General features: G+C 45.9%; 3 protein-coding genes and 1 long non-coding RNA gene across 4 annotated transcripts in view; 1 reads left to right on the top strand and 3 right to left on the bottom strand.

The window, feature by feature from the left end:
• The window catches only part of LOC123104204 (3-hydroxy-3-methylglutaryl-coenzyme A reductase 3), a 4,369-nt gene extending 936 nt beyond the window's left edge, over positions 1 to 3,433 (bottom strand). Inside the window, exons 1-3 of the mRNA XM_044525964.1 lie at positions 2,520 to 3,433; positions 2,147 to 2,328; positions 543 to 889 (exon numbers count right to left, since the gene is read on the bottom strand). Coding sequence (XP_044381899.1) covers positions 543 to 889; positions 2,147 to 2,328; positions 2,520 to 3,433 — 1,443 coding nt within the window. The remainder of the gene's footprint in view (positions 1 to 542; positions 890 to 2,146; positions 2,329 to 2,519) is intronic.
• A 32,308-nt stretch (positions 3,434 to 35,741) lies between these two features.
• On the top strand, positions 35,742 to 36,671 carry LOC123107266 (MAP7 domain-containing protein 1-like). The gene is made up of 2 exons (XM_044529259.1): positions 35,742 to 35,991; positions 36,070 to 36,671. The coding sequence occupies exons 1-2, from the start codon at positions 35,776 to 35,778 to the stop codon at positions 36,442 to 36,444; spliced, it is 591 nt and encodes a 196-aa protein (XP_044385194.1). The 5' UTR covers positions 35,742 to 35,775; the 3' UTR covers positions 36,445 to 36,671.
• A 2,366-nt stretch (positions 36,672 to 39,037) lies between these two features.
• LOC123101426 (serine/threonine-protein phosphatase 7 long form homolog) lies at positions 39,038 to 40,067 on the bottom strand. Its single transcript, XM_044522883.1, has 2 exons — positions 39,174 to 40,067; positions 39,038 to 39,098 (listed from the first exon to the last, which is right to left on the bottom strand). The coding sequence occupies exons 1-2, from the start codon at positions 40,040 to 40,042 to the stop codon at positions 39,038 to 39,040; spliced, it is 930 nt and encodes a 309-aa protein (XP_044378818.1). The 5' UTR covers positions 40,043 to 40,067.
• Positions 40,068 to 44,126: 4,059 nt separating this feature from the next.
• LOC123107265 (uncharacterized) lies at positions 44,127 to 45,038 on the bottom strand. Its single transcript, XR_006451629.1, has 3 exons — positions 44,780 to 45,038; positions 44,600 to 44,685; positions 44,127 to 44,184 (listed from the first exon to the last, which is right to left on the bottom strand). It is a non-coding gene; the product is annotated as an uncharacterized lncRNA (long non-coding RNA).
• Between the last annotated feature and the right edge of the window lie 27,051 nt (positions 45,039 to 72,089).

Below are 72,089 nucleotides of genomic sequence, written 5' to 3'. Positions count from 1 at the left end.
AATAGCGAGAAGGCGAACAGCAAACGAAAGGAATAGTAGTTTAGAAAACCAGATGGTGTGGAGAACAATGTCCCACAAAGGAATAATAAAATTGGCATTTTGGCATATAAAGAACTTATTCTAAAGAACAAGCAAGCATAGTTGAACATGCCATCTATATCGTGCTTCATGACAACAGAATCAAGCCCTATGCATGACAGCGTTATTTTAAAATCTCCAGGTAACCTAACAAAGGGATAATTTAAACTCACTAACATACATGTATATGTTTGCAATTAAATGGGTGGGACCATTATAGGATCAACAGCATGATAGATGATACCAAGATATTGATATTTGTTAATAGTTTCCTATTCACATAACAGGATGCCATCTAATTGATTGAATAATCAATGGTTCTTCACAAAGGACCAGGGTCTGAAGTGCAAAATTCATCAATCCGTGGATAACAAAATAAGGGGATGACTGACAATCAACATATGTCACATAAAAAAGAATATGAAGAGCATGATTCCATCATGAAGAAAAATATTGCTTCGTACCTCAATGGATGGCATAGTAACGGAGATGTGAAGGTCTCTGCCACCATTTACAGCTTCCAACATCGTGATACACTGTGAGCTCTCAACATTTTGTGCAGGATCCTGACCAGTGGCAATGAAGATAGCTGATACAATGTTGCTTGCGTGGGCATTGAAACCCCCAAGAGCTCCAGCAACAGCTGAACCAGCAAGGTTCTTGATCACATTCAACTCGACGAGTGACTGAACGTTGGTCTTGAGAACCTTCTCCACAACGTCCTCTCTGATTATTGCCTCGCAAACCACAGACTTACCACGCCCCTCAATCCAATTTACAGCAGCTGATTTCTTGTCAGAACAAAAATTGCCTGTTGTTTATGGAAGTTTAGTTAGGAAATTATGTAGCGCCAAAGATATGTGAAAAAGCTAGATGCATACCACTATACTAAGTATAAATGTACTGCTATGAATACGGTGCATATCTGGTGTTAATCAGCAACAACTGTAAGTAGTTTTCAATATCTATAAACCACTTGAGATTTTTACAGATTGGAACATCGCTCTATGACTGTACTGTGCAAAATTCGGCGGCTGGTATTACTTGTGTCATGACAAAACATGAGTAAGACATAATAGGGAAGACAAGGATGAGGTGGCCTTGTCCAAATTTCCTTGTGTGAATTTTCGTCCTCTCTCGAAAGTACTAAGAGCTGGCAGCAAGCTGGAGAGATCGGACAAAAAGGTAGCCCAACTACTACAAATGAAAACAACTGGAGTCCACGTCAGTTTGGATCGAGAGCTGACACCAAAGGGATATCCAATTAAAATAACAACCGAGGCTCATCTGCCGCTTTCTATTGCATAACAAGTAAATCCAACTAAAACACCTTAAACATCTATCATGCCAGTTGCTTCATTCATCAACTCTCTGAGTTTGAATATTTGCAGAATGGGATTTAATTAAGAGAATCTGCTGTGCTCTTATTCTTTGATACCATCATCTAACCATTCATCAACTATAAAATTATCCAAAATGTTATAGAACTGAGGTCACGTTCTTAAGCAATCAGAGCTAACGCCCTGAGGCAAGTTGGATCCTGCACACAAATCCTAAAGTGTTCGCTCCCACGCACCCCTCTGGGCGAACTACGAAGCTGGTGGCAAAAATGAGCGAACACATTCCGGATGGCAATTTCAGTTTTTAGAGCATGGCAATTTTCAGCTTTTCCATTGAGGTAGCATGGCAATTTCCTTCGGTCAACATGACAATATTTCTGAGCATAGCAATTTTCACTTCAGAACATGGCAAGCCCTTTACAACAGCACGGCAATTTTATCTGTTTTCGCATGACAATTCTGAAGCATTCAATGGAAGTGTTTTTTCTTTTTGCGATCGAACTTTTTAGTTTGTTCCACCCTGCCTGGGGGAATGATCGTTTCGCTCGGGTTACCCCTGAGCTGACGTCAGACGTATGTTGGCGTCCAAAATTATTAGAAGGCTCTGATAAGTCATAACTAGCCACCATAATAATAATAATAATAATAATAATAATCTATCAATGGTACAACATCATTCACGATCGAAGAAAGCAAAAACAAACTTATTTATAAACGTGCGAAAATACCTGAGATGCTGACGACATCCATATCAGGGAAATCCTCCTCTAGATAGTCCAGCACATGTTGCACGCCCTTGGAGATCATGTTCATCCCCATGGCATCACCAGTGCTGCAGGTGAACCTCATGTACAGGTTCCTCCCTGCCAACGCGCATTTGACCCCCTGCAGCCTTCCAAACCTCGTTGATCTGCACAAACGAAGCATTTTGGGTTAAAAAGGAAACATCGCTGATTTGATTGATGGACAGTGATGTGGCACATAAACATATCGTCAAACACAAGAGACGTCGTAGCTTAATGACATTTGTCGTGCGAGCGGAGCATGGGCTGAATATGACAGATAAAAGTGGCACTAATCTTGAGCTTATTGGTCTAGTACCTGCTAAAGACCACAGACAGAGTGTCGAAATTGTCCGGGTTCTCCAAGAACCTCATGAGCTCGGCGGCTCGGCGGGCGGTTGGGAACCTGGCGACGGGGGCGCGGCTCATCCCGTCACGGAACACGACGCTGGAGGCACCGCCAGACTCGGCAATGGCCTTGCATCCACGGTTGGTGCTGGCGACGAGGCAGCCCTCGGTGGTGGCCATCGGGACGTAGAGCCGGCGGCCGTCGAGGAGGAGCGGCCCGACGACACCCACCGGCAGCTGCACGTACCCCACGGGCATCTCGCAGCACTGGCCGAGAATGGAGGCGTAGTCGAAGCCGTCGAGCGGGAGGCCGTTGATCTCCCTCCCCGTGATCCTGCGCAGCGACTCGCGGCGGATCCCGGCGGCCCGGCGGCAGTCGCCCAACTTCGTCTCCAGAACGTACGAGGGGATCTTCCCGGCAACGACCTGGGAAACGATCTCCTCGTCCTCCTCCGGCATTACCTCGGGCGCGGGGCCGGCGCTCTGCAGCAGCGCACACTGCGCGGGGACCGCGGGGGCGGGGGCGGGCTTGGGCTGGGCGGAGGCGATGAGGAAGTCCTCGTCCTCGTCGTCGCTGTTGGAGACGACGGACTGGACGAAGGCGATGCCGAAGAAGCTGAGGAGGTAGATGAGCGAGGCGACGAGGCCGCAGATGGCGAAGATCTCGGTGAGCCCCACGACGTGGAGCGGCGTGGAGGAGCGGATCTTCTCGCGCCAGCGGCGCATCAGGTAGGCGAGCGAGGCGGCGAAGAGCGCGGAGAAGATGAGGTTGGTGTGGCGGATCGGCAGCGGCAGCGCGTCGCCGGCCTGCACCCGCGCCCCCCTCCCTTCCCCGGGGCGCGCGCCCCCGCGCGGCGGCGTCGCGCGGCGAACCTCCACGGCCATGGCGGGCGGCGGGGCTGGGCTCGTCGGCGTCCGGAGCGGGCGAGTCGTGGGGAGGGGGGGTTTGGGCTGCGAGATTGGGGAAAGATCGAGCCGGCCGGGCGGTTTAATATACTGGCCTCGCCCCGCAACGAAAAAAAAAGCCTCGCCACGTACCGGCGCTGACAGGCTGGGCCCACTGCCAGCCGCGCGGCTTCGGGGCCCGCGGCCCAGGGTGTCTCTTGTAGTGGGTCGGGTCTCCGGTCTCGGGTGTTCCCTCGTCTCTTTTCTCTTGGGTTTCCTTTCTGCTTCCAGTGACTCCGCTGCCGTGTGTTTGGCCGCTGCAATGTCGCGTTGGCACGGTACGTGGTATGGCATCGTACACCGCGGGCTGTGTCGCGGGGCGCACGTCGGGCGGGGTGGTAGGTACCCATGCCGCTACGTGCTCCGATCCCTTGCGCGCACGCGACGCGACGCGACGTCCCTAGAGAGCTTCTTTCTCGTTCAAAACCCAGGCGTCCAGATATGTGGCATTTTAAACGCTGGATGCGGTGCTGCATTTTCTATCTTTGGATTAGTGTAGGCGTCCCTTCATTTCAAATTATAAGATGCTTTGGTTTTTTTTCCTGAGTTGGATGCATGTAGACGCGTTCTTATGTGTCTGTTCACTCGTATAAGTATGTATAGCCAGTATTAAATGTTTAGAATTTTGCTAGTAGGCCTCTGGCCCAAAGCCCAACTAAAATTCTGAAATTCTCTTGGCCAATTCATGCACACATATGAGTGGAGTTAGTGAGACTAAAACTTAGTCCCACCCCGAAAGTTGAGAGAGAGTTGCACCTCTTTATAAGGTGAGCTCTTCTACCACTTGTATGAGCATGAGAAGAGAAGACCTACACGCGCGCTCCTCCTCCTCGCTCGCCGCGCCGCGACGCGGGTTGCGGGATTGAGCCGAGGACAGAGCTATGCACGTTGTCTATATTTTTGCTGTTCGGGAAAAATTGAAGAGTCATTAATTAATAATTTGGGGATTGAGCCGAGGACAGAGCTATGCACGTTGTCTATATTTTTGCTGCTCGGGAAAAATTGAAGAGTCATTAATTAATAATTAACGGACGCGTTAATTGCTAAACCGTTTCCGATTCTTTTGAATCGTGACGACTCGAATGTGGGGTTTACTCCCACGACCTACCCGGCCCGCACTATATATTCAGGCAGACGTCTACCTTAGCCGCTTCCGCTTCGCATGGTTTCTCACCACCGTTCCAGATCATTGCGCCGCCAAGCAAGTCTTCTCCATCCCTCCTTTCGGTGTGCACCGGGAGAAGGGACAGCAGGCCTCCGGAACCCCGCCTCTCGTGATCGTGTACGGGAGAGGGGCGATCAGGTTTTTGGGGAGCGCACTCGCGCGACTGCTGGTAGCGACGACTTCGCGAACGACGACTTCTTCCCCGACCTCGGCAACCTCATCCTCGACGACATGGGCGACAACGTCAACGCCGGCGGTGCTGCTCCCGCTGCACCGTATGTGATTATATCCTTCCTGTTCGAGATCGTGGTAGAATTCATGTTTCTAGTATGTGCCCTAGATGTGATTTGTTCATCTACTATGCTAGTTCGCATGATTAGTTTAATCTCTGCTATTGCTGTCATGATCTATTTCCTATTTATTCGGATTATATCTCGTAGTAATTTGCTCATATTTCCAACAATCCAAAAACCTGATTATAGGCAATTTACTCCGAGTGGTTTTGCTGCGCATTTGAAGCCGCCTGCCTTTAAGGGGGAGCAATATAAGAGGTGGCGCACGAGAGCAGTCTACTGGTTTCAGACCATGGGCTGCTATGACGCCACCAAGGGCAAGCCTGAGGGCGATCTTAATCCAGCACAGCTGGAAGCTTTTGAGAAGATCGATACCCTCTTTAAAGGCGCTCTTCTGAGTGTTCTTGATGACTCCATTGTGGATTCGTATATGTCGTTTGACAACGGCAAGGACATGTGGGCTGCGCTCGAGGCCAAGTTTGATGCCTCGGACGCCGGCAGCGAGTTGTACGTCATGGAGCAATTCTATGACTACAAGATGACTGATGAGCGCCCTGTTGTACAGCAGGCTCATGAGATACAGCCGCTCGCAAAAGAACTTGAGTACTTCAAGTGTGTGTTGCCGAACAAATTTGTTGCCGGAGGCATCATTGCCAAGCTTCCACCTTCATGGAACAATTTTACTACTTCCCTGAAACACAAGAGACATGAGTTTTCCGTTGCGGATCTCATTGGTACTCTTGATGTTGAAGAGAAGGCGAGAGCAAAGGACACACGTGCTCGAGTTGCTGAGGGAGGTTCTAGTGCCCACTGTTGTGGAACGTTGCAGAAAACAAAAAAATTTCCTACCTTTCACCAAGATCAATCTATGGAGTCAACTAGCAACGAGATGAGAGTCCATCTACATACCCTTGTAGATCGCGAGCGGAAGCGTTCAAGAGAACGGGGATGATGAAGTCGTACTCATCGTGATCCAAATCACCGATGACCAAGTGCCGAACGGACGACACCTCCGCGTTCAACACACGTACGGAGCGGATGACGTCTCCTCCTTCTTGATCCAGCAAAGGGGAAGGAGAGGTTGATGAAGATCAAGCAGCACGACAGCGTGGTGGTGGATGCAGCAGTGATCGCAACAGGGCTTCGCCGAGCTTCTGCGAGAGGGAGAGGTGTAGCAGGGGAGAGGGAGGCGCCAAGACTTCAGGTTCGGCTGCCCTCCCTCCCCCCCTTTATATAGGCCCCCTGGGGGGTGCCGGCCCTGGAGATGGGATCTCCCAAGGGGGCGGCGGCCAAGGGGGGTGGAGTGCCCCCCAAGGCAAGTGGAGGCGCCCCCCACCCTAGGGTTTCCAACCCTAGGCGCAGAGGGGCCCAAGGGGGGGCACACCAGCCCACTATGGGCTAGTTCCCCTCCCCACTTCAGCCCATGGTGCCCTCCGGGATGGGTGGCCCCACCCGGTGGACCCCCGGGACCCATCCGGTGGTCCCGGTACAATACCGGTGACCCCGAAACTTTCCCGATGGCCGAAACTACACTTCCTATATGTAATTCTTCACCTCCGGACCATTCCGGAACTCCTCATGACGTCCAGGATCTCATCCGAGACTCCGAAGAACTTTCGGATTACTGCATACTCATATCTCTACAACCCTAGCGTCACCGAACCTTAAGTGTGTAGACCCTACGGGTTCGGGAGCACTACTAGGGAAAACGTTATACACAGAATCTTAGCAGCAACGCGGTTTAAAAACAGGCGCTACTGCTAACTAGCAGTAGCGAGCTTAAAGGAACCGCGCTACTAATAAGTTGATAGTAGTAGCGCAGTTTTATAACCCTCGCTACTACTAAGTGATTTTCACCGTGCCCCTCCGGACCAGCCATAGTAGTAGCGCGGGTTATAAACCCACGCTACAACTAAGTTGATAGTAGCAGCGCGGGTTATAAATCCCACGCTATTACTAAATGGTCTCAACCGTGCACCCAAGACATACCATAGTAGTAGCGTTGGATTAGCGTGGGGTATAAACCCAAAGCTACTGTTAAGTTATCTCCTTGCCGCCCCACCTCAGCCTCTCACCCCTGCTCTGCCTTTCTCTCCCACGATGCCTCTCCTCGTCCTCCACTCCCCACGTTTCCCCCAACCAACTCCGCCGCCACCACCGACGCCGACGACCTCCTCTCCCCCAACCCCACCACCGGCGCCCCCCACCTCACGTGCGGATCCTCCTCCTCGTCGTGCCCTTGTGCCGGCCCCAAACCCTAGCTAGGGGCCCCCTTCTCCGGGTGCAGCGCGGCGCGGGGAGGACTCCCTCTTGCCCGCCGCCGATGCAGACGGTCTGCCGGTGGTCCTACTACTTGCTCCTCCGACCCTCCTCTTGCTGCTACTAGTGCGAACCGACGCCATGGAGGTGAGGTTCCCCATTATCCTCTCTTTCTCTTCACCGCAGGCAGCCCCTGACCCCCTTGGATTCGATGTGGCAGGCCATGTGCAAGCGGGGAAGGACAGCATGGCGCGCCTGGTGCGCGAGCTCGAGGGTGCCAGCCTGCTCGTCGAGCGCGTCCGTGGCGTCCCCGCCGAGTTCATCAAGGTCAGTGCGGCCGCCTTTTTTCCTTTTTCAGTTCGTCTTGCCATGGCATCCTAATTCCAACTAATGAGGCGGTTTCCGCGAGATTTTGTTACGAAGAGGACTTCCCCCTGCGCCCTGTGTTGTTTATCTAGACTAGATTGTTGTAGTACCTTGATTTTAGCATTCAATCCCTGTAACCAGTAAGTAGTGGATAGTAGAAGAATGTGTTCATAAATTCAGTGTAAGAATGTCTACAGAAGATACAGAGCAAGAGATGGTATCTTTCATCAGAGTTTCCTCGTTAGATGAAGATTTTGTTCACCTGCTTATCCTAGTTGACCTGCGTAGATGCGTGATTTACTGCTGACCTGCATGTGAAATGAAGGAAATATGCCCTAGAGGCAATAATAATGTTATTATTTTATTTCCTTATATCATGATAAATGTTTATTATTCATGCTAGAATTGTATTATCCGGAAACATAATACTTGTGTGAATACATAGACAAACCAAATGTCACTAGTATGCCTCTACTTGACTAGCTCGTTAATCAAAGATGGTTATGTTTCCTAAACATAGACATGTGTTGTCATTTGATTAACGGGATCACATTATTAGGAGAATGATGTGATTGACATGACCCATTCCATTAGCTTAGCACCCGATCGTTTAGTATGTTGCTATTGCTTTCTTCATGACTTATACATGTTCCTATGACTATGAGATTATGCAACTCCCGTTTGCCGGAGGAACACTTTGTGTGCTACCAAACGTCACAACGTAACTGGGTGATTATAAAGGAGCTCTACAGGTGTCTCCAAAGGTACATGTTGGGTTGGCGTATTTCGAGATTAGGATTTGTCACTCCGATTGTCGGAGAGGTATCTCTGGGCCCTCTCGGTAATGCACATCACATAAGCCTTGCAAGCATTTCAACTAATGAGTTAGTTGCGAGATGATGTATTACGAAACGAGTAAAGAGACTTGCCGGTAACGAGATTGAACTAGGTATTGAGATACCGACGATCGAATCTCGGGCAAGTAAAATACCGATGACAAAGGGAACAACGTATGTTGTTATGCGGTCTGACCGATAAAGATCTTCGTAGAATATGTAGGAGCCAATATGAGCATCCAGGTTCCGCTATTGGTTATTGACCGGAGACGTGTCTCGGTCATGTCTACATTGTTCTCGAACCCGTAGGGTCCGCACGCTTAAGGTTTCGATGACAGTTATATTATGAGTTTATGAGTTTTGATGTACCGAAGTTAGTTCGGAGTCCCGGATGTGATCACGGACATAACGAGGAGTCTCGAAATGGTCGAGACATAAAGATTGATATATTAGACGGCTATATTCGGACACCGGAAGTGTTCCGGGTGATTTCGGAGAAAACCAGAGAGCCGGAGGGTTACCGGAACCCTACCGGGAGAAGTAATGGGCCATATGGGCCTTAGTGGAGAGAGAGAAGGGGCAGCCAGGGTGGGCCGCGCGCCTCCTCCCCCTGGTCCGAATTGGACTAGGAGAGGGGGCGGCGCCCCCCTTTCCTTCTCCCTCCCCACTTCCTTCCCCCTCCTAGTAGGAGTCCTACTCCTACTAGGAGGAGGACTCCTCCTGGCGCGCCAATAGGGGCCGGCCGGCCTCCTCCCCTTGCTCCTTTATATACGGGGGCAAGGGGCACCCCTAGACACAAGTTGATCCATGTGATCATATTCTTAGCCGTGTGCGGTGCCCCCTTCCACCATAATCCTCGATAATATTGTAGCGGTGCTTAGGCGAAGCCCTGCGACGGTAGTACATCAAGATCGTCACCACGCCGTCGTGCTGACGGAACTCTACCCCGACACTTTGCTAGATCGGAGTCTGGGGATCGTCATCGAGCTGAACGTGTGCTAAAACTCGGAGGTGCCGTAGTTTCGGTGCTTGATCGGTCGGGCCGTGAAGACGTACGACTACATCAACCGCGTTGTGCTAACGCTTCCGCTGTCGGTCTACAAGGGTACGTAGATCACACTCTCCCCTCTCGTTGCTATGCATCACCATGATCTTGCGTGTGCGTAGGAATTTTTTTGAAATTACTACGTTCCCCAACAGTGGCATCCGAGCCTAGGTTTTATGTGTTGATGTTATATGCACGAGTAGAACACAAGTGAGTTGTGGGCGATATAAGTCATACTGCTTACCAGCATGTCATACTTTGGTTCGGCGGTATTGTTGGACGAAGCGGCCCGGACCGACATTACGCGTACGCTTACGCGAGACCGGTTCTCCCGACGTGCTTTGCACAAAGGTGGCTAGCGGGTGACAGTTTCTCCAACTTTAGTTGAACCGAGTGTGGCTACGCCCGGTCCTTGCGAAGGTTAAAACAGCACCAACTTGACAAACTATCGTTGTGGTTTTGATGCGTAGGTAAGATTGGTTCTTGCTTAAGCCCGTAGCAGCCACGTAAAACTTGCAACAACAAAGTAGAGGACGTCTAACTTGTTTTTGCAGGGCATGTTGTGATGTGATATGGTCAAGACATGATGCTAAATTTTATTGTATGAGATGATCATGTTTTGTAACCAAGTTATCGGCAACTGGCAGGAGCCATATGGTTGTCGCTTTATTGTATGCAATGCAATTGCGCTGTAATGCTTTACTTTATCACTAAGCGGTAGCGATAGTCGTGGAAGCATAAGATTGGCGAGACGACAACGATGCTACGATGGTGATCAAGGTGTCGCGCCGGTGACGATGGTGATCACGACGGTGCTTCGAAGATGGAGATCACAAGCACAAGATGATGATGGCCATATCATATCACTTATATTGATTGCATGTGATGTTTATCTTTTATGCATCTTATCTTGCTTTGATTGACGGTAGCATTTTAAGATGATCTCTCACTAATTATCAAGAAGTGTTCTCCCTGAGTATGCACCGTTGCGAAAGTTCTTCGTGCTGAGACACCACGTGATGATCGGGTGTGATAGGCTCTACGTTCAAATACAACGGGTGCAAAACAGTTGCACACGCAGAATACTCAGGTTATACTTGACGAGCCAAGCATATACAGATATGGCCTCGGAACACGGAGACCGAAAGGTCGAGCGTGAATCATATAGTAGATATGATCAACATAGCGATGTTCACCAATGAAACTACTCCATCTCACGTGATGATCGGACATGGTTTAGTTGATTTGGATCACGTAATCACTTAGAGGATTAGAGGGATGTCTATCTAAGTGGGAGTTCTTTAGTAATATGATTAATTGAACCTAAATTTATCATGAACTTAGTACCTGATAGTATCTTGCTTGTTTATGTTTGATTGTAGATAGATGGCCCGTGCTGTTGTTCCGTTGAATTTTAATGCGTTCCTTGAGAAAGCAAAGTTGAAAGATGATGGTAGCAATTACACGGACTGGGTCCGTAACTTGAGGATTATCCTCATTGCTGCACAGAAGAATTACGTCCTGGAAGCACCGCTGGGTGCCAGGCCTGCTGCTGGAGCAACACCAGATGTTATGAACGTCTGGCAGAGCAAAGCTGATGACTACTCGATAGTTCAGTGTGCCATGCTTTACGGCTTAGAATCGGGACTTCAACGACGTTTTGAACGTCATGGAGCATATGAGATGTTCCAGGAGTTGAAGTTAATATTTCAAGCAAATGCCCGGATTGAGAGATATGAAGTCTCCAATAAGTTCTATAGCTGCAAGATGGAGGAGAACAGTTCTGTCAGTGAGCATATACTCAAAATGTCTGGGTATAATAATCACTTGATTCAATTGGGAGTTAATCTTCCAGATGATTGCGTCATTGACAGAATTCTCCAATCACTGCCACCAAGCTACAAGAGCTTCGTGATGAACTATAATATGCAAGGGATGAATAAGACTATTCCCGAGCTCTTCGCAATGCTGAAAGCTGCGGAGGTAGAAATCAAGAAGGAGCATCAAGTGTTGATGGTCAATAAGACCACTAGTTTCAAGAAAAAGGGCAAAGGGAAGAAGAAGGGGAACTTCAAAAAGAACAGCAAGCAAGTTGCTACTCAAGAGAAGAAACCCAAACCTGGACCTAAGCCTGAAACTGAGTGCTTCTACTGCAAGCAGACTGGTCACTGGAAGCGGAACTGCCCCAAGTATTTGGCGGATAAGAAGGATGGCAAGGTGAACAAAGGTATATGTGATATACATGTTATTGATGTGTACCTTACTAATGCTCGCAGTAGCACCTGGGTATTTGATACTGGTTCTGTTGCTAACATTTGCAACTCGAAACAGGGACTACAGATTAAGCGAAGATTGGCTAAGGACGAGGTGACGATGCGCGTGGGAAATGGTTCCAAAGTCGATGTGATCGCGGTCGGCACGCTACCTCTACATCTACCTTCGGGATTAGTATTAGACCTAAATAATTGTTATTTGGTGCCAGCGTTAAGCATGAACATTATATCTGGATCTTGTTTGATGCGAGACGGTTATTCATTTAAATCAGAGAATAATGGTTGTTCTATTTATATGAGTAATATCTTTTATGGTCATGCACCCTTAAAGAGTGGTCTATTCTTATTAAATCTCGATAGTAGTGACACACATATTCATAATGTTGAAACCAAAAGATGCAGAGTTGATAATGATAGTGCAACTTATTTGTGGCACTGCCGTTTGGGTCATATCGGTGTAAAGCGCATGAAGAAACTCCATACTGATGGGCTTTTGGAACCACTTGATTATGAATCACTTGGTACTTGCGAACCGTGCCTTATGGGTAAGATGACAAAAACACCGTTCTCCGGTACTATGGAGAGAGCAACAGATTTGTTGGAAATCATACATACAGATGTATGTGGTCCGATGAATGTTGAGGCTCGTGGCGGATATCGTTATTTTCTCACCTTCACAGATGACTTAAGCAGATATGGGTATATCTACTTAATGAAACATAAGTCTGAAACATTTGAAAAGTTCAAAGAATTTCAGAGTGAAGTTGAAAATCATCGTAACAAGAAAATAAAATTCCTGCGATCTGATCGTGGAGGAGAATATTTGAGTTACGAGTTTGGTGTACATTTGAAACAATGCGGAATAGTTTCGCAACTCACGCCACCCGGAACACCACAGCGTAATGGTGTGTCCGAACGTCGTAATCGTACTTTACTAGATATGGTGCGATCTATGATGTCTCTTACTGATTTACCGCTATCGTTTTGGGGTTATGCTCTAGAGACGGCCGCATTCACGTTAAATAGGGCACCATCAAAATCCGTTGAGACGACGCCTTATGAACTATGGTTTGGCAAGAAACCAAAGTTGTCGTTTCTGAAAGTTTGGGGTTGCGATGCTTATGTGAAAAAGCTTCAACCTGATAAGCTCGAACCCAAATCGGAGAAATGTGTCTTCATAGGATATCCAAAGGAAACTATTGGATACACCTTCTATCACAGATCCGAAGGCAAAACTTTTGTTGCTAAATTCGGAAACTTTCTAGAGAAGGAGTTTCTCTCGAAAGAAGTGAGTGGGAGGAAAGTAGAACTTGATGAGGTAACTGTACCTGCTCCATTATTGGAAAGTAGTACATCACAGAAACCAGTTTCTGTGACACCTACACCAATTAGTGAGGAAGCTAATGATGATGATCATGAAGCTTCAGAACAAGATACTACTGAACCTCGTAGATCAACCAGAGTAAGATCCGCACCAGAGTGGTACGGTAATCCTGTTCTGGAAGTCATGCTACTAGATCATGATGAACCTACGAACTATGGAGAAGCGATGGTGAGCCCAGATTCCGCAAAATGGCTTGAAGCCATGAAATCTGAGATGGGATCCATGTATGAGAACAAAGTATGGACTTTGGTTGACTTGCCCAATGATCGGCAAGCAATTGAGAATAAATGGATCTTTAAGAAGAAGACTGACGCTGACGGTAATGTTACTGTCTACAAAGCTCGACTTGTCGCAAAAGGTTTTCGACAAGTTCAAGGGATTGACTACGATGAGACCTTCTCACCCGTAGCGATGCTTAAGTCTGTCCGAATCATGTTAGCAATTGCCGCATTTTATGATTATGAAATTTGGCAGATGGATGTCAAAACTGCATTCCTGAATGGATTTCTGCAAGAAGAGTTGTATATGATGCAACCAGAAGGTTTTGTCGATCCAAAGGGAGCTAACAAAGTGTGCAAGCTCCAGCGATCCATTTATGGACTGGTGCAAGCCTCTCGGAGTTGGAATAAACGCTTTGATAGTGTGATCAAAGCATTTGGTTTTGTACAGACTTTTGGAGAAGCCTGTATTTACAAGAAAGTGAGTGGGAGCTCTGTAGCATTTCTGATATTATATGTAGATGACATATTACTAATCGGAAATGATATAGAATTTCTGGATAGCATAAAGGGATACTTGAATAAGAGTTTTTCAATGAAAGACCTCGGTGAAGCTGCTTACATATTGGGCATTAAGATCTATAGAGACAGATCAAGACGCTTAATTGGACTTTCACAAAGCACATACCTTGACAAAGTTTTGAAAAAGTTCAAAATGGATCAAGCAAAGAAAGGATTCTTGCCTGTGTTACAAGGTGTGAAATTGAGTAAGACTCAATGCCCGACCAATGCAGAAGATAGAGAGAAAATGAAAGATGTTCCCTATGCTTCAGCCATAGGCTCTATCATGTATGCAATGCTGTGTACCAGACCTGATGTGTGTCTTGCTATAAGTCTAGCAGGCAGGTACCAAAGTAATCCAGGAGTGGATCACTGGACAGCGGTCAAGAACATCCTGAAATACCTGAAAAGGACTAAGGATATGTTTCTCATATATGGAGGTGACAAAGAGCTCATCGTAAATGGTTACGTTGATGCAAGCTTTGACACTGATCCGGACGATTCTAAATCGCAAACCGGATACGTGTTTACATTAAACGGTGGAGCTGTCAGTTGGTGCAGTTCTAAACAAAGCGTTGTGGCGGGATCTACATGTGAAGCGGAGTACATAGCTGCTTCGGAAGCAGCAAACGAAGGAGTCTGGATGAAGGAGTTCATATCCGATCTAGGAGTCATACCTAGTGCATCGGGTCCAATGAAAATCTTTTGTGACAATACTGGTGCAATTGCCTTGGCAAAGGAATCCAGATTTCACAAGAGAACCAAGCACATCAAGAGACGCTTCAATTCCATCCGGGATCTAGTCCAGGTGGGAGACATAGAGATTTGCAAGATACATACGGATCTGAATGTAGCAGACCCGTTGACTAAGCCTCTTCCACGAGCAAAACATGATCAGCACCAAAGCTCCATGGGTGTTAGAATCATTACTGTGTAATCTAGATTATTGACTCTAGTGCAAGTGGGAGACTGAAGGAAATATGCCCTAGAGGCAATAATAATGTTATTATTTTATTTCCTTATATCATGATAAATGTTTATTATTCATGCTAGAATTGTATTATCCGGAAACATAATACTTGTGTGAATACATAGACAAACCAAACGTCACTAGTATGCCTCTACTTGACTAGCTCGTTAATCAAAGATGGTTATGTTTCCTAACCATAGACATGTGTTGTCATTTGATTAACGGGATCACATTATTAGGAGAATGATGTGATTGACATGACCCATTCCATTAGCTTAGCACCTGATCGTTTAGTATGTTGCTATTGCTTTCTTCATGACTTATACATGTTCCTATGACTATGAGATTATGCAACTCCCGTTTGCCGGAGGAACACTTTGTGTGCTACCAAACGTCACAACGTAACTGGGTGATTATAAAGGAGCTCTACAGGTGTCTCCAAAGGTACATGTTGGGTTGGCGTATTTCGAGATTAGGATTTGTCACTCCGATTGTCGGAGAGGTATCTCTGGGCCCTCTCGGTAATGCACATCACATAAGCCTTGCAAGCATTTCAACTAATGAGTTAGTTGCGAGATGATGTATTACGAAATGAGTAAAGAGACTTGCCGGTAACGAGATTGAACTAGGTATTGAGATACCGACGATCGAATCTCGGGCAAGTAAAATACCGATGACAAAGGGAACAACGTATGTTGTTATGCGGTCTGACCGATAAAGATCTTCGTAGAATATGTAGGAGCCAATATGAGCATCCAGGTTCCGCTATTGGTTATTGACCGGAGACGTGTCTCGGTCATGTCTACATTGTTCTCGAACCTGTAGGGTCCACACGCTTAAGGTTTCGATGACAGTTATATTATGAGTTTATGAGTTTTGATGTACCGAAGTTAGTTCGGAGTCCCGGATGTGATCACGGACATAACGAGGAGTCTCGAAATGGTCGATACATAAAGATTGATATATTAGACAGCTATATTCGGACAGCGGAAGTGTTCCGGGTGATTTCGGAGAAAACCGGAGAGCCGGAGGGTTACCGGAACCCTACCGGGAGAAGTAATGGGCCATATGGGCCTTAGTGGAGAGAGAGAGGGGCAGCCAGGGTGGGCCACGCGCCTCCTCCCCCCCTCGTCCGAATTGGACTAGGAGAGGGGGGGCGGCGCCCCCTTTCCTTCTTCCTCCCCACTTCCTTCCCCCTCCTAGTAGGAGTCCTACTCTTACTAGGAGGAGGACTCCTCCTGGCGCGCCAATAGGGGCCGGCCGGCCTCCTTCCCTTGCTCCTTTATATACGAGGGCAGGGGGCACCCCTAGAGACACAAGTTGATCCACGTGATCATATTCTTAGCTGTGTGCGGTGCCCCCTTCCATCATAATCCTCGATAATATTGTAGCGGTGCTTAGGCGAAGCCCTGCGACGGTAGTACATCAAGATCGTCACCACGCCGTCGTGCTGACGGAACTCTACCCCGACACTTTGCTGGATCGGAGTCCGGGGATCGTCATCGAGCTGAACGTGTGCTAAAACTCGGAGGTGCCGTAGTTTCGGTGCTTGATCGGTCGGGCCGTGAAGACGTACGACTACATCAACCGCGTTGTGCTAACGCTTCCGCTGTCGGTCTACAAGGGTACGTAGATCACACTCTCCCCTCTCGTTGCTATGCATCACCATGATCTTGCGTGTGCGTAGGAAAATTTTGAAATTACTACGTTCCCCAGCATGAAATCCATGTTTGTGACTGATTTTAGTTGGCCAATGTTGATATTCTGTACGTGTAAGAGGATCTGGTTCATGTGAAGGGCTTTAGATGGATGTATTCTTTTCTTCCCGCATTATATTTCTTGCTCATTGGTTGTTAGTGCTTAGGTTGTACTAGTAGCAGCGGCAAAAGTACAAGAAGGGCTTCAGATTTCTCATTTGTGCAAAGAATAAGTTCGGTCAATCTAATAAGTGTTTACGCAACCAGGTTTACTTTACTCAAGTTCAGTTTTTGTCGTGCTACTGCACCGAGATTTCCCCTTGACAATTTTTTGTTGTATCCTTGATTAATGCTGCAGGGATTAATTCCCACATCTGTCTGAAGGTGTGCACCAACATACTTAGGTGAAAAGATTGAGTTTTTTTGTGCCGGTGATGAGCTTCTATGCGACGGAGGCTTGCGCCCATGCTATATGTGAGCGATGGAGGCGTTGGATGTGGAGCAGCGGACCTAGAGTGTGGCCCAAGCAGCGGATCTAGAGCGACGCTGGAGTAGCAGACCGCCGGACCAGCGGAGCGGCGTCGTCGTCCTAATGGTGCCCCCACCTTGGTAGCGTGGGCCCTGCCCCGCCACGGCGCCACAGCGTCGTCATCCTCATGGTAATCTCCTTGTCGTCCATCCATCCATCCAACACCGTAGTTGATTTGTTAATCTTGCACGTCTTTGTTAATCTTCTTGTGAAGCTTCTGTAGCTTCTGTTACTCCAACTTATGTAGCTTAGTCATGAATGTGCAGCTTCGCCAAGGCCAACCTTTGTTAGTCATGAATCATCCTTTGAAATAGCTTGTTGATTTTCTGTAGCTTTGTTAATCTTACAGTTCCCTTGCTACTACTGCTAACCTGTAACACTGGATTTAGTGAAATCAAGTTGTACTCCTAATTCTGAAATGAAGTTATAAATTTGTCTGAAATGAAGTTGTAAATTTGTAGCTACTACTACTAGCCTGTAACAACTTCTACTCCCAATTCTGTAACTAAGCTACTGCTGCTAGCCTGTAACAATGGATTTGACAAAATTTGACTGAAATGAAGTTGTCACACTGGATTTGTCAAAATTTATCTGAAACGAAGCATATTTTCCGACCTCTATTAAGTTTCAGTAATATTCAGTGGAGTGTGTACTGTAATATTTGAACATTACAGTAATTTTAGTTGTCGTTAACTGTTGTAGCATTAGGAGTAGTTTTAATGCAGCACAAGCATTAGGAGTACTGTAAATGGATTAAATGGAACCTCTCTTCAGTTAACTGAAACCTTTTTTAGTCAATTTAACTGAAAACTTTTTTAGTTACTTCAAATAAAACCTTTTTCTGTTAATTTAAGTTAACAGAAACATTTTCAGTTACTTTAATTAAACATGCAGTATAGAGCTACTCATTTGATTCATTTGAAGAGAGGAGTAATTATTTTTTCCTTAACAGAAACTTCTCATCTCTTTTCTTCTCTTCTCCTCTTTTCTCTTCTTCTCTTTGCTGCTGTTAAGTTAGGACTTGAAGATGATGATTGATGTTGCTAGAAATCATGATTGTTTAGTTTAGTGTAGGACTTGCAAGCAGTAGTGCTTGCTTAGTTTAGTTTCCGTTAGAGTAAAATAGGATAGTTAGAGTAGCTTCAGTAGCTTAAAATGGAGTACTCCAGTAGGTAATGGAGATCAATGAACTTGCAGTAGATCAAAATGTTCAGTTAACTTGCATTTGCTGTAATTTTAGTAGTTTAGTTTTTGTTGTAAAACTGCTACTACTGTTGTCATATTCATACTGTACTTTCCAAAGTTCGATAGCACGTCGTCCTTAGCATAAGTTGTTGATCAAAGAAATGGACTTAAATTGAAGCATTCCCAGGAGTTGCTGCTGTTGTTATTGACCTGCTGCTGTTGTCATTGACGTGATGTTGCTTTTGTTGTAGGAGAAGTAGGAGCATGCTCAGGAGAAGAACGAGTAGGAGAAGAAGGCCCTAGATCGCTGCTGCTGGAGCGCTGAGGACCTGGGATCTGTGACCTAGGCGTGCTGCTGGATCCGCCTCCGGATCGCTGCTGCTGGAGACGCGAGGAGAAGCAGGGGTCCTGGGCCCGGGAGCGCTGAGGAGAAGTAGGGTACCTAGGCGAGCAGAGGAGAAGCAGCCCGCTAGTGGCAAGGCAGGCATGAGGACGACATCGATCGAGGCCAGCTGGAGCCGAGGGCCAGGGAGAGGGACGTGATGGTGTCGCAAGTCACGACGGCGGCTGCCGTCGGTCAGGTGCGGCTCATTGAGGCTGCCCGGTGTGTAATAGCAGTAGAGCTTACTTAGGTAGTTGCTTGCCAAGTTAATAGCAGTAGAGCTTACTTAGGTAGTTGCTTACCAAGTTGCTACGCACAACACTGTGTGATTTGAATTATACATGAGTTACCGCTACAATGAGGAATTGTGTGATGGATTGGAATTGGTTGATTTTATTTTATTTTATTCCTAATAGGTTAGTAGTAGCGTGGGAAAAAACTGTGCGCTACTAGTATTTAGGATACTAGTAGCGCTGGTATTGTAGGCACGCTACTACTACTTCATTAGTAGTAGCGCGAGTCTGTAATAGCAGTAGCGTGGGTGGCACACGCTACTACTAACAAAGTTAGTAGTAGCGCGGGTTTCTCCCACGCTACTGCTAACTATTAGCTGTAGCGCCTTATTAGTAGCGCCGGTCCCCGCACTGCTGATACACCTAAAACCCACGCTGCTGCTAGCCTTTTCCCTAATAGTGGAGACACGTAGACATGACCGAGACGGCTCTCCGGCCAATAACCAACAGCGGGATCTGGATACCCATGTTGGCTCCCACATGCTCCTCAATGATCTCATCGGATGAACCACGATGTCGAGGACTTAATCAATCCCGTATTCAATTCCCTTTGTCAATCGGTACGTTACTTGCCCGAGACTCGATCTTCGGTATCCCAATACCTTGTTCAGTCTCGTTACCGGCAAGTCACTTTACTCGTACCGTAATGCATGATCCCGTGATCAACCACTTGATCACATTGAGCTCATTATGATGATGCATTACCGAGTGGGCCCAGAGATACCTCTCCGTCATACGGAGTGACAAATCCCAGTCTCGATTCGTGCCAACCCAACAGACACTTTCGGAGACACCTGTAATGTACCTTTATAGTCACCCAGTTACGTTGTGACGTTTGGCACACCCAAAGCACTCCTACGGTATTCGGGAGTTGCACAATCTCATGGTCTAAGGAAATGATACTTGACATTCAGAAAAGCTACAGCAAACGAACTACACGATCTTTGAGCTAAGCTTAGGATTGGGTCTTGTCCATCACATCATTCTCCTAATGATGTGATCCCGTTATCAATGACATCCCCATGTCCATAGCCAGGAAACCATGACTATCTGTTGATCAACGAGCTATTCAACTAGAGGCTCACTAGGGACACATTGTGGTCTATGTATTCACACATGTATTACGATTTCTGGATAATACAATTACAGCATGAATAATAGACAATTATCATGAACAAGGAAATATAATAATCATTTTATTATTGCCTCTAGGGCATATTTCCAACAGTCTCCGACTTGCACTAGAGTCAATCATCTAGTTACATTGTGATGAATCGAACACCCATGGAATTCTGGTGTTGATCATGTTTTGCTCTAGGGAGAGGTTTAGTCAACGGATCTGCTACATTCGGGTCCGTATGTACTTTACAAATTTCTATGTCTCCATTTTGAACACTTTCACGAATGGAGTTGAAGCGACGCTTGATATGCCTGGTCTTCTTGTGCAACCTGGGCTCCTTGGCAAGGGCAATAGCTCCAGTGTTTTCACAGAAGAGAGTCATCGGCCCTGACGCATTGGGTATGACTCCTAGGTCGGTAATGAACTCCTTCACCCAGACTGCTTCATGTGCTGCCTCCAAGGCTGCCATGTACTCCGCTTCACATGTAGATCCCGCCACAATGCTTTGCTTGCAACTGCACCAGCTTACTGTCCCACCATTCAAAATATAGACGTATCCGGTTTGTGACTTAGAGTCATCCAGATCTGTGTCGAAGCTAGCATCGACGTAACCCTTTACGACGAGCTCTTCGTCACCTCCATAAACGAGAAACATTTCCTTAGTCCTTTTCAGGTACTTCAGGATATTCTTGACCGCTGTCCAGTGTTCCATGCCGGGATTACTTTGGTACCTTCCTACCAAACTCACAGCAAGGTTTACATCAGGTCTGGTACACAGCATAGCATACATGATAGACCCTATGGCCGAGGCATAGGGGACGACACTCATCTTTTCCCTATCTTCTGCCGTGGTCGGGCATTGAGCCATGCTCAATCTTGTACCTTGCAATACAGGCAAGAACCCCTTCTTTGACTGATCCATTTTGAACTTCTTCAATATCTTGTCAAGGTACGTACTCTGTGAAAGACCAATGAGGCGTCTCGATCTATCTCTATAGATCTTGATGCCTAATATATAAGCAGCTTCTCCAAGGTCCTTCATTGAAAAACACTTGTTCAAATAGGCCTTTATGCTTTCCAAGAATTCTATATCATTTCCCATCAATAGTATGTCATCCACATACAATATGAGAAATGCTACAGAGCTCCCACTCACTTTCTTGTAAATGCAGGCTTCTCCATAAGTCTGCATAAACCCAAACACTTTGATCATCTCATCAAAGCGAATGTTCCAACTCCAAGATGCTTGCACCAGCCCATAAATCGAGCGTTGGAGCTTGCACACCTTGTTAGCATTCTTAGGATCGACAAAACCTTCCGGCTGCATCATATACAATTCTTCCTTAAGGAAACCATTAAGGAATGCCGTTTTGACGTCCATTTGCCATATCTCATAATCATAGAATGCGGCAATTGCTAACATGATTCGGACGGACTTCGGCTTTGCTATGGGTGAGAAAGTCTCATCGTAGTCAACCCCTTGAACTTGTCGATAACCCTTAGCGACAAGCCGAGCTTTATAGATGGTCACATTACCATCCGCGTCTGTCTTCTTCCTAAAGATCCATTTATTTTCTATGGCTCGCCGATCAACGGGCAAGTCAGTCAAAGTCCATACTTCGGTTTCATACATGGATCCTATCTCGGATTTCATGGCTTCCAGCCATTTGTCGGAATCCGGGCCCGCCATCGCTTCTTCATAGTTTGAAGGTTCACCGTTGTCTAACAACATGATTTCCAAGACAGGGTTGCCGTACCACTCTGGTGCGGAACGTGTCCTTGTGGACCTACGAAGTTCAGTAGCAACTTGATCTGAAGTTTCATTATCATCATCATTAACTTCCTCTCTAGTCGGTGCAGGCACCTCAGGAACATTTTCCTGTGTTGCGCCACTTTCCGGTTCAAGAGGTAATACTTCATCAAGTTCTACCTTCCTCCCACTTATTTCTTTCGAGAGAAACTCTTTCTCTAGAAGGGACACATTCTTGGCAACAAAGATCTTGCCTTCGGATCTGAGGTAGAAGGTATACCCAACAGTTTCTTTAGGGTATCCTATGAAGACGCATTTTTCCGACTTGGGTTCGAGCTTTTCAGGTTGAAGTTTCTTGACATAAGCATCGCATCCCCAAACTTTTAGAAATGACAGCTTAGGTTTCTTCCCAAACCATAATTCATACGGTGTCGTCTCAATGGATTTCGACGGAGCCCTACTTAAAGTGAATGCGGCAGTCTCTAAAGCATAGCCCCAAAATGACAGCGGTAAATCGGCAAGAGACATCATAGATCGCACCATATCCAATAGAGTGCGATTACGACGTTCGGACACACCATTACGCTGAGGTGTTCCAGGCGGCGTGAGTTGTGAAACTATTCCACATTTTCTTAAGTGTGTGCCAAATTCGTGACTCAAGTATTCTCCCCCACGACCTGATCGCAAGAACTTGATTTTCCTGTCACGTTGATTCTCAGCCTCACTCTGAAATTCCTTGAACTTTTCAAAGGTCTCAGACTTGTGTTTCATTAAGTAGACATACCCATATCTACTCAAGTCATCAGTGAGGGTGAGAACATAACGATAGCCACCGCGAGCCTCAACACTCATTGGACCGCACACATCAGTATGTATGATTTCCAATAAGTTGGTTGCTTGCTCCATTGTTCCTGAGAACGGAGTCTTGGTCATAATACCCATGAGGCATGGTTCGCACGTGTCAAATGATTTGTAATCAAGAGACTCTAAAAGTCCATCTGCATGGAGCTTCTTCATGCGTTTGACACCTATGTGACCAAGGCGGTAGTGCCACAAGTATGTGGGACTATCATTATCAACCTTACATCTTTTGGTATTCACACTATGAATATGTGTAGCATTACGCTCGAGATTCATTAAGAATAAACCATTCACCATCGGAGCATGACCATAAAACATATCTCTCATATAAATAGAACAAACATTATTCTCGGATTTAAATGAGTAGCCATCTCAAATTAAACGAGATCCTGATACAATGTTCATGCTTAAAGCTGGCACTAAATAACAATTATTGAGGTTTAAAACTAATCCCGTAGGTAAATGTAGAGGTAGCGTGCCGACGGCAATCACATCAACCTTGGAACCATTCCCGACGCGCATTGTCACCTCGTCCTTCGCCAGTCTCCGCTTATTCTGCAGCTCCTGCTTTGAGTTACAAATGTGAGCAACCGCACCGGTATCAAATACCCAGGAGCTACTACGAGTACTGGTAAGGTACACATCAATTACATGTATATCACATATACCTTTTGTGATGCCGGCCTTCTTGTCCGCTAAGTATTTGGGGCAGTCCGCTTCCAGTGACAACTTCCCTTGCAATAAAAACACTCAGTCTCGGGCTTGGGTCCATTCTTTGGCTTCTTCCCGGCAGCTTGCTTACCAGGCACGGCAACTCCCTTGTCGTCCTTCTTGAAGTTCTTCTTACCCTTGCCTTTCTTGAACTTAGTGGTTTTATTCACCATCAACACTTGATGTTCGTTTTTGACTTCTACCTCTGCTGATTTCAGCATTGCAAATACTTCAGGAATGGTCTTTTCCATCCCCTTCATATTGAAGTTCATCACAAAGCTCTTGTAGCTCGGTGGAAGCGACTGAAGGATTCTGTCAATGACCGCGTCATCCGGGAGATTAACTCCCAGCTAAGTCAAGCGGTTATGCAACCCAAACATTTTGAGTATGTGCTCACTGACAGAACTATTTTCCTCCATCTTACAGCTGAAGAACTTGTCGGAGACTTCATATCTCTCGACCCGGGCATGAGCTTGAAAAACCATTTTCAGCTCTTCGAACATCTCATATGCTCCGTGTCGCTCAAAACGCTTTTGGAGCCCCGGTTCTAAGCTGTAAAGCATGCCACACTGAACAAGGGAGTAATCATCAGCATGTGTATACCAAGCGTTCATAACATCTTGGTTCTGTGGGACGGGTGCGTCACCTAGTGGTGCTTCTAGGACATAATCTTTCTTGGCAGCTATGAGGATGATCCTCAGGTTCCGGACCCAGTTTGTATAGTTGCTGACATCGTCTTTCAGCTTAGTTTTCTCTAGGAACGCGTTGAAGTTGAGGACAACATTGGCCATTTGATCTACAAGACATATTGTAAAGATTTTAGACTAAGTTCATGATAATTAAGTTCATCTAATAAAATTATTCAATGAACTCCCACTTAGATAGACATCCCTCCAGTCATCTAAGTATAACATGATCCGAGTTGACTAGGTCGTGTCCGATCATCACGTGAGACGGACTAGTCAACATCGTTGAACATCTTCATGTTGATCGTATCTTCTATACGACTCATGCTCGACCTTTCGGTCTTTTGTGTTCCGAGGCCATGTCTGTACATGCTAGGCTCGTCAAGTCAACCTAAGTGTATTGCATGTGTAAATCTGTCTTACACCCGCTGTATGTGAACGTTGGAATCTATCACACCCGATCATCACGTGGTGCTTCGAAACAACGAACTGTTGCAACGGCGACAGTTAGGGGGAACACTTTCTTGAAATTATTATGAGGGATCATCTTATTTACTACCGTCGTTCTAAGTAAACAAGATGCAAAAACATGATAAACATCACATGCAATCAAATAATAGTGACATGATATGGCCAATATCATATAGCTCCTTTGATCTCCATCTTGGGGCTCCATGATCATCTTGTCACCGGCATGACACCATGATCTCCATCATCGTGTCTCCATGAAGTTGCTCGCCAATTATTACTTCTACTACTAGGGCTAACACGTTTAGCAATAAAGTAAAGTAATTTACATGGTGTTTCTCAATGACACGCAGGTCATACAAAAAATAAAGACAACTCCTATGGCTCCTGCCGGTTGTCATACTCATCGACATGCAAGTCGTGATTCCTATTACAAGAACATGATCAATCTCATACATCACATATATCATTCATCATTCATCACAACCTTTGGCCATATCACATCACAAAACACTTGCTGCAAAAACAAGTTAGACGTCCTCTAATTGTTGCTGCAAGTTTTTTACGTGGCTGCTATAGGTTTCTAGCAAGAACGTTTCTTACCTACGCCAAAACCACAACGTGAATTGCCAATTTCTATTTACCCTTCATAAGGACCCTGTTCATCGAATCCGATCCGACTAAAGTGGGAGAGACAGACATCCGCCAGCCACCTTATGCAACTAGTGCATGTCAGTCGGTGGAACCGGTCTCACGTAAGCGTACGTGTAAGGTTGGTCCGGGCCGCTTCATCCCACGATGCCGCCGAATCAAGATAAGACTAGTAACGGCAAGTAAATTGACAATATCGACGCCCACAACTACTTTGTGTTCTACTCGTGCATAGTAACTACGCATAGACCTAGCTCATGATGCTACTGTTGTGGAACGTTGCAGAAAACAAAAAAATTCCTACGTTTCACCAAGATCAATCTATGGAGTCAATTAGCAGCGAGAGGAGAGTGCATCTACATACCCTTGTAGATCGCGAGCGGAAGCGTTCAAGAGAATGGGGATGATGGAGTCGTACTCGCCGTGATCCAAATCACCGATGACCAAGTGCCGAACGGACGACACCTCCGCGTTCAACACACGTACGGAGCGGATGATGTCTCCTCCTTCTTGATCCAGCGAGGGGGAAGGAGAGGTTGATGAAGATCCAGCAGCACGACGGCGTGGTGGTGGATGCAGCAGTGATCGCAGCAGGGCTTCGCCGAGCTTCTACGAGAGGGAGAGGTGTAGCAGGGGAGAGGGAGGTGCCAAGACTTCAGGTTTGGCTGCCCTCCCTCCCCCCTTTTATATAGGCCCCTTGGGGGGGGGGCGCCGCCCTGGAGATGGGATCTCCCAAGGGGGCGGCGGCCAAGGGGGGTGGAGTGCCCCTCAAGGCAAGTGGAGGCGCCCCCCACCCTAGGGTTTCCAACCCTAGGCGCAGGGGGGCCCAAGGGGGGCGCACCAGCCCACTATGGGCTGGTTCCCCTCCCACTTCAGCCCATGGGGCCCTCCGGGATGGGTGGCCCCACCCGGTGGACCCCCGGGACCCATCCGGTGGTCCCGGTACAATACCGGTGACCCTGAATTTTTCCCGATGGCCAAAACTACACTTCCTATATATAATTCTTCACCTCCGGACCATTCCGGAACTCCTCGTGAAGTCCAGGATCTCATCCTGGACTCTGAACAACTTTCGGATTACTGCAAACTCATATCTCTACAACCCTAGCGTCACCGAACCTTAAGTGTGTAGACCCTACGGGTTTGGGAGACACGTAGACATGACCGAGACGGCTCTCCGGCCAATAACCAACAGCGGGAGCTGGATACCCATGTTGGCTCCCACATGCTCCTCGATGATCTCATCGGATGGACCACGATGTCGAGGACTTAATCAATCCCGTATTCAATTCCCTTTGTCAATCGGTACATTACTTGCCCGAGACTCGATCGTCGGTATCCCAATACCTTGTTCAATCTCTTTACCGGCAAGTCACTTTACTCGTACCGTAATGCATGATCCCGTGCAACCACTTGATCACATTGAGCTCATTATGATGATGCATTACCGAGTGGGCCTAGAGATACCTCTCCGTCATACGGAGTGACAAATCCCAGTCTCGATTCGTGCCAACCCAACAGACACTTTCGGAGACACCTGTAATGTACCTTTATAGTCACCCAGTTACGTTGTGACGTTTGGCACACCCAAAGCACTCCTACGGTATCCGGGAGTTGCACAATCCCATGGTCTAAGGAAATGATACTTGACATTCAGAAAAGCTACAGCAAACGAACTACACGATCTTTGAGCTAAGCTTAGGATTGGGTCTTGTCCATCACATCATTCTCCTAATGATGTGATCCCATTATCAATGACATCCCCATGTCCATAGCCAGGAAATCATGACTATCTGTTAATCAACGAGCTAGTCAACTAGAGGCTCACTAGGGACACATTGTGGTCTATGTATTCACACATGTATTACGATTTCCGGATAATACAATTACAGCATGAATAATAGACAATTATCATGAACAAGGAAATATAATAATCATTTTATTATTGCCTCTAGGGCATATTTCCAACACCCACATGGTACAGAAGAAGAACTCCCAGCCCAACAAGTTCAAAAACAATAAGAACAAAACTCAGGGCAAAGGCAAGTTTGATACAAAGAACAAGCCATCACATTCTACCAACTTCAAGAAGAATTCTCATAAGAAGGGGAAAGGACTTTGCCATGTCTGCGGTGATCCTAATCACTGGGCTCTGAAGTGTCCTAACCGCTTTGAGGAGCGCGAACATGAGAAGAGCGGAAAGTCCGCTAATGTTGTCATCGGTGATATTGATATGAAGGAATCAGGGTACGGTATTTTACCTACCATCCTTTCAGTATTTCAATCCCCTGATTGGTTAATTGACACCGGTGCCAATGTACATGTTTGTGCTGATGCCTCCATGTTTTCTTCTTACCAGGCAACAGGGACTTCACCTGTGCTGATGGGGAATGGGTCACATGCCATCGTTCGAGGTGTTGGTACGGTCGATCTGAAGTTTACTTCGGGAAAGACTGTGCGTCTGAAGAACGTTCATCATGTGCCGTCCATAAATAAAAATCTCGGTAGCGGTTCCCGTTTATGTCGAGATGGTTTTAAGTTGGTTTTAGAATCCAATAAAGTTGTAATTTCTAAGTATGGACAATTTGTTGGAAAAGGCTATGAGAGCGGAGGCTTGTTCCGCATGTCTTTGTCAGATATTTGCACTAAAGTTATTAATAATGTTTGCCACAACAATGAGTCTGATATTTGGCATTCACGACTTTGTCACATTAACTTTGATTGCATGACGCGGCTAGCCAATATGAATTTAATTCCGAAAATCTCTACTGTCAAAGGCTCTAAGTGCCAAGTATGTGTGCAAGCTAAGCAACCTCGCAAGTCCCATAAGACCACAGAGGCAAGAGACTTGGCGCCACTAGAGCTTATACATTCTGATCTTTGTTAGATGAATGGCGTGTTGGCAAAAGGTGGAAAGAGATACTTCATGACGTTGATTGATGACTCCACTAGATATTGTTATGTGTATCCCCTGAAATCAAAAGATGAGGCTTTAACTTTCTTCAAAAACTATAAAGCTGAGGCAGAGAACCAACTTGATCGAAAAATTAAACGGCTTAGGTCCGATCGTGGTGGAGAGTATTTTTCCAATGAATTTGATCTGTTTTGTGCGAAACATGGTATAATCCATGAGAGGACGCCTCCCTACTCACCTCAGTCAAATGGGGTAGCCGAAAGAAAGAACCATACTCTAACTGATATGGTTAACACCATGTTAGACACATCGGGTCTTTCCAAGGAATGGTGGGGGAGGCGCTAATGACTGCGTGTCATGTCCTAAACCGAGTTCCCACAAAGCATAAGACCATGTCTCCGTTTGAGAAATGGGAAAGGAAAAGATCGAAACTCTCTTACCTACGTACTTGGGGTTGTTTGGCGAAAGTCAATATACCAATTCCCAAGAAGCGCAAGCTTGGACCAAAAACCGTGGATTGTGTTCTTCTGGGCTATGCTTTTCATAGCATCGGCTACAGATTTTTGATAATAAAATCTGAGGTATCCGACATGCATGTTGGTACGATTATGGAGTCGAATGATGCAACTTTCTTTGAGGACATATTTCCTATGAAGGATATGTTGAGTTCATCAAATCAGGAGATACCCACTCCATCTAGTGAGGAATTCACTGTAATTCCTGAACCCACCATTGCGATGGAACACGTTGAGAATACTTTTGAGGGTGACAATGAAACTCCTGTGAGGAGTAAGAGACAGAGGACTGCAAAGTCCTTTGGTGATGATTTCATTGTGTACCTCGTGGATGACACACCCAGGACTATTTCAGAAGCCTATGCATCTCCTGATGCTGGCTACTGGAAGGAAGCTGTACGTAGCGAGATGGATTCCATCTTAGCTAACGGTACCTGGGAGATCATTGACCGTCCTTATGGGTGCAAACCTGTAGGATGTAAGTGGGTGTTCAAGAAGAAGCTTAGACCTGATGGTACGATTGAAAAGTACAAGGCACGACTTGTGGCCAAGGGTTATACCCAGAAAGAAGGTGAAGACTTCTTTGATACTTACTCACCCGTGGCTAGACTAACCACAATTCGGGTGCTACTATCACTGGCTGCCTCACATGGTCTTCTCGTTTATCAAATGGACGTTAAGACAGCTTTCCTCAATGGAGAGTTGAAGGAGGAAATTTACATGGATCAGCCAGATGGTTTTGTAGTATCTGGTCAGGAAGGAAAGGTGTGCAAGTTATTAAAGTCTTTATATGGCCTTAAACAAGCTCCTAAGGAGTGGCATGAGAAGTTCGAAAGAACATTAACTGCTACTGGCTTTGTAGTAAACGATGGTGACAAGTGCGTGTACTATCGCTATGGTGGGGGCGAAGGAGTTATTCTTTGTCTGTATGTCGACGACATATTGATCTTTGGAACCAAACTTGATTTAATCAAGTTTGGTTAAGAATTTCTTATCTCGCTGTTTCGAGATGAAGGATCTAGGAGTAGCTGATGTTATCTTAAACATCAAGCTGTTGAGAGATGAGAATGGTGGGATCACACTGCTTCAGTCTCACTATGTGGAAAAGGTTTTGAGTCATTTTGGGTATAGCGACTGCACACCTTCTCCAACTCCATACGATGCTAGTGTGTTGCTTCGAAAGAATCGACGGATTGCTAGAGATCAACTGAGGTATTCTCAGATTATTGGCTCGCTTATGTATTTGGCGAGTGCCACGAGGCCTGACATCTCTTTTGCTGTGAGCAAGCTGAGTCGGTTTGTGTTAAAACCGGGAGATGATCATTGGCATGCGCTTGAGAGAGTTATGCGCTATTTGAAAGGCACCACGAGCTATGGGATTCACTACACCGGGTATCCAAGGGTACTGGAGGGTTATAGTGACTCAAACTGGATATCTGATGCTGATGAGATTAAGGCCACAAGTGGTTATGTTTTTACACTTGGTGGTGGCGCTGTTTCCTGGAAGTCTTGCAAGCAGACCATCTTAACGAGGTCAACTATGGAAGCAGAACTCACAGCATTAGACACTGCCACTGTTGAAGCAGAGTGGCTTCGTGAGCTCTTGATGGAATTACCTATGGTTGAAAAACCAATACCCCCTATCCTGATGAACTGTGATAATCAAACTGTGATCGTCAAGATAAACAATTCTAAGGACAATATGAAGTCCTCAAGGCATGTGAAGAGGAGACTGAAATCTGTCAGAAAATTGAGGAACTCCGGAGTTATTACGTTGGATTATATCCAAACGTCGAAAAATTTGGCAGATCCCTTCACAAAGGGTCTATCACGTAATGTGATAGATAATGCATCGATGGAGATGGGTCTGAGACCCACCGCATGAGTTGTCCATAGTGGTAACCCACTCTATGTGATCGGAGATCCCGTGAAGTAGAAGTGGGAGACAAGCTGTTGGTCAGCTGGGAGGAGAGTATCCCTATATTACTTATCCCACTCCATGAAGATGCAATACTCTCCTAATCTGCATGGCAGGTTGATACTTATCTTAATGTGTTCTAAGTGACTTATTCGGGTAAGCAGAGATGTTGTCCCACAGAACATCTTCTAAGGAACACACCTATATGAATTTGACTGTTAACGTCGCAGTCTGTGAGAATTGGGTGTTCTTTAATAAATTCATGAAAAGGCCCTGGAGTATGACGTATACGCTCCACCAGCGGGGAAGCCTTGCGGCAGCCCAGTATCGGTCAAGAATTTGTGTGAAACTAGTCTCGCAGAAAACTTGTAGTTCAAGGCATAGTCCACTATTCAAGTTGTGATCTAGTGTAGCATAAATCTTTAAGTGGAAATTTAACTTCACAGTCTCCACTAAGCACCGGTATATAAACAATATTTTGAAACTAAATGATGAGATGTGCCAATGAGACTTTGTGGGGGATTGTTGAAATTTTGCTAGTAGGCCTTTGGCCCAAAGCCCAACTAAAATTCTGAAATTCTCTTGGCCCATTCATGCACACATGTGAGTGGAGTGAGTGAGACTAAAGTTTAGTCCCACCCTGGAAGTTGAGAAAGAGTTGCACCTCTTTATAAGGTGAGCTCTTCTACCACTTGTATGAGCATGAGAAGAGGAGACCTACACGCGCGCTCCTCCTCCTCGCTCGCCTCGCCACGATGCGACGCGACGCGACACGGCGCGGGTTGCGGGTTGCGGGATTGAGCCGAGCCGAGGACAGAGCTATGCACGTTGTCTATATTTTTGCTGCTCGGGAAAAATTGATGAGTCATTAATTAATAATTAACGGACGCGTTAATTACTAAACCGTTTCCGATTCTTTTGCATCGTGACGACTCGAATGTGGGGTTTACTCCGACGATCTACCCGGCCCGCACTATATATTCAGGCAGACGTCAACAAGTCTTCTCCATCCCTATTTTTGCCGTGCACCGGGAGAAGGGACAGCAGGCCTCCGGAACCCCGCCTCTCATGATCCTGTATGGGAGAGGGGCGATCAGGTTTTTGGGGAGCGCACTCGCGCGACTGCTGGCAGCGACGACTTCGCGAACGACGACTTCTTCCCCGACCTTGGCAACCTCATCCTCGACGACATGGGCGACAACGTCAACGCCGGTGGTGCTGCTCCCGCTGCACCGTATGTGATTCTATCCTTCCTGTTCGAGATCGTGGTAGAATTCATGTTTTTAGTATGTGCCCTAGATGTGATCTGTTCATCTACTATGTTAGTTCGCATGATTAGTTTAATCTCTGCTATTGCTGTCATGATTTATTTCCTATTTATTCGGATTATATCTCGTAGTAATTTGCTCATATTTCCAACATTAAATACCCGAAATGTATTATGATTCGAAACAGATGTGATTTTATTTTCTCTTCACGCCTAGATTAGTGTACTAATATTAAGTCAATTTTTGTGAACTTTGGCTAACTTTATAGAAAAATTTAACAGCGTCTACAATGCCACTAGATTCATTATATATACTCCCTCTGTTTTACAATATTAGATATTTTAACTTTTTGTGAATCGGATCAACATAGATACATTTAAGTGTGTTTGTTCACTAATTTTAGTCTGTATGTAGACCATCTTGAAACATTCGAAACATCTTATACTTGTGAACGGATAGAGTATTAGTTACAGTATTTATAAACGTCCATATTATAAATTTTGGTCAAACTTTATAAACTCGTCTTATGACAAAGCTAATATGCAGAGTGATGTAGACGCGTTTTTTGAGTCGGATGCTTTGGGTCTATCTTATAACTATGCCATGATGCTTTGGGTTTTTTTTGAGTCGGATGCATGTAGACGCGTTTTTATGTGTTTGTTCACTCGTGTAAGTATGTATAGTCTATATTAAATATCCGAAACGTATTATGATTCGAAACAGATGTGATTTTATTTTCTCTTCACGCCTAGATTAGTGTACAAATATTAAGTCAAATTTTGTGAACTCTGGCTAACTTTGTAGACAAATTTAACAGCATCTACAACACCACAAGATTCATTATATATATTTCCATTGTTTTACAATATAAGATGTTTTAACTTTTTTGTGAAACGGATGAACATAGATATTTAAGTGTGTTTGTTCACTAATTTTAGTTTGTATATAGACCATCCTGAAAATTCAAAACATCTTATATTTGTGAACGGATAGAGTATTGGTTATTGTATTATAAGTGTCCATATTATAAATTTTGGAAAAACTTAATAAACTTGTGTTATGACAATGTTAATATGCAGAGTGAATAAAAGCAGAGGTAGTGCTAGCGAGGAGGTGAAAATGGATTGGATAAGGCTCTTCTTATTTTCATTTCCCATATTTCCAAACAAGTACGATGTAAATGCATATGTTATTAAATGAATTCTCGGATATCGATACTGGTGATGTTTATCCAATTAGAGGGGGTGCGAACATCTGAGAAGTTTAGCGGCATACTAATATAGGGTAAAAAAAATAGGGTTCTCTGCCTCCCGACGGCGCTGACGCCGGTTCGTCCCGTCTCCGGTGGCCTTAGGGCCATGGAGGCGGAGTGGATCTCGGGCCTTGCCGATAGGAGGACCCTGTTTTTAGATCTTTTTTTGAGCTTTGTTAGGGTTTGTGTCCCGCTCAGAAAGACGAAACGACGGTGACTCCCTAAATATGGAATAAAGGTCTCCCTAGACGGCGGCGACAACAAGATTTGCCAGGCTCCGACGAGGGAGGGTCGATGACAGCGGCACGCCTTCCGCTTGCTTCAGTGATTGTACTCGTCGCTAGGTGGTCTACGGATCCGGATGTAATGTTTATTATTTCTAGTATTAGTTGTACTACTACAATGAAGATGAATAGATTGAAAGTTTTTCCCGCAAAAAAATAGGGTAAAAATAAACAAATCCATGACTATGCCATGATGTATTATAAGTCTGACGATATAATGGTAGACAACATATGTGCAACATAGATAAAAACCATACCACCATAATTTTGTAGGTCCAATCACAAAAAATAACATCTGACCACTTTGTTTGATTTTCAGATCTTATAATTGGTCTATATATACGGGTAGAATTGGTGAGATTGCCTAGCATACTTTTACTCAGGCACATGAAAATGCGTTTTTTACATCCATATTATCTTCATAATCCAGCACCAGGTTCATATTTCCATCTCTAAAGATGCATTCGTATATTTTACATTTACTTCTATCTAAATTGGGTAGCAATAACTTTTTTTGACACATGAATATGCATTTGTACATCCTTATTTGCTTCAAAATCCAACAGCACTTTCATATTTCCGTTTGTAAATATACATTCGTATTTATTTCACATTTACTTCTATCAAAATTGGAAAGCATATTGCTTGCCAAATATATGCCGCCTCACTACGATAATCCAATGCTAATTCCCACCCTTGTATAAACTTCCGCGAACGTGCGTAGCTCGATCGAGCGAGTCTAAACCTTCCAAGTTCAACTGCACGTTTTCTCTCTTCATAATGGATCACCACTCCCCCGCAAAAAGAAGAAAAGGATCACTACTCACCTTTTTTGAGACAAGGATCACCACTCATCATCATATGCATGTGACGCGAACCAACCTCTGGTTGAGATGGCTAGGTGGACAGTGGTATCCCCAACCCAACAGGGTTTAAATTCTGGTGCTCGCATTTATTCTGGATTTATTTCAGTAATTCCGGCGATACACTTTCAGTGGGAGGAGACGTTCCCGTCGACTACGAGGTGCCTACGGTGACTTCGTAAAATCTTAAGATGATAGTGTTGTGCGTGTGTGCGTTAATAGGAATGAGTGTATGCGCATTTATATGAGCGCTTGCGTCTGTATTGTGTTAAAAAAAAGCATATGCATGTGACTTCTTTGGGGCTTTGTGGAGGGACCGTTGGGTCGGATCTCCGGTCTCGGGTGTTCCCTCATCTGTTTTCTCTTTGGTTTCTGCTTCCAATGATCCCGCTGATGTGTGTTTCGCCGCTGTAATGGCACGTTGGCACAATACGTGTTATGGTATTGTAAACTGCGAGCTGTGTTGCGAGGCACACGTCGAGGGGGTGGTAGGTACCCATGCCGCTACGTGCTCCGAGCCCTTGCTCGCACCCGGCACGATGTCCCTAGAACTTCTTTCTCGTTCAAAAGCTAGGCGTCCAGATATGTGGCGTTTTAAACAGTGGATCCGGTGCTGCTTTTTTTATCTTTAGATTATTGTAGTATATACTCCTTCATTTTGAATTATAAGATGTTCTAGGTTTTTCTTTTGATTTTTTGTCGAAAGAGACCCTCTGCCGACTGGAATTGCCAAAAAAGACCCCCTGCGGACGAAATTGATAAAAGAGACCCCCTCACTAGTGGCGGCAGGCGCGGCAGGCGACACGTGTCACCTGCCGCCACGCCGTGAGGCGGCGGGCCCGGCCGCCACAACACGAGGCAGCAGCCCGGTGTATAACGGTGCGTGCACAGTTCATCATGCGGCGACGTAACGGGCCGGGTCAGGTGGGCCCGGCCGCCACCAGGTGAGGCGGCCACCGCTGCCGCTGTCGCTCCCCGGCCGACACGGCCTGCTGCGCGCGTGACGAGACAGCGGGCCCGGCCGCCACTAGGTGAGGCGGCAGCGCTGCTTTGAGGCGCTGATTCCCGTGCGCGTACTCTTTTTCAGGCGCTGATTCTCGTGCGGCGTCAGTTTTGTTGCTTTGCCAGGACAAATTTTACTGTTGCTAACAAGGCGGGTTCCCAGGCGCGGAGGACGACGAATTTCACGCGCGGGAATCACTCTGGCTTTTGCTTCTTTTGCGTTAGCGGATGCGACGGCACTGCGAGAATCTGCAGTGTGACCGACATGAGAACTGTGGCAAATGGCGCTCATTCCCATGCTTTGAAAATTGCTGCTGCAGGTGAGGTGACAGCACCCAAGAGCGTGATTTCCGCGCGGGGATATGGACACTGATGCCTGCTTTTGGTTCTGTAGTGCCGACAGTACAGGGATCCTAAAATATCCCGCCTAATTTCCTCTGTTCTCGCTTATTTTCTCGTCATCATTAATCGTCTGAGCCTATAAAAGAAGACACCGAGGCTCTCGTCCAGCCATCCTAGAAATCGCCAGTGAGCAAAGTGTGTACACATTTTTTTCAGTTGATATGAGTTTGCCTTGTTCGGATCAAAGCATTAGGCCGAGGAAAATGAAGACTGCAAGTTTGCCTCCAGGGGTGGCAGTCCTGCGGTGTTGGTGTGGCGATCTTTGCAAGGTGAAGGAGGTGACGGATTTTTCAGATTGGTTGGGCATGAAGTTTTTCATGTGCGCCAATTATGAGGAAGATCCTGCCGTAGCTATTTCAGAGTACGACAAGCCTCCGGTATGGTTTAACCATCACGAATAGATATTGTTGGTATTTTTATTGATTCTTTAGTAACATTCTTGTTTCTTGTTGTAGTCTCCTCCGCCTCTGTGCATGTACTATCGTTGGATTGACACGGAGAAGCCGGCTTGGGCAGTGACTGAGATTCGTGAAAGAAGTCGCCGTGCGTGGAATAGTTTATTTGCGGAAGAGCGACGCGAGAAGGTGGAAGCTGAGGAGAAAGCAGAGCAAGAGAGAGAGTTAAAAGAATACTATGCGGAGCAACACCGTTTTTTTGAGGAAATGGGAAAGAAAAACAGGGAAGAGGCTCGTCGCATGGAGGAGCAGGAACGACAGCGAAAGGAGGCTCGTGAGGCGGAGAGGCAGAGAAAGAAAGAAAGGGCTCGTCAGGCCAAGGCAGCAGAAGAAGCTGGCGATGGAAAAGGAAAATATCCACGTTGGACTCAGTAGATTCCTGTGGTAGTATTTTAAATTTCGCAATCATTTGTATCTTTATTTCTGCAGTTTAATGTAGCTTCATTTCAGTAGTTAAATGTAGCTTTATTTAAATTCTACGATGTATCTTATTTTCAGCTGTACCTTATCGTGTTGTATCTTATTTTCAGTTGTACCTTGTCGTGATGGAAAAAATATATAGTTTTAGAATAAAGTAGTGGCATTTTCTTTCCCTCCACTAATTATCGAGCATCGTGCAACAACTATAAAATGAAATTAAGATAGAACATAATGCCTTACAATAAGAGAGTATAAACTAATAATGCAAGTACATCTGAATTAAACGGTACAACTGGAATACAGCTTAAAAACTACATGAAGGCATCATCGTCATCCTCGGTCGATGCAGAACTCTTGCCCTTTGAGGATGCAGAACTCTTACCCTTGGACGATGAAGAACTCTTGCCCTTCGAGGATGCAGTACTCTTGCCCTTGGACGATGCAGAACTCTTGCCCTTTGACGATGCAGAACCCGGAAGCGGCGGCATGAAGATATCATCTTCGTCCTCGCTCTCCTCAGTCCATAAAAATGGATGGTTTTCTGCAGTCCTTCTAAAAGTTTCACTCTTAGGCTCCACAACCTTCTTCCACCTTGCATCCAACCTAAGAAGTTCTTTACGTACCTCCTCATAGGTCCTTTCAGGCCACTCAGACCTACATAATTGGTGAGCCAACTCATTTATTATGGTGTCACTACCGGTGAGATCGTCCCATGGAACTATCCTATTGTCCATCCTGAAATCGGTAGCTAGCCTCGGAAGAGTGCTACTCATCCCAGGGTGAAAACTACGATCGAAAGGATAATGGGACATCTCGACTACACTACACTCGAATGCTTATCCACCTCCGTCTGAAGGGGGTTTTATAGGTAAAGAGGAGAAAATGGCGGGAAAGAACGACTGCGGTATATGGAGGGAAAGGGTTGGCGGGAAACGGGTGGCAGGAAGATATGGCGGGAAGGGGTTGGCGGGAAACGGGTGGCGGAACATATGGAGGGAAAGCGTTTGCGGGAAAATATTGAGGGGAAAGCGTTGCTTGAAAATTGTTCCTGACTGGTGCATTTTTATTTCAGCATACATAGATGTTCAAATTGAAAAGTCTGATACACACATATGTAGATACAATGGGTCACGCACGTGCATAGATGAATCACCCTACTTAACGACGACCACCTGGCCTTTCCTTACGACCGGAAGGCGACAAGCGATTAGGTGGCCGGGGCACACGAAGACCGCGGCCGTACTCCAATTCGGCTTCATGTGTCTGCGAGTCCTGCGTAGGTGGTGGAGTCGCAAATCCTTGTTGCGAACCTGAAGCATAATTGTAGGCGTATGGTTGTGACTCCGGGGGGATAAAAGATGGGCCAATAACGTCCCCTCCGAAGAACTCTGTAACTAATGACGTAACCGTGTCACCAAGATCATGTGATGCTCCCCGGAGGCCTGTGTTGACGCCATGGTCATGTGATGCTCCCCGAAGGCCTGTGTTGACGCCGCGTTGGGTGTTCTCATCGCCCCAATTAACATCAGGTGTGTCCTGCACATAGAAACATTTTAAACAAACTGGTAGAGGATAATATATGATATCATTGTAAATGCATTGAAATGTAAACATGACTACCTGAGCATATCCCTCTCCTATACTGTCTGGCCATTGTACGTGGTGCTGGTTTAAATCGGGTACACGAGTCTCCTCGGGCATGGGGATCCCTCGCGTGGAGAGATACGGCTGAGATCCCTCACCTTGGGTGTATGCATCATATCCTGTGTACGCATATGGGTTAGGGGAAAGAAATTGCTCGGGCATCGAATCCAAGCCCGTGCCATGGTCCTGAGATGTCTGCCCCTGACGAAGCTGCATCGAAGAAGAGCGATGCAGCGGCAGAGATGAGTCATGTCGTGGCAATGTCGTTCTAGTACTCGGACCCTCCCCCCATTGCTCATGGCTCGTACGCGCCTCGCTCGGTCTGGACGACGGTGCCGCACTCGGTCTGGCTGACCTCGCTACCGGCATGTATGCTCCAGTGGCAACGTCGTCGCCTCTACCGCATCTGAACTTCTTTGCCACGAATTGTTGCAAAAGTTTCTGGAATGTCTTGCGATATGGGCCCTGGGCCGGCATGCTATCCGTAGCCATCTGCCCTACTTCGTTGACATTTTCAAGCTGAACAATATTTAGATGTTATTTAGTTCAAATGATTATGAAATGATGGACCTAAAAAAGTTACAAGTGATTACCAGGTGGTCACGATAGTAAGCTGCATGCAGCTCAACATGTCTCCGCGCCTGCTCCTCTTGTGTGAGATGTGTTGGTATAGTAGCTGGCTGACTGGCCAAGCTAGCACGTGTGTTCATGCAGTACCACTGCTTGTACGCTTGATCTGTACTTCCATCGTACGGTCTGCGAAATTAAATAATTACATAAACCGTTATGATGAAAGCAAAGCATCTTCACGCATCGTATGATCATCGTAAAAAAATAATGTACATAAAATATACCTAAGTTGACGCACTATATCTGTTAGCGCTTCATTTTCCCACTTGTGTACTCATTCACTGTTCTCTTCCCTCCAATCGTATAAACTCCAACCCCTGCCCATATTTGTTAGCCTGCAAATTATGTAACAAAGTGTGAGTTTAGTAAATTAAAAATGACACTAACTATTTAGGGATGTCACATCTTACTTATGTGTTTCCTCGTCGATACGTCTGGGAAAAGGTGGTGGAATTTCTTGATAGAGACCGAACTGTCTCATTACACGCTCTGGGTTGTAAGGTTCAACACACCACAGGAACAATAAGTTGCAGCGAGTCAGCCAGAATGCACTATCGGTCAACATGTCTGGTGTGAAGTGTCGAGCATCAAAGACCATTTTTAGCTGGTCCTGAGTCCACGGGTTCCATGTGACTTCTGCCTCATCAAGTATCTCAAACTGCTGGTGGTACATAGGGTAACAATTTTTCGCAATATCTGGAGACCAACGTTTCCGTGCCTTTGTCCACCTGGTGGCCATAGTTGCGCTAGCACCCTCGCCAAAGTCGTATGGGTATATGGGTTGTACTATACGAGGTCGTCCTACAGGGAGGTATTCCCAGGACCACAACTGTAGAAACTCATAGGCGACACAAAATAATGGAGCTTTTTGTGCGAAAGAGGTTTTTTGCGTGGCATCACACAAGCCTCTGTATGTATGAGATAGCATGGCAGAACCGAAGCTGTATTTTGGCTGCTCGGGTAAAGGTTCATCTACCATATTCTCTGCAATGTAGATGAGACCAGGGAGAACAACGTCCCCATGTGAATTTGGAAATAGATTCCCGAGGAGCCACAACAAATACGCAAACAGATGTCTTTTTATCGTCTCCTCATTGGCGAAGTTAGATAAATTAAGAAAGTTATCACGAAGCCAGACGAGTGGGATGCCCCGAGGGTTACCAGAACATTGTGATTCTGGCATTTCCATCCCAAGACGGGCTGCTATATCTAATGCCCAAGTTGGAGACACTCGTGGAGAGACTACCGTCTCACCTCTAATTGGTAGAGCAGTGATCATAGAAACATCTTTCAGTGTAGGTGCAAGCTCCCCAAAACGAAAGTGAAAGGTGTGGGTTTCAGGTCTACACCGGTCAACGAGGGATGTCAAAAGGGATGGGTCCGAACGTACTTGGTCGTAGCATGATGTGAGCCTAGCAAAACCTTGTAGTCCATAAGCGTCAAGGTGAGCAAGGAAATGATTGTGTATTGGCCATATTTTCTTTATGGTTCGAAGTCTGAAAGACCGATAATCATGCTTAGTATTTGGTTTCAAAAATAGGTGGCAACGGTGGCCGGCGTCATGGGGCCCCTGCAAAAGCACTGGCACTTCACCCATAACCTGCACACAAACATACAAATATAAATTACGAGGAAGACAGAAATACAAATGCAAATCAAAATTAACTTAAAAATACAAAGAGATACGATTTACATTAATTATCTGAAGTTAACATCAGGAGTACAATAATACAAAGAGAATCAATTTAAATTTAATATAAGTACACATAACAAGTAGAAATATAAATAGACATGGCGAGTACATATATATCAATATTATGCGTTGTTGTTGGCTCGATACGGGCAGTCTTTGCGTGAATGTCCAGGACACCTGCAAACGCGGCATCGCCTTGGTTCTCCCATCTGGCTATGGTCCATGTCATTGCGATGACGCCTAGACTGACATCGTCCCTTTGCGGTTCTCATCAAGTCGGTGTTCGGAACCCATTTCGGCCCATCTGGCCACAACATTTTGTAGTTCATATCAATGCCCCAAGCCCAGAACTCACCGTTCCAAGTGTTGTACAGATTGTACATGTTGAAGTACGGCGATATGTATGGCTCGACGTTGATTTTTTGAACAGCAGCCGCCCGGAGCACATGACTGCAAGGGTAGCCCTCAAGCTTGGGCTTGTTACAAGTGCACTCACAGGAGGTTGAGCCAAGGGTGACAGCTTGCTTTTTTGATCCTCTGTGGTGACCCTTAACGTACTTGGCTCGCACATTGACCTCCCACTTATTCCTAAGTGCGTCCACTTTCCTGCAGCCATGACTTTGGGACTTCTTTGCTTTCTCATCCAGATGTCTTTGCATCTTCTCGGACCATGGCTTGTTCAATTCAACTTGTGCTTGGGCGACGGTGACCCTGTCTGCAAAGTATGACAGGGTCCGGTTCCAAGTTTCTTCAATTAGGGCTGTGATAGGCAGTGCTCGCACCCCTTTAAGAACACCATTGTACACCTCTGACATGTTGCTGGTCATTATTCCATACCGAGCCCGGTGTCGTGAGCCTGCGCCCACTTCTCCAAATGAGGGCAATTCTCGGTGATCCACTGGCTCAAATTTATGGCCGTCCTACGACCCCTCCGGTCTTCTCTGTGCGGCAAGGCCGCGCGGTCGATCTCACCATTGATACCTGCCCATATCGCATTCATTTTGGCTTCAGTTTTTTGCATGCACATCCTCTTGAATAACTTGAACCAATCCTTGTTTTTGAATTTAGAGTAAAAGTTTGCTGCCAAATGCCTCATGCACCACCTTCCCTCTAGATCGGGCCAGCCCCACTCTTCTTCCGACGCCTTAATTATTTCAAGAGCGCTTAATAATCCAGTGTTGCAATCAGAAATGATGCAAACACCTTTACGCTCTTTCACGACACCAATCTTCACGCAGCTCAGGAACCACAACCAGCTATCTTTGTTCTCGCTCTCGACCAATGCATATGCAATAGGAAGAAGCTGATTATTTGCATCCGCTGCAATCGCCACCAATAGTGTTCCCTTGTACTTTCCAGTGAGAAAGGTACCATCAACAGATAATATCGGGTGACAGTGCCTGAAGGCTTGTATAGTCTGGGCGAATGCCCAGAATAAGCGGTCCAGGATTAGCTCACCCGGGTTCATTGGGTTTGGACGTTCTCTCCGCCAAACTTGAGTCCCCCTATTAGCACTTGCTATTTGATGAAGCATTCTAGGGGCATAAGAATATGCCTCCTCATAGGTACCATACAAGTTCTTGAATATATTTTCCTTCGCACGCCTAGCCTTGCTATAGCTAACAGGGAATCCAATTAGATCCTCTGCATCTTTTTGCAGAGCCCTAACACTAATGTTGAGACTTCCCTGCACAATTGTTTCCATTGTCTGTGCCACAAGTTTTGCTGTCACATTGCAGTGATCTGAAAGAATTCCAGTTTGCTCACAGGTATGCTCCACTATTTTTGTGATATGCCATGACTGACATACCCCAGGCTTCAGTCTAGCGAGAACTCTTCCGCGGCAACCTTTCGCGGTGTGGATGCATATGACCTTCAACTCTTTTTTATCAGACTGCTTCACTCTATGCTGGCGGTGGATGCCGATTGCATAGCTACCCCTTGCCTGGTAAGCAGACTTCTTATCTGGGAAAACTTGCCCAACCTCCAGGCTTCCCGCTCCTAGGCCAGAAGCAGAGTGAAATTCGTTGGTGATGCTCATATCCTGTAAAAACCCAGGTTGCAGTGCCGCCGCGACCGCCCTCTGAGGAGGAACATCTTCTTCTCCGCTTGACTCCGAAGACGCAGAAGAATGATCATCATCATCTAGCGCCTCCGGCAATCCCTCCACGTGTTCGCTCATGTCAACGGCCGCCGACCAATATCCTGTGTCATACACAGGCTGGCCGCCCGTCGGTTCTGATGGGCCGATGCTAGGGGCTGATGTGATGGCCAACTCGACCTCACCACCCCTGCTACTGCATCCGGCAACATCAGTGACTGAAATGAACTCCACATACACCATCGGCTGACCATGCATTGAGTTATTGGGATTGCTTGCAAACCTCATGTACGACCCCCACGACCGATCACCTGTGACAGGCCGCAAACCCCAACGGGCAACTGTCCCATCATTTCCTCCGTCAACGACGAAGGCCTCCATTGTCATTTTTTTTCCTGCATCACTGGGCCAAACACCGCTCGGATGCACCTTCTAACAGCTGCGTAACCCACGTTGACCATGTCTCTCACCACTACTGTAGTCGACTCGCAGAAGGACACATCCACCCCGCATGGACCGTCGCGTAAGACGTTCCCATAGTACACTACTAAATTTTTCATAGTACCTAACCAACATACATGTTTACATTTCAAATAATTAGTAACTGAACATTTAGTAACGATGACAACATTTACATATCTTACGACTAAAATAATAATCGTATTTTCGTTATAAATATTCGTTTGTTTTTAGAATCATTTGCTTAGACTTTAAGGGGTTGTTTGGTTAACGGGTATTTAAAGATCTATTTTTCTCAAACTTGTCTACGAGCGTAACAAACTAAAACTCTGTTTGCTTTTCTCTAACTACCCCAAAAATATCCTAAAATAGTTCTCGTAACATGCAAAAACTTAGCTTCTGGAAAAACGACTATTAGTAAAATATGGTTTTCTACATAATTTTCTTAAAACAGGTTATGACAAAACTGAGGGTAAGTACTAGCTATCCAAACAACCACTAAACATAATATTACGATAATAACATTTAAATATCATATGAGTAAAATATCTAATTTCTTCCGGCATGATATAATGTTTTCATATCATACGATAAAATTCATTTATTTACAAATAATAATTTTTGCAGCGGCATGACAGTACATCAATATAAAAAATAACATACCGCATGGGAATTACTCGCTATCCAAACAACCAGTAAACATAATAGTACGATAATAACATTTTAATATCATATGAGTAAAACATTTAATTTCTTTCGGCTTTATATAATTTTTTTTCACATCATACGATAACAATCATTTATCTACAAATAATAATATTTGCAGCAGCATGCACATTATTCACAATAGTACATCAATACAAAAAATATTAACAAAATTACAGTGTCATTTTTCACCTTAGCTCCAATATGGATGTGCTTGCGAATGCAATTAAGCATCAAAATAGTTCCAATAAATATCCGTCGCCAGTACTATATGAACCTCGTCAACCTATTATCACATTAACAACAATATTACACACGGATTTTTCTTCCTGCTAACAAAAGTATAAAAATAGCACTTCCATGTATGTGTTCATCACCTCAAAATGGGACAGCAAAAATGGAAACACAATTTCTTCAATCACGTCTTCTCCTCCTTGTTTGCTACTAAGATGAATTATTTTACCTAATTACATACATCATTAAGTACATTAGCACCTAATCTTAACATATAAAATTTAGATTATTGCGATATAACAAAGTAGACCTACGGTTTCCTAACTATAGACTTATTAATAAACATACCACATAAAATAACATACCACATGAAATAACATACCGCATGCAATAAACAATTACAGTACAATTTTTTCTTAATTACCGTATTAAGATTTCCCGCATGTCAATACTAATGGACGCACCTAATATTGATGCAACATCTTCAACCTACTATTTCAAAAAATAGTTTAAATGCTACATCTCTCGTCTGAAATTATTTCTAACCTCTAAGCACTACCGTCACATAGCTAATAACGAGCTAAAGGACGAACTAATTACCACCTTGCATGCATAAATAAATAAATGTATTGCAAAGCTCATACCTTGATCTTCAACTTCGTAGTTCACTTTGCACGGCTATTCCTACTACAGAAACTCCAAATGACTCCTCCAAGTGCTGAAATAATGCCTAAAGCAACATAGAATACACACTTAGGAACTAATCAAATAGAATAAAAACATCGTGCATGCGAATGAAACCAACAAAAATGGATAGATCTTACCTTAATCTATCTTTTCTTCAACTTCATCATCCTCAAAATCCAACTCTAAATCGCCCTAAATCACGAGTGAAAGTGCTTACTGAGCTTTCTTTTCTCTCTGTACTTAGAGACTTAGAGAGCAAAGGAGAGGAACGAGGTTACAGAGTGCTTGCGCACGGAGCTGAAGCATGGCATATAAAAGGGAGAGGATCCCTGTAGTGTCGGCAGCCTCGGATTCCCGCGCGTGAAAATCAACATCATCAGCAACAGCATGCAAGGAGCAAAAGCAAAGCAACAAGCCAGAGTGATTTTTGCCCGTGAAATTCGTCGTTTGCCGCGCGTCGGAATCAGCAAAAACAACACAACGAGCCAGAGTGATTCCCGCCCCGCCAGTTTTCGCGCGTGGGAATCAGTGCCAGGACCTCGCCTTCCGTGCACAGTCAGCGTGCACCAGCTGCTATCGGCAGGGGCGGCCGCCTCAGCCAGTGGCGGCGAGGCCCACCGGCGGGGCCCGCTCGCATCAGGGCCTGTCGCCCAGGCAACGACCGCGCCAGGGCTGGCCGCCTCGCCCGGTGGCGGCCGGGCCCACCTGGCCCGCCCCGTTCCGTCGCGGCGCGACGCACAGTGGAGATTCCGTTCGGCTGGCGTGGCCGCCTCCTGCGGTGGCGGCCGGGCCCGCCGCCTCCTGGCGTGGCGGCAGGTGCCACGTGTCGCCTGCCGCGCCTGCCGCCACCACTGAGGGGGTCCTTTTTGTCAAAATGATCTAGAGGTAGTCTTTTTTGTCAATTCATCTCGGCAGGGGGTCCTTTTGGACAAAAAATCTTTTCTTTTGAGTCGGATGTATGTAGACGCGTTTTTATGTGTCTGTTAACTCGTGTAAGTATGTATAGTCTATATTAAATATCGGAAATGTATATGATTCGAAACAGATGTGATTTTATTTCCGCTTCACGCCTAGATTAGTGTACTAATATTAAGTCAATTTTTGTGAATTTTGGCTAACTTTATAGAAAAATTTAACTGCGTGTGCAATACCACTAGATTCGTTATATATACTTCCTATGTTTTACAATATAAGATGTGTTAACTTTTTTGTAAATCGGATGAACATAGACACGTTTGAGTGTGTTTGTTCACTAATTTTAGTTTGTATGTAGACCATCTCGAAACATTCAAAACATTTTATATTTGCGAACGGATAGAGTATTAGTTATAGGATTATATAAGTGTCCATATTATAAATTTTGGTCAAACCTTATAAACTCGTGTTATGACAATGCTAATATGCAGAGTGAATAAAAGCAGAGGTAGTGCTAGCGAGGTGGTGAAAATGGATTAGATATGGCTTTTCTTATTTTCATTTTCCATATTTCCAAACAAGTACGTTGTAAATGCATATGTTATTAAATGAATGCTCGGATATGGATACGCGTGATGTTTATCCAATTAGAAGGGATGCGAACATCTGAGAACTTTAGCAGCATACTAATACAGGGTAAAAAGAATAGTATTCTCTGCCTCCCGACGGCGCCGTTGCCGATCCGGCCCGTCTCCGGTGGCCTTAGGGCCAAGGAGGCGGAATGGATCTCGGACCTTGCCGGTGGGATGACGTTGTTTTTAGAATTTTTTTTGAATTTTGTTAGGTTTTGTGTCCTGCTCAGAAAGACGAGACGGCGGCGACTCCCTAAAGATGGAATAAAGGTCTCCCTAGACGGCGGCGACAACAAGGTTTGCCCGGCTCCGGCGAGGGAGGGGCGATGACCGCGGCACGCCTTCTTCTTGCTTCAGTGCTTGTACTCGTCGCCAGGTCGTCTACGGATTTGAATGTAATTTTTATTATTTCTAGTGCTCGTTGTACTACTACGATTGAAGATGAATAGATTGAAAGTTTTTCTCGCAAAAAAGATTAAAAATAAACAAATCCATGACTATGCCATGATGTATTATAAGTCTGACAATATAATGGTAGACAACATAAGTGCAACATAGATAAAAACCATACCACCATATATCATAATTTTGTAGGTCCGATCACAAAAAAATAACATCTGAACACTTTGTTTTATTTATAGATCTTATAATTGGTCTATATATACGGGTAGAATTGGTGAGATTGCCTAGCATACTTTTACTCAGGCACATGAAAATGCAGTTTTACATCTATATTAGCTTCATAATCCAGCACCAGGTTCATATTTCCATTTGTAAAGATGCATTCGTATATTTCACATTTACTTCTATCTAAATTGGCTAGCAATAACTTTTTTTTGGACACATGAATATGCATTTGTACACCCATATTTGCTTCAAAATCCAACAGCACTTTCATATTTTCGTTTGTAAATATACATTCCTATTTATTTCACATTTACTTCTATCTAAATTGGAAAGCGATATTGATTGCCAAATATATGCCGCCTCACTACGATTATCCAATGCTAGTTCCCACTCTTGGATAAACTTCCGCGAACGTGCGTAGCTCGATCAAGCGAGTCTGAACCTTCCAAGTTCAACGGCACATTTTCTCTCTTCAAAATGGATCACCACTCCCCCGCAAAAAGAAGAAAAATGATCACCACTCACTTTTTTTTGAGACAAGGATCACCACTCATCAGCATATGCATGTGACTTCTTTGGGGCTTTCTGGAGGGACCATTGGGTCGGGTCTCCGGTCTCGGGTGTTCCCTCGTTTGTTTTCTCTTTGGTTTCTGCTTCCAATGATCTCACTGTTGTGTGTTTCGCCGCTGTAATGTCGCGTTTGCACGATACGTGTTAGAGCAACTTCAACGGGCTGACCCAAACAGACGGCGATTTTGTCCGTTTTTGTCCATTTAGGTCGGTCAGGCGGACACAAATGTCCGCTTTCGCGTTTGGGTCGGCGCATGCACCCAACGCTGGCCCGACCTATTTTGACGGCACGAGAAAAAAAATGCATGCATATTTAAAATAAAAACAACATTAATTAAACATTAAAGCCGGCCACGAAGCCCCGCGAGAGTCCACACGTCCACATTTATATTTAAGAAAATTTAAAACAAACTAAACTACGAGGCGGCGCGCTGCCCTAGGCGTCATCGTCGGGGCCCATGAGGTCGATGAGCGTCGGTGCAGGGCTGGCCCAGGGGAACGTTGTGTTTCAGAGGGCATTCATGTCCTCGGCGTCGTGCTCGAACATCTCGAGGTACTCACCGTGGCGGCGCTCCTCGGCGGGCCTTCGCTGGCGCCAATGTTCGAGGTACGCCGCCTCCTGCGCCGGCGTCGCCCCAACCTAGACCGGTGGCACACTGATCCACTCGTGCACTACTCCCGTCCAGGAGTAGCGCTCGATGGGGGATGACTCCGGCTCCAGCTCCGGCTCGGCTTTCACAGGGAACGACGAGGTCACTGGCGGCAGGACGCAGTTGCCCACCGCGGAGAGGGCCATGGCCTGCACCATGGCCGCCTCGTACGCCTCCTCCTCTTCCTTAGCCGCAGTCTTGCGCCGCTCGTCCTTCTCGCTCTCCCGGTAGACCGCCGCAAGGGCGGCCTGGTAGGCGGCCTCCGCCGCCTGGTCCTCCTCGCGGACGACGAGCGAGGGTGGTGGCACGGTGCGGTCGACTTCGCGAATGCCACGTCGCCTCACCTCCTCGTGCTTGAAGGCGAACCAGTGAGCCCAGTTGGGCGAGTCGGATGCGTAGGCGGGGTCGCGGCGCTGCACCTCCTCCGCGTGCGCCCTAGCCGACCGCAGCGCCGCCGGCACTGGGATGCTCTCCGGATCCAGGTGCCAGTTGTGCGGCAGGCTGGTGTCGGGGTACGGGAGAGGCACGCGGTGCTGCCAGTGCCACTCCGCCTGGTGCACTGGCACGTTGACGCATTGCCTCGGCCGGAGAGCTGGCGCCGACGGAGGCGGGGGGAGCTCCAAGGGAAAAGAAATGGCGGGGGACTTGCCCTTGGCCTTGCTGCTGCCGGTGCCGGAGAAGAGCCACATCTGGCACGGCTGGGGTGTCTAGGGTTTGCCAGCGACGGGGGAGTGAGTGTGGCTAGATGGGGACGGGGGCAGGCTGGAAGCGGATTTGTGAAGGAAATATGCCCTAGAGGCAATAATAAAGTTGTTATTTATATTTCCTTATTTCATGATAAATGTTTATTATTCATGCTAGAATTGTATTAACCGAAAACTTAGTACATGTGTGAATACATAGACAAAACAGAGTGTCCTAGTATGCCTCTAGTTGAGTAGCTCGTTAATCAAAGATGATTAAGTTTCCTGACCATAGACATGTGTTATCATTTGATTAAATGGGATCACATCCTTAGAAAATGATGTGATGGACAAGACCAATCTGTTAGCTTAGCATAATGATTGTTAAGTTTTATTTCTATTGCTTTCTTCATGACTTATACATATTCCTCTGACTATGAGATTATGCAACTCCCGAATACCGAAGGAACACCTTGTGTGCTATCAAACGTCACAACGTAACTGGGTGATTATAAAGATGCTCTACAGGTGTCTTCGAAGGTGTTTGTTAGGTTGGCATAGATCAAGATTAGGATTTGTCACTCTGAGTATCGGATAGGTATCTCTGGGCCCTCTCGGTAATGCACATCACTATAAGGCTTGCAAGCAATGTGACTAACGAGTTAGTTACGGGATGATGTATTACAGAACGAGTAAAGAGACTTGCCAGTAACGAGATTGAACTAGGTATGATGATACCGATGATTGAATCTCGGACAAGTAACATACCGATGACAAAGGGAATAATATGTGTTGTTATTGCGGTTTTACTGACAAAGATCTTCGTAGAATATGTAGGAACCAACATGAGCATCCAGGTTCCGTTATTGGTTATTGACCAGAGATGTGTCTCGGTCATGTTTATATAGTTCTCAAACCCGTAGGGTCCGCACGCTTAACGTTTGATGATGATTTGTATTATGAGTTATGTGTTTTGGTGACCGAAGTTTGTTCAGAGTCCCAGATGAGGTCACGAACATGACGAGGAGTCTTGAAATGTTCGAGAGGTAAAGATTAATACATTGGACGATAATATTCGGACACCGAAATGGTTCGGGTATATTTCGGAGTACCAAGGGGTTACCGGAACCCCTCGAGAAAATATTGGGCCTACATGGGTCTTAGGGGAGAGAGAGGGGAGCCCACAAGGGGTGGCACGCGCGCCCCTCCAAGGGAGTCCGAATAGGACAAGGAGGAAGGGGGCGTGCCCCCCTTTCCCTCTCCCTCTCTCACTCCTTCCTTTCCCCCCTCCGATGAGAAAGGAAAAAACGGGGGGGGGGGGGGGGGGGGAGGGCGAATCCTACTAGTTGTGGAGTCCTAGTAGGACTCCCCCCCATGGCGCACCCCCTTGGTGGCCGTCCTCCCCCTCCTTTATATATGGGGGCAGGGGCACCCCAAAGCACAATAGTTGTTATCTTAGCCGTGTGCGGTGCCCCCCTCTACAGTTTACTCCTCCGGTCATAAGGTCGTAGTGCTTAGGCGAAGCCCTGCGCGGATCACATCACCATCACCATCACCACGCCGTCGTGCTGACGGAACTCTCCCTCGACCCTCTGCTGAATCAAGAGTTCAGGGGACGTCATCGAGCTGAACGTGTGCTGAACTCAGAGGTGACGTACGTTCGGTACTAGATCGGCTGGATCGTGAAGATGTTCGACTACATCAACCGCGTTAACCTAACGCTTCCGCTTTCGGTCTATGAGTGTACGTATACACACTCTCCCCCTCTCGTTGCTATGCATCTCCTAAATAGATCTTGCATGATCGTAGCAATTTTTTTGAAATTGCATGCTACTTTTCCCAACAATGAGGACGGCCCCGCCGCATGGTCGGCTTAAAAAGAACGACCACCATCACCGACGCGTGGGCCCGAGGTCATAAATTAAGTTGACCAGGTAGGCTGCGGGCAGTTGGACGACCGCCAGGTGGGGACGCGGCGGACACCGAGAAGGCACGCGTGGCGTCCCTTCCTCGTCCGCACCGACGCATTTGGGGCGCAAATTTGGGCTACAAATGCGTCGGCGCGGACGCAAAACGGATTCAATTTGGGTTTAGGTCGGCGCGTTGGGCCTCCTCTTTTGTCTGGAGCCGGATCCCCTGACGTACGGCCACCTGACGTTGGGCCACTGACGCGTGGGTCCGGGTCCACACGTCAGCGAGTGCGCCGTACGTCAGAGGAGCTGCGTCCCTTTTGTCTACGCCGACCCAAACGGACGGCGGCGGACGAAATGAGTCACCCCATTGGAGTTGCTCTTATGGTATCGTAAACTGCGGGCTGTGTCGCGATGCGCACATCGAGGGGGTGGTAGGTGCCCATGCCGCTACGTGCTCCGAGCCCTTGCTCGCACGCGACACGATGTCTCTAGAACTTCTTTCTCATTCAAAAGCTAGGCGTCCAGATATGTGGCGTTTTAAACAGTGGTTCTGAGTCGGATGTATGTAGATGCGTTTTTATGTGTCTGTTAACTCATGTAAGTATGTATAGTCTATATTAAATATTTGAAACATATATGATTCGAAACAGATGTGATTTTATTTTCTCTTCACGCCTAGATTAGTGTACTAATATTAAGTCAATTTTTGTGAACTTTGGCTAACTTTATAGAAAAATTTAACTGCGTCTACAATATAAGATGTTTTAACTTTTTTGTGAATCGGAAGAACATAGATACGTTTAAGTGTGTTTGTTCACTAAGTTTAGTCTGTATGTAGACCATCTTGAAACATTCAAAACATCTTATATTTGCAAACGTATAGAGTATTAGTTATAGTATTATAAGTGTCCATATTATAAATTTTGGTCAAACTTTATAAACTCGTCTTATGACAAAGCTAATATGCAGAGTGAATAAAAGCAGAGGTAGTGCTAGCGAGGAGGTGAAAATGGATTGGATAATGCTCTTCTTATTTTCATTTTCCATATTTCCAAAACAAGTAGTATGTTGTAAATGCATATGTTATTAAATGAATGCTCGGATATGGATACGGGTGATGTTTATCCAATTAGAAGGGGTGCGAACATCTGAGAACTTTAGCAACATACTAATATAGGGTAAAAATAAATAGATCCATGACTATGCCATGATGTATTATAAGTCTAACGATATAATGGTAGACAACAGTGATATGTGCCACATAGTTAAAAATCATACCACCGTGTATCATAATTTTGTAGGTCCAATCACAAAAAAGGACATCTGACCACTTTGTTTGTTTTTTAGATCATATAATTGGTCTATATATACGTGTAGAATTGGTGAGATTGGCTAGCATACTTTTACTCGGGCACATGAAAATGCATTTTTACATCCGTATTTGCTTCATAATCCAGCACCAGGTTCATATTTCCATTTGTAAAGATACATTCGTATTTATTTCACATTTACTTCTATCTAAATTGGCTAGCAATAATTTTCTTTGGACACATGAATATGCATTTGTACATCCATATTTGCTTCAAAATCCAGCAGCACATTCATATTTCCGTTTGTAAAGATACATTTGTATTTATTTTATATGTACTTCTATCTAAGTTGGAAAGCGATATTACTTGCCATATATATGCCGCCTCACTAGGACAATCCAATGCTAGTTCCCAACCTTGGATAAACTTCCGCGAATGTGTGTAGCTCGATCGAGCGAGTCTGAACCTTCCAAGTTCAACTGCACGTTTTCTCTCTTCAAAATGGATCACCGCTCCCCCACAAAAAAAAGGGATCACCACTCACCTTTTTTTTTGAGACAAGGATCACCACTCATCAGCATATGCATGTGACTTCTTTGGGGCTTTGTGGCCGACTAGGTGTGATCTTCCCACCGCACTTGGCAACCGCACATTGTAACATGGAGGGTTTGGACTTAGTTCATGTGTGTTGAACTGTGTTAGAATGTATTTTATGATCTGATTAATAAGTAAAAATAAGTGTCCTAAAAAGGCTAATGTAATAAACTAAGAAAAGGACCAAACAAATCAAATTATCATAAAATAGCCTAAAAGAACAGGAACTTTAGCATTTTCCATTATTTCTGTTGAATTTTATTTTTACTAACATTATTTATTATGAAACATGTAGATGTGGTGATCGGGTAACACACATGCGGTTTTACATCTCTTGGTTAGATAGCTGATGCTACAAATTAACTCATATCAATCTCTCTGTAAACCTTAGGAACTTTTACAAGTCCTTGCTCTGCAGACCATATACACGTACTCATAACTATTGCATGGCGCCGTCATGGTACACACTCATAACTAATGCATGGCCCTATCATGGTATAGCAGCCGGCAGCTGATCAATCGATTGGTTAACCAAGACATATTGGTGGTGTCAGTCACGATTCTCCTTTTCATTGTGCATTACTCTTCCACCCAATTAATATAGTCATATCTTTAAAACAAATTAATATAGCCACATCCAATAAAATCATACAAATCTTTGATGTCTTTTCACATAGTTCTAGTGGTAATTTAGAAATAGTCATTTCTTGGTTGTTTCGGAGATAGCAAAACCAAAGTATGTTCTAACTACAATTGTTTATGTTTCCACTTTCCACAAGCTCGTGCATTACTAAAAAAAAAAATGCAAGTTTGAACCTCCCAAGTTCAATGCCAATGTTATTGTTGTTGAGAAAAAGGGTCACTAGCATACATGCGGCTTTAGGCTCCGTAGCAATTACGTGCCCACTTATATGAGAGCAGCTGACAACTAATCGAAGTCTGAGCACGAGTTTTAGCCGCCAGCCAAAACAACATGGCGGACTTAGACTCATTTTGATTGTGTTGAGTTGTGCCGAATGAGTTTTATAATCTGATTAAAAAGTAAAAAAAAAGTGCTAAAAGGGTAATGTAAACAAAGCAAAAGTCCGAACAAATCCGATTATTAGAACATAGCATCAATAAACTGGAAACTTAAGCATTTTCCAATTCGTCTTGTATTGGATTTTGTCAATATTTTTTTTACTACCAAACCTGTAGACTGTGGTGATCAGCAACAAAATGTTAGATGTTTTTAACGCCCTTTAATTGGATGGCGGATACTAGAAGTTAACTCATATCAGTCCCTCTGTAAACCGTTCGAACTTCTCTACAAGTCATGTCTCTCTTTTCTTTTTCTTTTTTGCGGGGAACAAGTCATGTCTCTCCAAACCATATACATGCAACATATTTGACTATATGAATGGCGTCGTCATGGTATGGCAGCCGGCAGTTGATCGATCAATTGGTTAACCTAGATATATATTGGCGCACCGGACCGTCGGCATCAGAAGGACATGCAGCGACTCGGCTCTGCTCGTCATCATAGTTGTTGCCACACACGTCACAACGCCACACCAACCTCACACCGCCGGCCGGGCACCTACCGACCGCGGTGTTGTGCTCGTCCAGCCCATGGGGAAGCGCGTAGGAGACCATGACCTTCAAGGTGACGCCCCCAAGGTGGCAGCGACGTTGAAGCGACGCCGTCACCCGACTCACGTGGAGTCTTGAGCTTTCGCACGAAGGACATGACTCGGGATGGGGGAAGGGGGAGAGCTCGACAATGACCCTCCAGCGAGGAGAACGACGCCCATGGGCGACGCGTCGTCGGCACCGACAAAGCTGAGCAAATTCTCATTCAGAGCATCCCAAACCTCTCCAACCACGCAACCGGCGACAGAAGGGCCACAGGCCCGCACACCCGCTGGTCCAAGCACCTCAAGCATGGAGACGACGCCATCCCACGCAAGAGCAACCACCTCGCCGCCGGCAGACAGCGACGAGCCGGATCCGAAGACAGATCGAGCAACCTCCTGCTGCAGCATCAACGCACAGGCCACCATACGCACGCGGAAAGGCCTCCAAAAGGCAGGAAGGGGGGCCGCCACCCCGCCCCGATGCGCCGGCGAGAGGACCGAGCCGTAGCCCAGGAGCCCGCCAGCACCGTCACCACGGCAGCAGCTGCCGACAACGCATAACCATCGAAAGCAGAGCACGCGCGAGGAGGAGCCTCCAAATGGCTGGAAGGGGGGCCCGCCACCCCGCCCCGACGCACCGGCGAGAGCACCGGGCCGTAGCCCAGGGATCAGCCGACACCGTCACCTCGACAGCCGCTGCTGGAGACGCAACCCTGGAGGGCACCGTCGCAGAGCCCGACGCGACACCGCACAGGAGGGCGAGCCTCCCTCCACCGCGGGATCCTGCCACAGGACAAGGAGATGCCCCGCCGCCGCCGTCCGCTGCGTGGACTTAGTCCGGCGGCCTCATCCGGCAAGACGAGGGGGGGGGGGGGAGGGTCGAAGATGGAGAGGGGGGGGGGCGGCTCGATCTAGGGTTCTGCCCGAGCCGCCCCTAAAGGTGACGTGGGGGACGGGGTATGTTAGCTTGATGGAATTTGATACTAGTGTGGATGGAATCAGCACTCCACATATAATGAAAGCACATATATGTAGAAGCAAGGAGCATATAAAAATTAAAGATGAATAAACAAGAGGTTAGATGAATAAACTAGAAAACGAATGAACTATCTCAAACATGGCCTTATTGACCAGGAAATGTTCATCACTTGCCAATTTTAATTTTACTGGATTTTGTCAATACTAGTCAAATACTAACAAAAGAATTGCCACCACATGGTTGTAACGGTCAACAATACTGCCTCTCCCACGGGTTTATAAGGCGGGAGAATATTTTTAGGTCATCATTTTAATTAGTGAAATATGTGTTATGTACCACAAAAATGCATCTTTAGGTTCATCATAGAATGAAGTTTCTAAACATATTTTAAGCATCCACCGCAAAAAAAAACATATTTTAAGCACATTATCCATATTTTGTTAATCAAATTGATGACATAAAAACCCACAGCTGACTTATAAACCCGGATGAAGAGAGCACATGTATTGCTTTTTTGTCTTACGTCCGTAGATTGGACGGCTAAAACCATATAACTAAAATCCTACATGGTGTCCACGCACATCACAGGACACTGGCGTGGATGGTATAGCCGCCGGCAGCTGATCAATCGATTGGTTAACCCAGACACCCCGGTGGTGTCAGTCACGACCCACGAGTCTATATCTCTTTCACAATGCATTACTAACACTCTTTCATCCAATTAGTCGTCGTTGCGTCGGCCGCCTGACGTTGGTTCATGCATACTAGTCGAAGAAGACAGAACAGCCGCCAGCCAGCAGGCGACCAGACCCAGACCAAATTGACCGCATCTTTATTTCAGCGTGTTTCAGCCGTCGATGTGCCTTTGTCATACGTACTACGTACTTCTCAGTCAATTCATGCGCCGGCAGCCAGCCAGACTGTATGATACCACGACCGTACGCTCAAGTGTTTTACCAAGCTAGCTTGTCTCTTTGCGAAAGAACAATACTCCCTCCATTTTTAAATATAAGTCTTTTTAGAGATTTCAACAAATGACTATATACAAAGCAAAATAAGTGAATCTATATTTTAAAATATGTCTACATACATCCATGTATTGGAGTTCATTTGGAATGCCTAAAAGGATATATATTTAGGAACGGAGGGAGTACTTGCATGGCCAGCCGGAGTATCATGCTTACCTGCATGGTTCATCAGTAGCTTGTCAGAGTAAAGATGCTACGGAGAGACACTCCATGGACCGGCCATGCGGTCTGCATAGTTGATTAACAACTTGTCAGGGCAAGTACGCTACGGAGAAACGTACGCCCAAACTACATCTTCTACACTGTACTTAGTCCGGAGGCTGCTTAGACTGAGATTTTCTTTCCCTTGGCCAACGAACCTTAATTCAACTTGCGGCATTGTGTGACGCTGTGGCTGTTAATTAAAGGCGATCGATCAGCAATTGTCTCAAGCTAGTGTGGTCACAAAAGCATGGGCATCTTGCCAGTGATGTTTGACCAACGACATGGTAGCCGGGCACACCTAAGCTACGTGCATGCATCGAGCCGACGTGTCCAGACTTCAGCTCGCTTCGTTTTACGTTAGTTCTCTCTCGTCGCTGACCTATGCTGAGAACCTAGTTAATTAAACTTGATCGGGATGGGCGTGCCTGCATGCACGCACATGGATACGCCGATGCATGTACAGTACATCATAGAGTACTATGGTACTACCGTGCAATGCACATGCAGATGCTGTTATTATTACTGGATCGACTAGGAGTAGATCAGTGGGATATTGACAGTATTTGGGTGTGTACCTCAGGCTTCCGGCCATCGCTGGTTCGTCGGTGAAGGTCTGCACACGGGCAGCGACGGTCGGTGTAGAGGTTGACGGTGTAGTCGCTGGTGATGGCAGAGAGTGGGCGGAGTGGTGGCGGCGCTTCCCGTCAGCACTGCACTAACCCTAGATCGGTAGGGGATTAGGTGGGGTGTACGGCGCTGGACGAACCTCGTGATGCGAGCCGCCGGCCCCCACCTCTTTATATAGTGCAGGTGACAGGGGCGCGTCACCCATAGTGGGTTGAGCGCCCCCGATCAGGGCGCGGATCTAAGGGCCCAGTGGGCCGTTGGGCCCACACGGTGGAGATCATCCTAACATTCTCCCTTTGATCTCAACTTTTACTTTTGACCGTATACTTTTACTTTACTCGTTTCATAACAGATCAATACATAGAACATGTTTCATCGTCACAGCTCAATTGCCGATAGAATCAGACAGCCACAACGTACCTCTCTGTTTTGAAACAAATTCTTTAACCTTGGGCCCTTTTATTATCCGGAAATCTTAGACTACACCATAAAACCCATGTCGACTGTGTGTTCTCCGAACACACTGGGCGGTAAGCCTTTAATAAGCAGATCTGCAAACACTTGTCTATTGCTTTTATGCTTCAAGCATTTCTACATAATTCCGGACTTTCTCCATTACAACGCATAACTCTGTGTCAGTGTGTTGGGTATCAACACTTGACTCGTTGTCATAGGAGCGAAAAACTTAAAATGGTTATCGTTGTTGTCAACCATTATCAACTCCGGGTACAGGTCTTCATAACCATTTTGCCTGTCCCTCAGCCTCATATCAAGCTATAACATATCTTTGCATCACATTGATGATAATTGTTTCATTCTTTGGAGCTTTTCCACACAAAAACCTCCAAGTATGAAAGTTAGCGACAATTGTGGATTTCGCTACACATTTCACAAGTCATGTCTTTGTACTCACAATCTTTTGAGAGCACTTATTTCTTTCAGCTTGAGGCCGATATCTTTGACTCCATTCCAGTGATCTATATATGGACTGGACATTGCCAAAACAACCCGAATATGTGAACTGTGTCAGGGTAATGTATTGAGCTTCCAACAACCGAAGCATATGGTACCATATCCATTTTCAATCTTTTCTCATCAACTCTTGGAACACCATAGTTTCCAGTTCCATTACCCTTAACTATAAGAACAGGCGTAGGTTTTCTCGCATGCACACTTTAGAGACCTTTCTTAGCATGTCCATGCGACATTACTAATACCCCTTTTATTCTTTTCTTGATGAATCTCGATAATTATAACGAGAGACACTTTACTGAGAATATTCTTTTGAACTTTGAGAACAAAAATTTCTTTTCTTCTCCTGCAGTAGATTGACATGACCACTAGCAAGCAGGACGTCATCCACATGCACAGGATTATGAAATGAATTTTCCATTCTATAACTTTATACAAACACAATTTTCCTCACATTTCTTTAACCCAAAACAACATTTGATTGCTTTAGTCCATAAAAGACTTCTTCAGGCAGTATCCCCTGTGTTCTTTACTTTCATCTGATGTAACTCAGATCATAATATCTTTCATCTGATGTAATTCAGATCATGATGTGCTACCAACACTCATTGTAATCTATTCAGTGCAAAACACGCAAAAACCTTTCGATTTAAGTCGTGTTTTACACCTTTACGTATTTCCTTTGGAGTCGGATTGTCCTTGTAGACTCTTTACAACCCACTGTTCTGGCTCCATTGGAAATTACTCATTAGTCCCAAACATCGTCGGGATTCACCAATTTCATTTCATCTCACATAGTCTCTTATCATTTAGATAAGCAGACACTTCTCAAAGCTCGAATGAGCCTTTAAATGAGGTGGGATCAACCTCCATTTGAATTTCACTAACATAGACTTTATAGTAATCAGAAGTATCTGATTTTCTCATTTCTTGAGACCATCAGTGTCTCAGGTACTGGCACTTCTCTCATATGGGGATGTGTTGTATAGGTCATACAACATGCTCCCCCAGATTACTCCATCTTCACTAAAAATGGCGTATCTTTAAACTTTATAATTTGGGTTTATTCTGTTAAAATTGTCTTCTTTATGGCACTTTAAGCATCGTCTTAGTATTCCTTACTCTGCTTTTGGAACTGTAAAAGATCCAGAAATACAACTATTTCTTTTCTTTAGGGGTATTAATATGACCGTCATACTCCCCCAGACGATCACATTCTTCATCACATTATCTAAAGTATAGGGGAGTTTCATCATTCTTAATTTATCTCATATATCTTTCTCCCCCTCGAAATGTGGCAAGAACTTTTCTGCCACAATTTTGAAAACCATTGATAACTCTTGTGAATTGAGGAAACTTCGATTATCTACCTCATCAGATTACTTCATACGAAATGAAATTATTTCTCCATACAAAATGAAGTTATCTTTTAACTAGTATGGGAGTACTTTTTCCTCATTCCATTTCAGAAACTCAACAGAGTTCTTTATCATTAGTACTTTTGCAAGTCACACTTGCATATCATTCTTATCTTTAGTTTCGTCTGTAACTTTTATTCTCTTCGGATTTATTGAGTGCTTAATGACTGTTACACATAGGAAGTACGGTTGATACTAGGAAAGCATAATAGCTACTCCATACTTTTCTCCCAGGGTGGGACACATTAAAAGCACATACGGGATAAGTCTGAGAAAATTTCTTCCGCCATACGGGTTATGCAGGGATTTTCCCAGACTTTTCCTGCCATGCGGGTTTTATCATAATCATCTTTTCCCGCCATGCGGGTAATTCCCTGTAAGGGACATAAATGCCAGAATTTGGCTCTTTTGACTGCATATTCAATCATCAGATTTATAAATAAATCTGAATATTCTTTAATACACATGCTTAATCCGACGTTGGTCAAAATAATCATGCATATCATGTATTGCATCTCATAGAAGATGATAATTCTTTTCCATGGAGAGTACATGAAGACATTCGTCGAGCAAGACTCTCGATGATAAATATCTCTTTCTTGGATTAATATCCAAAATTGGCTTATTTGAAGCCATTCTTTAGAGAGAACATACTCCCTCACGTTATGACCTTTCTTGTCATCTTTCGGGACACAAGTACCCAGCCTTTTGCTTTCACTAATGAAAGCATGGAAAACTTTTAGTCTAAGAAACTTAGCGAATAATCAACAATAGTGAGCAAAAAAAACCCTACGCTGGTCTGGTTAAAGATACGCACACCTTCCTTTTATATTCTAAATCACCGTTAGGCAAAAATAGAACAAAACATCACCTTTTTACATTAATTCCACATCACCGTTGGGCAGAAATGGAAATAACGCATATAATTCATAAATAATGTGATGATTAAATTTCTATTAAACAACTTTGCTAAGAAATAATCATCATCATCAACTTTATTGCAGTAAACAAGAAATATACATTTCTCTAGTTCAAGAGCATTTCTTGAACTTTATCTTTTCTCTGAAAATTGATCACTTTGATACAAAATTTATCAGAGATTTAAGCTTTGAACACAACACTCATAGAATTATAGTACAATTATCATCAACGTTGGTCGGAAAATAACAATACCATATTTTAACTTTAAAAACAAATATCTTTCTTTTGTCATAGCGGAAGCTATCTGAATCTGATTTCACCCACAGGGGAAAAACATTACTAAGAACATTTCTTCCAATTAAATTTTCCCGTTGGTTCCAATTTAATTGGAGGATAAAACTTTTATTTTGCAGCGGAAACTTTACAATATTCTATTCAGAAACAATTATGTACTCTTTTACTCTCTAAGCAATTTTAACCGATTGGTTCAAAAATGCATTAGAAAAGCAACAAATTAATCTTTTACTTTAATTCTATTCACTTTTAAAAGATCACTTTCATTTTTATTTGCAGCGGAAAACATGAATAAAAATTCATGAACCTTTTATTCTTTACAGAAACTTTTCTTTGACCAAATAAAAAATGCATGTACTTTATTATTTTCTTTATAAATTCATGAACATTTCTTTTTCTGTTTTTTTTTCTTTTTTTGCCTAAAATAGAACAAAAAACAAAAAAAAGTTGGAGCTCTCTAGGCCGAAAAATGGCCTGCTCACTCGCAGCTCCTGGCCTGGGCCGCCCGCGGCTGCGGCCTCGGCCCAGCTCGCATTGCAGCGCCCGCTGGCCTCAGCGGCCACTTTCGGCCCAATAGGCCTGGTCGGAGCTAGGGTTCATCTTGTGACCGTCGATCTCGATCGGGCGGTGTTGGGGAACGTTGCAGAAAACAAAAAAATTTCTACGGTTTCACCAAGATCCATCTATGAGTTCATCTAGCAACGAGTGATCGGATTGCATCTGCATACCTTTGTAGATCACGCGCGGAAGCGTTCAAAGAACGGGGATGAGGAAGTCGTACTCGACGTGATCCAAATCACCGAAGATCCTAGCGCCGAACGGACGGCACCTCCGCGTTCAACACACGTACGGTCAGCGTGACGTCTCCTCCTTCTTGATCCAGCAAGGGGGAAGGAGAGGTTGATGAAGATCCAGCAGCACGACGGCGTGGTGGTGGATGCAGGGGTCACCGCAGCAGGGCTTCGCCGTTCTACTACGAGAGGGAGAGGTGTTGCAGGGGAGAGGGAGGCGCCAAGACTCAAGGGTGCGGCTGCCCCCTCCCTCCCCCCCTTTATATAGGCCCCCTAGGGGGTGCGCCGGCCCTAGGAGATGGGATCTCCTAGGGGGGCGGCGGCCAAGGGGTGGAGTGCCCCCCAAGCCAGGTGGGGCGCCCCCCCACCCTAGGGTTCCCAACCCTAGGCGCATGGGGTGGGCCAAGGGGGGCGCACCAGCCCACTATGGGCTGGTTCCCCTCCCCACTTTGGCCCATGGGGCCCTCCGGGATGGGTGGCCCCACCCGGTGGACCCCCGGGACCCTTCCGGTGGTCCCGGTACAATACCGGTGACCCCCGAAACTCTCCCGATGGCCGAAACTGCACTTCCTATATATAATTCTTCACCTCCGGACCATTCCGGAACTCCTCGTGACGTCCAGGATCTCATCCGGGACTCCAAACAACTTTCGGGTTACTGCATATTCATATCTCTACAACCCTAGCGTCACCGAACCTTAAGTGTGTAGACCCTACGGGTTCGGGAGACATGTAGACATGACCGAGATGGCTCTCCGGTCAATAACCAACAGCGGGATCTGGATACCCATGTTGGCTCCCACATGCTCCTCGATGATCTCATCGGATGAACCACGATGTCGAGGATTCAAGCAACCCCGTATACAATTCCCTTTGTCAATCGGTACGTTACTTGCCCGAGATTCGATCGTCGGTATCCCAATACCTCGTTCAATCTCGTTACCGGCAAGTCACTTTACTCGTACCGTAATGCATGATCCCGTGACCAGACACTTGGTCACTTTGAGCTCATTGTGATGATGCATTACCGAGTGGGCCCAGAGATACCTCTCCGTCATACGGAGTGACAAATCCCAGTCTTGATCCGTGTCAACCCAACAGACACTTTCGGAGATACCCGCAGTATACCTTTATAGTCACCCAGTTACGTTGTGACGTTTGGTACACCCAAAGCACTCCTACGGCATCCGGGAGTTACACGATCTCATGGTCTAAGGAAAAGATACTTGACATTGGAAAAACTCTAGCAAACGAACTATACGATCTTGTGCTATGTTTAGGATTGGGTCTTGTCCATCACATCATTCTCCTAATGATGTGATCCCGTTATCAATGACATCCCCATGTCCATAGCCAGGAAACCATGACTATCTGTTGATCAACGAGCTAGTCAACTAGAGGCTCACTAGGGACACATTGTGGTCTATGTATTCACACATGTATTACGATTTCCGGATAATAAAATTATAGCATGAATAATAAACAATTATCATGAACAAGGAAATATAATAATAATCCTTTTAGTATTGCCTCTAGGGCATATTTCCAACAGTCTCCCACTTGCACTAGAGTCAATAATCTAGTTACATTGTGATGAATCGAACACCCATGGAATTCTAGTGTTGATCATGTTTTGCTCTAGGGAGAGGTTTAGTCAACGGATCTGCTACATTCAGGTCCGTATGTACTTTACAAATCTCTATGTCTCCATTTTGAACACTTTCACGAATGGAGTTGAAGCGACGCTTGATATGCCTGGTCTTCCTGTGAAACCTGGGCTCCTTGGCAAGGGCAATAGCTCCAGTGTTGTCACAGAAGAGAGTCATTGGGCCCGACGCATTGGGTATGACTCCTAGGTCGGTAATGAACTCCTTCACCCAGACTGCTTCGTGTGCTGCCTCCGAGGCTGCCATGTACTCCGCTTCACATGTAGATCCCGCCACAACGCTTTGCTTGCAACTGCACCAGCTTACTGCCCCACCATTCAAAATATACACGTATCCGGTTTGTGACTTAGAGTCATCCAGATCTGTGTCGAAGCTAGCGTCGACGTAACCCTTTACGACGAGCTCTTCGTCACCTCCATAAACGAGAAACATTTCCTTAGTCCTTTTCAGGTACTTCAGGATATTCTTGACCGCTGTCCAGTGTTCCTTGCCGGGATTACTTTGGTACCTACCTACCAAACTTACGGCAAGGTTTACATCAGGTCTGGTACACAGCATGGCATACATAATAGAACCTATGGCTGAGGCATAGGGGATGACACTCATCTCTTCTATATCTTCTGCCGTGGTCGGACATTGAGCTGAGCTCAATTTCACACCTTGCAACACAGGCAAGAACCCCTTCTTAGACTGATCCATATTGAACTTCTTCAATATCTTATCAAGGTATGTGCTTTGTGAAAGACCTATGAGGCGTCTTGATCTATCTCTATAGATCTTGATGCCTAATATATAAGCAGCTTCTCCAAGGTCCTTCATTGAAAAACTCTTATTCAAGTAGGCCTTAATGCTGTCCAAAAGTTCTATATCATTTCCCATCAAAAGTATGTCATCTACATATAATATGAGAAATGCTACAGAGCTCCCACTCACTTTCTTGTAAACGCAGGCTTCTCCATAAGTCTGCATAAACCCAAACGCTTTGATCATCTCATCAAAGCGAATGTTCCAACTCCGAGATGCTTGCACCAGCCCATAAATCGAGCGTTGGAGCTTGCACACCTTGTCAGCATTCTTAGGATCGACAAAACCTTCCGGCTGCATCATATACAGTTCTTCCTTAAGATAACCGTTAAGGAATGCCGTTTTGACGTCCATTTGCCATATCTCATAATCATAGTATGCGGCAATTGCTAACATGATTCGGACGGACTTCAGCTTTGCCACGGGAGAGAATGTCTCATCGTAGTCAACCCCTTGAACTTGTCGATAACCCTTAGCGACAAGCCTAGCTTTATAGATGGTCACATTACCATCCGCGTCTGTCTTCTTCTTAAAGATCCATTTATTTTCTATGGCTCGCCGATCATCGGGCAAGTCAGTCAAAGTCCATACTTCGTTTTCATACATGGATCCTATCTCGGATTTCATGGCTTCCAGCCATTTGTCGGAATCCGGGCCCGCCATCGCTTCTTCATAGTTCGAAGGTTCACCGTTGTCTAACAACATGATTTCCAAGACAGGGTTGCCGTACCACTCTGGTGCGGAACGTGTCCTTGTGGACCTTCGAAGTTCAGTAGGAGCTTGATCAGAAATATCTTGATCATCATCATTAACTTCCTCTCTAATTGGTGCAGGCACCACAGGAACATTTTCCTGAGCTGCGCTACTCTCTGCTTCAAGAGGCAGTACTTCATCAAGCTCTACTTTCCTCCCACTTACTTCTTTCGAGAGAAACTCTTTCTCTAGAAAGGATCCATTCTTGGCAACAAAGATCTTGCCTTCGGATCTGAGGTAGAAGGTATACCCAATAGTTTCTTTAGGGTATCCTATGAAGACGCATTTTTCCGACTTGGGTTCGAGCTTTTCAGGTTGAAGTTTCTTGACATAAGCATCGCATCCCCAAACTTTTAGAAACGACAGCTTAGGCTTCTTCCCAAACCATAATTCATACGGTGTCGTCTCAACGGATTTCGACGGAGCCCTATTTAAAGTGAATGCGGCAGTCTCTAAAGCATAGCCCCAAAATGACAGCGGTAAATCGGTAAGAGACATCATAGATCGCACCATATCCAATAGAGTGCGATTACGACGTTCGGACACACCATTACGCTGAGGTGTTCCAGGCGGCGTGAGTTGTGAAACTATTCCACATTTTCTTAAGTGTGTGCCAAATTCGTGACTCAAGTATTCTCCTCCACGATCTGATCGCAAAAACTTGATTTTTCTGTCACGTTGATTTTCAACCTCACTCTGAAATTCCTTGAACTTTTCAAAGGTTTCAGACTTGTGTTTCATTAAGTAGACATACCCATATCTACTCAAGTCATCAGTGAGGGTGAGAACATAACGATAGCCACCACGAGCCTCAACACTCATTGGACCGCACACATCAGTATGTATGATTTCCAATAGGTTGGTTGCTCGCTCCATTGTTCCTGAGAACGGAGTCTTGGTCATCTTACCCATGAGGCATGGTTCGCACGTGTCAAATGATTCGTAATCAAGAGACTCTAAAAGTCCATCTGCATGGAGCTTCTTCATGCGTTTGACACCTATGTGACCAAGGCGGCAGTGCCACAAGTATGTGGGACTATCATTATCAACCTTACATCTTTTGGTATTCACACTATGAATATGTGTAGCATTACGCTCGAGATTCATTAAGAATAAACCATTCACCATAGGAGCGTGACCATAAAACATATCTCTCATATAAATAGAACAACCATTATTCTCGGATTTAAATGAGTAGCCATCTCGAATTAAACGAGATCCTGATACAATGTTCATGCTCAAAGCTGGTACTAAATAACAATTATTGAGGTTTAAAACTAATCCCGTGGGTAAATGTAGAGGTAGCGTGCCGACGGCGATCACATCGACCTTGGAACCATTCCCGACGCGCATCGTCACCTCGTTCTTCGCCAGTCTCCGTTTATTCCGCAGCTCCTGCTTTGAGTTACAAATGTGAGCAACCGCACCGGTATCAAATACCCAGGAGCTACTACGAATACTGGTAAGGTACACATCAATTACATGTATATCACATATACCTTTTGTGTTGCCGGCCTTCTTGTCCGCTAAGTATTTGGGGCAGTTCCGCTTCCAGTGACCACTTCCCTTGCAATAAAAGCACTCAGTCTCGGGCTTGGGTCCATTCTTTGGCTTCTTCCCGGCAGCTTGCTTACCGGGCGCGGCAACTCCCTTGCCGTCCTTCTTGAAGTTCTTTTTACCCTTGCCTTTCTTGAACTTGGTGGTTTTATTGACCATCAACACTTGATGTTCCTTTTTGACTTCTACCTCTGCTGATTTCAGCATTGAAAATACCTCAGGAATGGTCTTTTCCATCCCCTGCATATTGAAGTTCATCACAAAGCTCTTGTAGCTCGGTGGAAGCGACTGAAGGATTCTGTCAATGACCGCGTCATCCGGGAGATTAACTCCCAGCTGAGTTAAGCGGTTATGTAATCCAGACATAGTGAGTATGTGCTCACTGACAGAACTATTTTCCTCCATCTTACAGCTGAAGAACTTGTCGGAGACTTCATATCTCTCGACCCGGGCATGAGCTTGAAAAACCATTTTCAGCTCTTCGAACATCTCATATGCTCCGTGTCTCTCAAAACGCTTTTGGAGCCCCGGTTCTAAGCTGTAAAGCATGCCGCACTGAACGAGGGAGTAGTCATCAGCACGTGTCTGCCAAGCGTTCATAACGTCTTGGTTCTGTGGGATGGGTGCGTCACCTAGCGGTGCTTCTAGGACATAATCTTTCTTGGCAGCTATGAGGATGATCCTCAGGTTCCGGACCCAGTCCGTATAATTGCTGCCATCGTCTTTCAGCTTGGTTTTCTCTAGGAACGCGTTGAAGTTGAGGACAACGTGGGCCATTTGATCTACAAGACATATTGTAAAGATTTTAGACTAAGTTCATGATAATTAAGTTCATCTAATCAAATTATATAATGAACTCCCACTCAGATAGACATCCCTCCCGTCATCTAAGTATAACATGATCCGAGTTAACTAGGCCGTGTCCGATCATCACGTGAGACGGACTAGTCAACATCGGTGAACATCTTCATGTTGATCGTATCTTCTATACGACTCATGCTCGACCTTTCGGTCTTCTGTGTTCCGAGGCCATGTCTGTACATGCTAGGCTCGTCAAGTCAACCTAAGTGTTTGCATGTGTAAATCTGTCTTACACCCGTTGTATGTGAACGTTGGAATCTATCACACCCGATCATCACGTGGTGCTTCGAAACAACGAACTGTCGCAACGGTGCACAGTTAGGGGAAACACTTTCTTGAAATTATTATGAGGGATCATCTTATTTACTACCGTCGTTCTAAGTAAACAAGATGCAAAAACATGATAAACATCACATGCAATCAAATAATAATAGTGACATGATATGGCCAATATCACATAGCTCCTTTGATCTCCATCTTGGGGCTCCATGATCATCTTGTCACCGGCATGACACCATGATCTCCATCATCATGATCTCCATCATCGTGTCTCCATGAAGTTGCTCGCCAACTATTACTTCTACTACTATGGCTAACACGTTTAGCAATAAAGTAAAGTAATTTACATGGCGTTTCTCAATGACACGCAGGTCATACAAAAAATAAAGACAACTCCTATGGCTCCTGCCGGTTGTCATACTCATCGACATGCAAGTCGTGATTCCTATTACAAGAACATGATCTCATACATCACATATATATCATTCATCATTCATCACAACTTTGGCCATATCACATCACAAAGCACTTGCTGCAAAAACAAGTTAGACGTCCTCTAATTGTTGTTGCAAGTTTTACGTGGCTGCAAAAGGGTTCTAGCAAGAACGTTTTCTTACCTACGTGAAAGCCACAACGTGATTTGTCAACTTCTATTTACCCTTCATAAGGACCCTTTTCATCGAATCCGCTCCAACTAAAGTGGGAGAGACAGACACCCGCTAGCCACCTTATGCAACTAGTGCATGTCAGTCGGTGGAACCAGTCTCACGTAAGCGTACGTGTAAGGTCGGTCCGGGCCGCTTCATCCCACAATACCGCTGAAGCAAAATAAGACTAGTAGCGGCAAGAAAGTTGACAACATCTACGCCCACAACAAATTGTGTTCTACTCGTGCAAAGAGAACTACGCATAGACCTAGCTCATGATGCCACTGTTGGGGAACGTTGCAGAAAACAAAAAAATTCTACGGTTTCACCAAGATCCATCTATGAGTTCATCTAGCAACGAGTGATCGGATTGCATCTACATACCTTTGTAGATCACGCGCGGAAGCGTTCAAAGAACGGGGATGAGGAAGTCGTACTCGACGTGATCCAAATCACCGGAGATCCTAGCGCCGAACGGACGGCACCTCCGCGTTCAACACACGTACGGTCAGCGTGACGTCTCCTCCTTCTTGATCCAGCAAGGGGGAAGGAGAGGTTGATGAAGATCCAGCAGCACGACGGCGTGGTGGTGGATGCAGGGGTCACCGCAGCAGGGCTTCGCCGTTCTACTACGAGAGGGAGAGGTGTTGCAGGGGAGAGGGAGGCGCCAAGACTCAAGGGTGCGGCTGCCCCCTCCCTCCCCCCTTTATATAGGCCCCCTAGGGGGTGCGCCGGCCCTAGGAGATGGGATCTCCTAGGGGGGCGGCGGCCAAGGGGTGGAGTGCCCCCCAAGCCAGGTGGGGCGCCCCCCCACCCTAGGGTTCCCAACCCTAGGCGCATGGGGTGGGCCAAGGGGGGCGCACCAGCCCACTATGGGCTGGTTCCCCTCCCCACTTTGGCCCATGGGGCCCTCCGGGATGGGTGGCCCCACCCGGTGGACCCCCGGGACCCTTCCGGTGGTCCCGGTACAATACCGGTGACCCCCGAAACTCTCCCGATGGCCGAAACTGCACTTCCTATATATAATTCTTCACCTCCGGACCATTCCGGAACTCCTCGTGACGTCCAGGATCTCATCCGGGACTCCGAACAACTTTCGGGTTACTGCATATTCATATCTCTACAACCCTAGCGTCACCGAACCTTAAGTGTGTAGACCCTACGGGTTCGGGAGACATGTAGACATGACCGAGATGGCTCTCCGGTCAATAACCAACAGCGGGATCTGGATACCCATGTTGGCTCCCACATGCTCCTCGATGATCTCATCGGATGAACCACGATGTCGAGGATTCAAGCAACCCCGTATACAATTCCCTTTGTCAATCGGTACGTTACTTGCCCGAGATTCGATCGTCGGTATCCCAATACCTCGTTCAATCTCGTTACCGGCAAGTCACTTTACTCGTACCGTAATGCATGATCCCGTGACCAGACACTTGGTCACTTTGAGCTCATTGTGATGATGCATTACCGAGTGGGCCCAGAGATACCTCTCCGTCATACGGAGTGACAAATCCCAGTCTTGATCCGTGTCAACCCAACAGACACTTTCGGAGATACCCGCAGTATCCCTTTATAGTCACCCAGTTACGTTGTGACGTTTGGTACACCCAAAGCACTCCTACGGTATCCGGGAGTTACACGATCTCATGGTCTAAGGAAAAGATACTTGACATTGGAAAAACTCTAGCAAACGAACTATACGATCTTGTGCTATGTTTAGGATTGGGTCTTGTCCATCACATCATTCTCCTAATGATGTGATCCCGTTATCAATGACATCCCCATGTCCATAGCCAGGAAACCATGACTATCCGTTGATCAACGAGCTAGTCAACTAGAGGCTCACTAGGGACACATTGTGGTCTATGTATTCACACATGTATTACGATTTCCGGATAATAAAATTATAGCATGAATAATAGACAATTATCATGAACAAGGAAATATAATAATAATCCTTTTATTATTGCCTCTAGGGCATATTTCCAACAGGCGATCCACCGTCGTTTTCGCTGGATCAAAAACCAGCAGCGACGAGGCCGAGCGAGACCCTTGCTCATTTGCTCCCCGCATGCGCCGCTTCTCCTTTCTCTCGTTCGTTTCGCACGCGTCTCTCTCCGGCGCTCGGCTGCCGCGTCGTGCCGGTCGCCGGCGACAACGTCGATGGCCGCCGCGCCGCGCGAGCTCTTTCCCTTCCCCTTTCTTTCCTTCATCTTTTCCTCTGCCCCTCTTCTCTAGTCCGCGCCATGCGAGATCCAGAGACGCCCATGGCGCCGAGGACGGAGAGGTTGGCGCCGCCGCGGGTCCCCTCGACGGCGAGCGCGTTCCCCGCTAGGGAGAGCGCGCGCCGTCGAGCGGTTTCGCTGCGACGCCCTGAGCCCCAACCCTCGCGTCGGCGGTGCGGCGACTCGGTCTGTGGTCTGTGACCCGCATGGCGGCGGGTCCCTTTGCCGCACAACGGCGATCGTGACTGCAGAGGAAGTGTCGGTCTCCCCGCGTCCTTTCAATATAGGGTTAGGGTTTTGACCTTTTCATCTTTCTGCTTCGATTCGAGATCAAAATCATATATGTATGTTTTCTTTTTCTCTTTTGATTCATTTTCGAACCTTTCTTTCCCAACTCGATCTATTCACTAGACAGCCGATCTGATACCATTGTTATTATTACTGGATCGACTAGGAGTGGATCAGTGGGATATTGACAGTATTTGGGTGTGTACCTCAGGCTTCCGGCCATCACTGGTTCGTCGGTGAAGGTCTGCACACGGGCAGCGACGGTCGGTGTAGAGGTTGACGGTGTAGTCGCTGGTGATGGCAGAGAGTGGGCGGAGTGGTGGCGGCGCTTCCCGTCAACACTGCACTAACCCTAGATTGGTAGGGGATTAAGTGGGTGTACGGCGCTGGACGAACCTCGTGATGCGAGCCGCCGGCCCCCACCTTTTATATAGTGCAGATGACAGGGACGCGTCACCCATAGTGGGTTGAGCGCCTCCGATCAGGACGCGGATCTAAGGGCCCGGTGGGCCGTTGGGCCCACACGGTGAAGATCATCCTAACAGATGCATGCACGCGCCGATGCCGTCGATCGTCGTGTCGATATCGATGGGCATGGCAGAATGTACGACGGGTCTCCCTCGGTACGCCATCCGGCCTCTCTAGTTCACATTGTTTCATACATCATCATCAGTTAATGCACCGGCACGCCGTGCCGATCAGTTGTTAGGTAGCATGGCAATGTTAGCAGTGTAGGAGCACGCGTCGCGCGTCAAGATTCGACTGGCCGAAATGTTAGACGATCATGTGGATCGGCGGTCCCTTGGCTAGCTTGTCACGTACGGTTGTGCGATCTGACTCGGGCGAGGTCTCACTCTCAGTAATTAGTTTCGCAACTCGTATGTACACGGTGTGTTCACGACAAAATTAGCTGACACGTACGGATCCCATGCTCTGAAACAGGGTGTTCAGATACTATGTACTCTCTCCGTTCCATAATATAAAATCGCTTTTCACGCTATTCACTTCGATCCTCCCATTTCACGCAACCTGATCAATCGATCTTAATTTCCCGTAACCACTAACTGTTCACGCATGAACGTAAGAAGCACTGACTGAACAAAGCTCTCGTGCACCCATGGCGCTACACGTGGTTTGGCCGGCCGCACTCCGTGCGTACATTAATACTGCAAGGAGCGATAGACTTGACATAGCCAAAGTGCACTATGCAAATACAGTGGGCCGGCAGCATGTGTACAACCGAGCGCACTCCATGGCATGTATACTGGCGCCGACCGAGCGCGCGAGATCGGGCGGGTGCATGTGGCCGCCGATGACCTAAACGACGCGCGCAGTTGGGGCAATGGCCAGGCGGCCATAGAACCGGACCGCGTATCCGCCGCCTCCAGCTGCTTTTTCAATCGCTTCAACTTTCTAAGAGGGACGGCTTACATAATTATCCTTGCGTCGTCAATTCAAAGCCTTCATCTTCACGGTTAATATTTTCGAATCATCCGAAGCGGCCAGGATCTCAACATTTTTCTCTTCGAGCATGTTTTTTTTTCTCTTCGAGCTTGAGCTTTTTCTCGGTCGCCGTCATCAACATGTTAAACCTCTCGGTCTTTTTTTCCTTCTTG

Source organism: Triticum aestivum, chromosome 5A (assembly GCF_018294505.1).
Source record: "Triticum aestivum cultivar Chinese Spring chromosome 5A, IWGSC CS RefSeq v2.1, whole genome shotgun sequence".
Taxonomy (NCBI): Eukaryota; Viridiplantae; Streptophyta; class Magnoliopsida; order Poales; family Poaceae; genus Triticum; species Triticum aestivum.
The sequence above is the reverse complement of the archived record's forward strand: the minus strand, read 5'-3'. Positions and strand labels throughout refer to the sequence as shown.

Coding starts and splice junctions, on each gene's coding strand:
- LOC123107266 (XM_044529259.1), top strand. CDS start 35,776: ATGAGTTTGCCTTGTTCGGATCAAAGCATTAGGCCGAGGAAAATGAAG. Junction 35,992..36,069: donor CAGAGTACGACAAGCCTCCG/GTATGGTTTAAC, acceptor TTCTTGTTGTAG/TCTCCTCCGCCTCTGTGCAT.
- LOC123101426 (XM_044522883.1), bottom strand. CDS start 40,042: ATGATCACTGCTCTACCAATTAGAGGTGAGACGGTAGTCTCTCCACGA. Junction 39,099..39,173: donor ATCGACGAGGAAACACATAA/GTAAGATGTGAC, acceptor CATAATTTGCAG/GCTAACAAATATGGGCAGGG.